The sequence below is a fragment of the Leptodactylus fuscus genome, chromosome 11 (assembly GCF_031893055.1).
Source record: "Leptodactylus fuscus isolate aLepFus1 chromosome 11, aLepFus1.hap2, whole genome shotgun sequence".
In the NCBI taxonomy this organism is placed as follows: domain Eukaryota; kingdom Metazoa; phylum Chordata; class Amphibia; order Anura; family Leptodactylidae; genus Leptodactylus; species Leptodactylus fuscus.
In genome coordinates, this window is record NC_134275.1 from 87,625,944 (window position 1) to 87,698,032 (window position 72,089).

Genomic DNA, 72,089 nt, shown 5'->3' on the forward strand with positions numbered 1-72,089 from the left:
TATATCCAGTGCACATATATTAAATATCCAGTGCACATATATTATACATATATCCAGTGCAGATATATTAAATATCCAGTGCAGATATATTAAATATCCAGTGCACATATATTATATATATCCAGTGCAGATATATTAAATATCCAGTGCACATATATTATATATATCCAGTGCACATATATTAAATATCCAGTGCAGATATATTATATATCCAGTGCACAAATATTATATATATCCAGTGCACATATATAATAAATATCCAGTGCACATATATTACATATATCCTGTGCACATATATTAAATATCCAGTGCACATATAATAAATATCCAGTGCACATATATTATATATATCCAGTGCACATATATTAATTATCCAGTGCACACATAATAAATATCCAGTGCACATATATTATATATATCTAGTGCACATATATTAAATATCCAGTGCACATATATTATATTTCCAGTGCACATATATTAAATTTCCAGTGCAGATATATTATATATCCAGTGCACATATATTATATATATGCAGCGCACATATATTAAATATCCAGTACACATATATTATATATCCAGTGCACACATATTATATATATCCAAAGCACATATATTAAATATCCAGTGCACATATATTAAATATCCAGTGCACATATATTATATATCCAGTGCACACATATTATATATATCCAGTGCACATATATTAAATATCCAGTGCACATATATTATATATATCCAGTGCACATATATTAAATATCCAGTGCACATATATTATATATATCCAGTGCACATATATTATATATATCCAGTGCACATATATTAAATATCCAGTGCACATATATTATATATATCCAGTGCACATATATTAAATATCCAGTGCACATAAATTATATATATCCAGTGCACATATATTATATGTATCCAGTGCACATATATTATATATATCCAGTGCACATATATTAAATATCCAGTGCACATATATTATATATATCCAGTGCACATATATTATATATATCCAGTGCACATATATTAAATATCCAGTGCACATATATTATATATATCCAGTGCACATATATTATATGTATCCAGTGCACATATATTAAATATCCAGTGCACATATATTAAATATCCAGTGCACATATATTATATTTCCAGTGCACATATATTATATATATCCAGTGCACATATATTAAATATCCAGTGCAAATATATTATATTTCCAGTGCACATATATTAAATATCCAGTGCAGATATATTATATATCCAGTGCATATATATTAAATATCCAGTGCACATATATTATATATATATCCAGTGCACTTATATTATATATATCCAGTGCACTTATATTAAATATCCAGTGCATTTACATTATATATATCCAGTGCACATATATTAAATATCCAGTGCACATATATTAAGTATCCAGTGCACATATATTAAATATCCAGTGCACATATACTATATATATATATCCAGTGCACATATATTATATAAATCCAGTGCACATATATTAAATATCCAGTGCACATATATTAAATATCCAGTGCACATATATTATATATCCAGTGCACACATATTATATATATCCAGTGCACATATAATATATATATCCAGTGCACATATATTAAATATCCAGTGCACATATATTATATATATCCAGTGCACATATATTATATATATCCAGTGCACATATATTATATATATCCAGTGCACATATATTAAATATCCAGAGCACATATATTAAATATCCAGTGCACATATATTAAATATCCAGTGCACATATATTACATATATTCAGTGCACATATATTAAATATCCAGAGCACATATATTATATTTCCAGTGCACATATATTAAATATCCAGTGCACATGTATTATATATCCAGTGCACATATATTATATATATCCAGTTCACATATATTAAATATCCAGGGCACATACATTAAATATCCAGTGCACATATATTAAATATCCAGTGCAAATATATTATATATATCCAGTGCACATATATTAAATATCCAGTGCACATATATTAAATATCCAGTGCACATATATTAAATATCCAGTGCACATATATTATATATATCCAGTGCACATATATTAAATATCCAGTGCACATATATTATATATATCCAGTGCACATATATTAAATATCCAGTGCAAATATATTATATTTCCAGTGCACATATATTAAATATCCAGTGCAGATATATTATATATCCAGTGCATATATATTAAATATCCAGTGCACATATATTATATATATCCAGTGCACTTATATTATATATATCCAGTGCACATATATTAAATATCCAGTGCACTTATATTAAATATCCAGTGCATCTACATTATATATATCCAGTGCACATATATTAAATATCCAGTCCACATATATTAAATATCCAGTGCACATATATTAAATATCCAGTGCACATATATTATATATATTCAGTGCACATATATTATATATATCCAGTGCACATATATTAAATATCCAGTGCACACATATTAAATATCCAGTGCACATATATTATATATCCAGTGCACACATATTATATATATCCAGTGCACATATAGTATATATATCCAGTGCACATATATTAAATATCCAGTGCACATATATTATATATATCCAGTGCACATATATTATATATATACAGTGCACATATATTAAATATCCAGTGCACATATATTATATATATCCAGTGCACATATATTAAATATCCAGTGCACATATATTATATATATCCAGTGCACATATATTATATATATCCAGTGCACATATATTATATATCCAGTGCACACATATTATATATATCCAGTGCACATATATTAAATATCCAGTGCACATATATTATATATATCCAGTGCACATATATTAAATATCCAGTGCACATATATTATATATATCCAGTGCACATATATTAAATATCCAGTGCAAATATATTATATTTCCAGTGCACATATATTAAATATCCAGTGCAGATATATTATACATCCAGTGCATATATATTAAATATCCAGTGCACATATATTATATATATCCAGTGCACTTATATTATATATATCCAGTGCACATATATTAAATATTCAGTGCACTTATATTAAATATCCAGTGCATTTACATTATATATATCCAGTGCACATATATTAAATATCCAGTGCACATATATTAAATATCCAGTGCACATATATTATATATATCCAGTGCACATATACTAAATATCCAGTGCACATATATCATATTTCCAGTGCACATATATTAAATATCCAGTGCACATATATTATATATCCAGTGCACATATATTGTATATATCCAGTGCACATATATTAAAAATCCAGTGCACATATATTAAATATCCAGTGCACATATATTAAATATCCAGTGCACATATATTATATATATCCAGTGCACATATATTAAATATCCAGTGCACATATATTAAATATCCAGTGCACATATATTATATATCCAGTGCACACATATTATATATATCCAGTGCACATATAGTATATATATCCAGTGCACATATATTAAATATCCAGTGCACATATATTATATATATCCAGTGGACATATATTATATATATCTAGTGCACATATATTAAATATCCAGTGCACATATATTAAATATCCAGTGCACATATATTATATATATATCCAGTGTGCATATATTAAATATCCAGTGCACATATATCATATTTCCAGTGCACATATATTAAATATCCAGTGCAGATATATTATATATCCAGTGCACATATATTATATACATCCAGTGCACATATATTAAAAATCCAGTGCACATATATTAAATATCCAGTGCACATATATTAAATATCCAGTGCACATATATTATATATATCCAGTGCACATATATTATATATATCCAGTGCACATATATTATATATATCCAGTGCACATATATTAAATATCCAGTGCACATATATCATATTTCCAGTGCAGATATATTATATATCCAGTGCAGATATATTATATATCCAGTGCACATATATTATATATATCCAGTGCACATATATTAAAAATCCAGTGCACATATATTAGATATATCTAGTGCACAAATATTATATATATCCAGTGCACATATATTATATATCCAGTGCACACATATTATATATATCCAGTGCACATATATTAAATATCCAGTGCACATATATTAAATATCCAGCGCACATATATTATATATATCCAGTGCAAATATATTAAATATCCAGTGCACATATATTATATATATCCAGTGCACATATATTAAATATCCAGTGCACATATATTAAATATCCAGTGCACATATATTATATATATCCAGTGCAGATATATTAAATATCCAGTGCACATATATTAAATATCCAGTGCACATATATTAAATATCCAGTGCACATATATCATATTTCCAGTGCACATATATTAATTATCCAGTGCAGATATATTATATATCCAGTGCACATATATTATATATATCCAGTGCACATATATTAAAAATCCAGTGCACATATATTAGATATATCTAGTGCACAAATATTATATATATCCAGTGCACATATATTATATATCCAGTGCACACATATTATATATATCCAGTGCACATATATTAAATATCCAGTGCACATATATTAAATATCCAGTGCACATATATTATATATATCCAGTGCAAATATATTAAATATCCAGTGTACATATATTATATATATCCAGTGCACATATATTAAATATCCAGTGCACATATATTAAATATCCAGTGCACATATATTATATATATCCAGTGCACATATATTAAATATCCAGTGCACATATATTATATATATATCCAGTGCAGATATATTAAATATCCAGTGCAGATATATTAAATATCCAGTGCACATATATTATATATATCCAGTGCAGATATATTAAATATCCAGTGCACATATATTATATATATCCAGTGCACATATATTAAATATCCAGTGCAGATATATTATATATCCAGTGCACAAATATTATATATATCCAGTGCACATATATAATAAATATCCAGTGCACATATATTACATATATCCTGTGCACATATATTAAATATCCAGTGCACATATAATAAATATCCAGTGCACATATATTATATATATCCAGTGCACATATATTAATTATCCAGTGCACACATAATAAATATCCAGTGCACATATATTATATATATCTAGTGCACATATATTAAATATCCAGTGCACATATATTATATTTCCAGTGCACATATATTAAATTTCCAGTGCAGATATATTATATATCCAGTGCACATATATTATATATATGCAGCGCACATATATTAAATATCCAGTTCACATATATTATATATCCAGTGCACACATATTATATATATCCAAAGCACTTATATTAAATATCCAGTGCACATATATTAAATATCCAGTGCACATATATTATATATCCAGTGCACACATATTATATATATCCAGTGCACATATATTAAATATCCAGTGCACATATATTATATATATCCAGTGCACATATATTAAATATCCAGTGCACATATATTATATATATATCCAGTGCACATATATTATATATATCCAGTGCACATATATTGAATATCCAGTGCACATATATTATATATATCCAGTGCACATATATTAAATATCCAGTGCACATATATTATATATATCCAGTGCACATATATTATATGTATCCAGTGCACATATATTATATATATCCAGTGCACATATATTAAATATCCAGTGCACATATATTATATATATCCAGTGCACATATATTATATATATCCAGTGCACATATATTAAATATCCAGTGCACATATATTATATATATCCAGTGCACATATATTATATGTAGCCAGTGCACATATATTAAATATCCAGTGCACATATATTAAATATCCAGTGCACATATATTATATTTCCAGTGCACATATATTATATATATCCAGTGCACATATATTAAATATCCAGTGCACATATATTATATATATCCAGTGCACATATATTAAATATCCAGTGCACATATATTATATATATCCAGTGCACATATATTAAATATCCAGTGCAAATATATTATATTTCCAGTGCACATATATTAAATATCCAGTGCAGATATATTATATATCCAGTGCATATATATTAAATATCCAGTGCACATATATTATATATATCCAGTGCACTTATATTATATATATCCAGTGCACATATATTAAATATCCAGTGCATTTATATTAAATATCCAGTGCATCTACATTATATATATCCAGTGCACATATATTAAATATCCAGTCCACATATATTAAATATCCAGTGCACATATATTAAATATCCAGTGCACATATATTATATATATTCAGTGCACATATATTATATATATCCAGTGCACATATATTAAATATCCAGTGCACACATATTAAATATCCAGTGCACATATATTATATATCCAGTGCACACATATTATATATATCCAGTGCACATATAGTATATATATCCAGTGCACATATATTAAATATCCAGTGCACATATATTATATATATCCAGTGCACATATAGTATATATATCCAGTGCACATATATTAAATATCCAGTGCACATATATTATATATATCCAGTGGACATATATTATATATATCTAGTGCACATATATTAAATATCCAGTGCACATATATTAAATATCCAGTGCACATATATTATATATATATCCAGTGTGCATATATTAAATATCCAGTGCACATATATCATATTTCCAGTGCACATATATTAAATATCCAGTGCAGATATATTATATATCCAGTGCACATATATTATATACATCCAGTGCACATATATTAAAAATCCAGTGCACATATATTAAATATCCAGTGCACATATATTAAATATCCAGTGCACATATATTATATATATCCAGTGCACATATATTATATATATCCAGTGCACATATATTATATATATCCAGTGCACATATATTAAATATCCAGTGCACATATATCATATTTCCAGTGCAGATATATTATAAATCCAGTGCAGATATATTATATATCCAGTGCACATATATTATATATATCCAGTGCACATATATTAAAAATCCAGTGCACATATATTAGATATATCTAGTGCACAAATATTATATATATCCAGTGCACATATATTATATATCCAGTGCACACATATTATATATATCCAGTGCACATATATTAAATATCCAGTGCACATATATTAAATATCCAGCGCACATATATTATATATCCAGTGCAAATATATTAAATATCCAGTGCACATATATTATATATATCCAGTGCACATATATTAAATATCCAGTGCACATATATAATAGATCCAGTGCACATATATTATATATATCCAGTGCAGATATATTAAATATCCAGTGCACATATATTAAATATCCAGTGCACATATATTAAATATCCAGTGCACATATATCATATTTCCAGTGCACATATATTAATTATCCAGTGCAGATATATTATATATCCAGTGCACAAATATTATATATATCCAGTGCACATATATTAAATATCCAGTGCACATATATTATATATATCCAGTGCACATATATTAAAAATCCAGTGCACATATATTATATATATATCCAGTGCAGATATATTAAATATCCAGTGCAGATATATTAAATATCCAGTGCACATATATTATATATATCCAGTGCAGATATATTAAATATCCAGTGCACATATATATATCCAGTGCACATATATTAAATATCCAGTGCAGATATATTATATATCCAGTGCACAAATATTATATATATCCAGTGCACATATATAATAAATATCCAGTGCACATATATTACATATATCCTGTGCACATATATTAAATATCCAGTGCACATATAATAAATATCCAGTGCACATATATTATATATATCCAGTGCACATATATTAATTATCCAGTGCACACATAATAAATATCCAGTGCACATATATTATATATATCTAGTGCACATATATTAAATATCCAGTGCACATATATTATATTTCCAGTGCACATATATTAAATTTCCAGTGCAGATATATTATATATCCAGTGCACATATATTATATATATGCAGCGCACATATATTAAATATCCAGATCACATATGTTATATATCCAGTGCACACATATTATATATATCCAAAGCACTTATATTAAATATCCAGTGCACATATATTAAATATCCAGTGCACATATATTATATATCCAGTGCACACATATTATATATATCCAGTGCACATATATTAAATATCCAGTGCACATATATTATATATATCCAGTGCACATATATTAAATATCCAGTGCACATATATTATATATATCCAGTGCACATATATTATATATATCCAGTGCACATATATTAAATATCCAGTGCACATATATTATATATATCCAGTGCACATATATTAAATATCCAGTGCACATATATTATATATATCCAGTGCACATATATTATATGTATCCAGTGCACATATATTATATATATCCAGTGCACATATATTAAATATCCAGTGCACATATATTATATATATCCAGTGCACATATATTATATATATCCAGTGCACATATATTAAATATCCAGTGCACATATATTATATATATCCAGTGCACATATATTATATGTAGCCAGTGCACATATATTAAATATCCAGTGCACATATATTAAATATCCAGTGCACATATATTATATTTCCAGTGCACATATATTATATATATCCAGTGCACATATATTAAATATCCAGTGCACATATATTATATATATCCAGTGCACATATATTAAATATCCAGTGCACATATATTATATATATCCAGTGCACATATATTAAATATCCAGTGCAAATATATTATATTTCCAGTGCACATATATTAAATATCCAGTGCAGATATATTATATATCCAGTGCATATATATTAAATATCCAGTGCACATATATTATATATATCCAGTGCACTTATATTATATATATCCAGTGCACATATATTAAATATCCAGTGCACTTATATTAAATATCCAGTGCATCTACATTATATATATCCAGTGCACATATATTAAATATCCAGTCCACATATATTAAATATCCAGTGCACATATATTAAATATCCAGTGCACATATATTATATATATTCAGTGCACATATATTATATATATCCAGTGCACATATATTAAATATCCAGTGCACACATATTAAATATCCAGTGCACATATATTATATATCCAGTGCACACATATTATATATATCCAGTGCACATATAGTATATATATATCCAGTGCACATATATTAAATATCCAGTGCACATATATTATATATATCCAGTGCACATATATTATATATATACAGTGCACATATATTAAATATCCAGTGCACATATATTATATATATCCAGTGCACATATATTAAATATCCAGTGCACATATATTATATATATCCAGTGCACATATATTATATATATCCAGTGCACATATATTATATATCCAGTGCACACATATTATATATATCCAGTGCACATATATTAAATATCCAGTGCACATATATTATATATATCCAGTGCACATATATTAAATATCCAGTGCACATATATTATATATATCCAGTGCACATATATTAAATATCCAGTGCAAATATATTATATTTCCAGTGCACATATATTAAATATCCAGTGCAGATATATTATACATCCAGTGCATATATATTAAATATCCAGTGCACATATATTATATATATCCAGTGCACTTATATTATATATATCCAGTGCACATATATTAAATATTCAGTGCACTTATATTAAATATCCAGTGCATTTACATTATATATATCCAGTGCACATATATTAAATATCCAGTGCACATATATTAAATATCCAGTGCACATATATTAAATATCCAGTGCACATATATTATATATATCCAGTGCACATATATTAAATATCCAGTGCACATATATCATATTTCCAGTGCACATATATTAAATATCCAGTGCAGATATATTATATATCCAGTGCACACATATTATATATATCCAGTGCACATATAGTATATATATCCAGTGCACATATATTAAATATCCAGTGCACATATATTATATATATCCAGTGGACATATATTATATATATCTAGTGCACATATATTAAATATCCAGTGCACATATATTAAATATCCAGTGCACATATATTATATATATATCCAGTGTGCATATATTAAATATCCAGTGCACATATATCATATTTCCAGTGCACATATATTAAATATCCAGTGCAGATATATTATATATCCAGTGCACATATATTATATACATCCAGTGCACATATATTAAAAATCCAGTGCACATATATTAAATATCCAGTGCACATATATTAAATATCCAGTGCACATATATTATATATATCCAGTGCACATATATTATATATATCCAGTGCACATATATTATATATATCCAGTGCACATATATTAAATATCCAGTGCACATATATCATATTTCCAGTGCAGATATATTATATATCCAGTGCAGATATATTATATATCCAGTGCACATATATTATATATATCCAGTGCACATATATTAAAAATCCAGTGCACATATATTAGATATATCTAGTGCACAAATATTATATATATCCAGTGCACATATATTATATATCCAGTGCACACATATTATATATATCCAGTGCACATATATTAAATATCCAGTGCACATATATTAAATATCCAGCGCACATATATTATATATATCCAGTGCAAATATATTAAATATCCAGTGCACATATATTATATATATCCAGTGCACATATATTAAATATCCAGTGCACATATATTAAATATCCAGTGCACATATATTATATATATCCAGTGCAGATATATTAAATATCCAGTGCACATATATTAAATATCCAGTGCACATATATTAAATATCCAGTGCACATATATCATATTTCCAGTGCACATATATTAATTATCCAGTGCAGATATATTATATATCCAGTGCACATATATTATATATATCCAGTGCACATATATTAAAAATCCAGTGCACATATATTAGATATATCTAGTGCACAAATATTATATATATCCAGTGCACATATATTATATATCCAGTGCACACATATTATATATATCCAGTGCACATATATTAAATATCCAGTGCACATATATTAAATATCCAGTGCACATATATTATATATATCCAGTGCAAATATATTAAATATCCAGTGCACATATATTAAATATCCAGTGCACATATATTATATATATCCAGTGCACATATATTAAATATCCAGTGCACATATATTATATATATATCCAGTGCAGATATATTAAATATCCAGTGCACATATATTAAATATCCAGTGCACATATATTATATATATCCAGTGCAGATATATTAAATATCCAGTGCACATATATTATATATATCCAGTGCACATATATTAAATATCCAGTGCACATATATCATATTTCCAGTGCACATATATTAAATATCGAGTGCAGATATATTATATATCCAGTGCACATATATTATATACATCCAGTGCACATATATTAAAAATCCAGTGCACATATATTAAATATCCAGTGCACATATATTAAATATCCAGTGCACATATATTATATATATCCAGTGCACATATATTATATATATCCAGTGCACATATATTATATATATCCAGTGCACATATATTAAATATCCAGTGCACATATATCATATTTCCAGTGCAGATATATTATATATCCAGTGCAGATATATTATATATCCAGTGCACATATATTATATATATCCAGTGCACATATATTAAAAATCCAGTGCACATATATTAGATATATCTAGTGCACAAATATTATATATATCCAGTGCACATATATTATATATCCAGTGCACACATATTATATATATCCAGTGCACATATATTAAATATCCAGTGCACATATATTAAATATCCAGCGCACATATATTATATATATCCAGTGCAAATATATTAAATATCCAGTGCACATATATTATATATATCCAGTGCACATATATTAAATATCCAGTGCACATATATTAAATATCCAGTGCACATATATTATATATATCCAGTGCAGATATATTAAATATCCAGTGCACATATATTAAATATCCAGTGCACATATATTAAATATCCAGTGCACATATATCATATTTCCAGTGCACATATATTAATTATCCAGTGCAGATATATTATATATCCAGTGCACATATATTATATATATCCAGTGCACATATATTAAAAATCCAGTGCACATATATTAGATATATCTAGTGCACAAATATTATATATATCCAGTGCACATATATTATATATCCAGTGCACACATATTATATATATCCAGTGCACATATATTAAATATCCAGTGCACATATATTAAATATCCAGTGCACATATATTATATATATCCAGTGCAAATATATTAAATATCCAGTGCACATATATTAAATATCCAGTGCACATATATTATATATATCCAGTGCACATATATTAAATATCCAGTGCACATATATTATATATATATCCAGTGCAGATATATTAAATATCCAGTGCACATATATTAAATATCCAGTGCACATATATTATATATATCCAGTGCAGATATATTAAATATCCAGTGCACATATATTATATATATCCAGTGCACATATATTAAATATCCAGTGCAGATATATTATATATCCAGTGCACAAATATTATATATATCCAGTGCACATATATAATAAATATCCAGTGCACATATATTACATATATCCAGTGCACATATATTTTATGTATCCAGTGCACATATATTAATTATCCAGTGCACACATAATAAATATCCAGTGCACATATATTATATATATCTAGTGCACATATATTAAATATCCAGTGCACATATATTATATTTCCAGTGCTTATATATTAAATTTCCAGTGCAGATATATTATATATCCAGTGCACATATATTATATATATGCAGCGCACATATATTAAATATCCAGTGCACACATAATAAATATCCAGTGCACATATATTATATATATCTAGTGCACATATATTAAATATCCAGTGCACATATATTATATTTCCAGTGCACATATATTAAATTTCCAGTGCAGATATATTATATATCCAGTGCACATATATTATATATATGCAGCGCACATATATTAAATATCCAGTTCACATATATTATATATCCAGTGCACACATATTATATATATCCAAAGCACTTATATTAAATATCCAGTGCACATATATTAAATATCCAGTGCACATATATTATATATCCAGTGCACACATATTATATATATATCCAGTGCACATATATTAAATATCCAGTGCACATATATTATATATATCCAGAGCACATATATTACATATCCAGTGCACATATATTATATATATCCAGTGCACATATATTATATATATCCAGTGCACATATATTAAATATCCAGTGCACATATATTATATATATCCAGTGCACATATATTAAATATCCAGTGCACATATATTATATATATCCAGTGCACATATATTATATGTATCCAGTGCACATATATTATATATATCCAGTGCACATATATTAAATATCCAGTGCACATATATTATATATATCCAGTGCACATATATTATATATATCCAGTGCACATATATTAAATATCCAGTGCACATATATTATATATATCCAGTGCACATATATTATATGTATCCAGTGCACATATATTAAATATCCAGTGCACATATATTAAATATCCAGTGCACATATATTAAATTTCCAGTGCACATATATTATATATATCCAGTGCACATATATTAAATATCCAGTGCAAATATATTATATTTCCAGTGCACATATATTAAATATCCAGTGCAGATATATTATATATCCAGTGCATATATATTAAATATCCAGTGCACATATATTATATATATCCAGTGCACTTATATTATATATATCCAGTGCACTTATATTAAATATCCAGTGCATTTACATTATATATATCCAGTGCACATATATTAAATATCCAGTGCACATATATTAAATATCCAGTGCACATATACTATATATATATATCCAGTGCACATATATTATATAAATCCAGTGCACATATATTAAATATCCAGTGCACATATATTAAATATCCAGTTAACATATATTATATATCCAGTGCACACATATTATATATATCCAGTGCACATATAATATATATATCCAGTGCACATATATTAAATATCCAGTGCACATATATTATATATATCCAGTGCACATATATTATATATATCCAGTGCACATATATTATATATATCCAGTGCACATATATTAAATATCCAGAGCACATATATTAAATATCCAGTGCACATATATTAAATATCCAGTGCACATATATTACATATATTCAGTGCACATATATTAAATATCCAGAGCACATATATTATATTTCCAGTGCACATATATTAAATATCCAGTGCACATGTATTATATATCCAGTGCACATATATTATATATATCCAGTTCACATATATTAAATATCCAGGGCACATACATTAAATATCCAGTGCACATATATTAAATATCCAGTGCAAATATATTATATATATCCAGTGCACATATATTAAATATCCAGTGCACATATATTAAATATCCAGTGCACATATATTAAATATCCAGTGCACATATATTATATATATCCAGTGCACATATATTAAATATCCAGTGCACATATATTATATATATCCAGTGCACATATATTAAATATCCAGTGCAAATATATTATATTTCCAGTGCACATATATTAAATATCCAGTGCAGATATAATATATATACAGTGCATATATATTAAATATCCAGTGCACATATATTATATATATCCAGTGCACTTATATTATATATATCCAGTGCACATATATTAAATATCCAGTGCACTTATATTAAATATCCAGTGCATCTACATTATATATATACAGTGCACATATATTAAATATCCAGTCCACATATATTAAATATCCAGTGCACATATATTAAATATCCAGTGCACATATATTATATATATTCAGTGCACATATATTATATATATCCAGTGCACATATAATAAATATCCAGTGCACACATATTAAATATCGAGTGCACATATATTATATATCCAGTGCACACATATTATATATATCCAGTGCACATATAGTATATATATCCAGTGCACATATATTAAATATATAGTGCACATATATTATATATATCCAGTGCACATATATTATATATATACAGTGCACATATATTAAATATCCAGTGCACATATATTATATATATCCAGTGCACATATATTAAATATCCAGTGCACATATATTATATATATCCAGTGCACATATATTATATATATCCAGTGCACATATATTATATATCCAGTGCACACATATTATATATATCCAGTGCACATATATTAAATATCCAGTTCACATATATTATATATATCCAGTGCACATATATTAAATATCCAGTGCACATATATTATATATATCCAGTGCACATATATTAAATATCCAGTGCAAATATATTATATTTCCAGTGCACATATATTAAATATCCAGTGCAGATATATTATACATCCAGTGCATATATATTAAATATCCAGTGCACATATATTATATATATCCAGTGCACTTATATTATATATATCCAGTGCACATATATTAAATATTCAGTGCACTTATATTAAATATCCAGTGCATTTACATTATATATATCCAGTGCACATATATTAAATATCCAGTGCACATATATTAAATATCCAGTGCACATATATTAAATATCCAGTGCACATATATTATATATATCCAGTGCACATATATTAAATATCCAGTGCACATATATCATATTTCCAGGGCACATATATTAAATATCCAGTGCAGATATATTATATATCCAGTGCACATATATTGTATATATCCAGTGCACATATATTAAAAATCCAGTGCACATATATTAAATATCCAGTGCACATATATTAAATATCCAGTGCACATATATTATATATATCCAGTGCACATATATTCAATATCCAGTGCACATATATTAAATATCCAGTGCACATATATTATATATCCAGTGCACACATATTATATATATCCAGTGCACATATAGTATATATATCCAGTGCACATATATTAAAAATCCAGTGCACATATATTAAATAATCAATGCACATATATTAAATATCCAGTGCACATATATTATATATATCCAGTGCACATATATTATATATATCCAGTGCACATATATTATATATATCCAGTGCACATATATTAAATATCCAGTGCACATATATCATATTTCCAGTGCAGATATATTATATATCCAGTGCAGATATATTATATATCCAGTGCACATATATTATATATATCCAGTGCACATATATTAAAAATCCAGTGCACATATATTAGATATATCTAGTGCACAAATATTATATATATCCAGTGCACATATATTATATATCCAGTGCACACATATTATATATATCCAGTGCACATATATTAAATATCCAGTGCACATATATTAAATATCCAGCGCACATATATTATATATATCCAGTGCAAATATATTAAATATCCAGTGCACATATATTATATATATCCAGTGCACATATATTAAATATCCAGTGCACATATATTAAATATCCAGTGCACATATATTATATATATCCAGTGCAGATATATTAAATATCCAGTGCACATATATTAAATATCCAGTGCACATATATTAAATATCCAGTGCACATATATCATATTTCCAGTGCACATATATTAATTATCCAGTGCAGATATATTATATATCCAGTGCACATATATTATATATATCCAGTGCACATATATTAAAAATCCAGTGCACATATATTAGATATATCTAGTGCACAAATATTATATATATCCAGTGCACATATATTATATATCCAGTGCACACATATTATATATATCCAGTGCACATATATTAAATATCCAGTGCACATATATTAAATATCCAGTGCACATATATTAAATATCCAGTGCACATATACTATATATATATATCCAGTGCACATATATTATATAAATCCAGTGCACATATATTAAATATCCAGTGCACATATATTAAATATCCAGTGCACATATATTATATATCCAGTGCACACATATTATATATATCCAGTGCACATATAATATATATATCCAGTGCACATATATTAAATATCCAGTGCACATATATTATATATATCCAGTGCACATATATTATATATATCCAGTGCACATATATTATATATATCCAGTGCACATATATTAAATATCTAGAGCACATATATTAAATATCCAGTGCACATATATTAAATATCCAGTGCACATATATTACATATATTCAGTGCACATATATTAAATATCCAGAGCACATATATTATATTTCCAGTGCACATATATTATATATATCCAGTGCACTTATATTATATATATCCAGTGCACTTATATTAAATATCCAGTGCATTTACATTATATATATCCAGTGCACATATATTAAATATCCAGTGCACATATATTAAATATCCAGTGCACATATATTAAATATCCAGTGCACATATACTATATATATATATCCAGTGCACATATATTATATAAATCCAGTGCACATATATTAAATATCCAGTGCACATATATTAAATATCCAGTGCACATATATTATATATCCAGTGCACACATATTATATATATCCAGTGCACATATAATATATATATCCAGTGCACATATATTAAATATCCAGTGCACATATATTATATATATCCAGTGCACATATATTACATATATCCAGTGCACATATATTATATATATCCAGTGCACACATATTAAATATCCAGAGCACATATGTTAAATATCCAGTGCACATATATTAAATATCCAGTGCACATATATTACATATATTCAGTGCACATATATTAAATATCCAGAGCACATATATTATATTTCCAGTGCACATATATTAAATATCCAGTGCACATGTATTATATATCCAGTGCACATATATTATATATATCCAGTTCACATATATTAAATATCCAGGGCACATACATTAAATATCCAGTGCACATATATTAAATATCCAGTGCAAATATATTATATATATCCAGTGCACATATATTAAATATTCAGTGCACATATATTAAATATCCAGTGCACATATATTAAATATCCAGTGCACATATATTATATATATCCAGTGCACATATATTAAATATCCAGTGCACATATATTATATATATCCAGTGCACATATATTAAATATCCAGTGCAAATATATTATATTTCCAGTGCACATATATTAAATATCCAGTGCAGATATATTATATATCCAGTGCATATATATTAAATATCCAGTGCACATATATTATATATATCCAGTGCACTTATATTATATATATCCAGTGCACATATATTAAATATCCAGTGCACTTATATTAAATATCCAGTGCATCTACATTATATATATCCAGTGCACATATATTAAATATCCAGTCCACATATATTAAATATCCAGTGCACATATATTAAATATCCAGTGCACATATATTATATATATTCAGTGCACATATATTATATATATCCAGTGCACATATAATAAATATCCAGTGCACACATATTAAATATCCAGTGCACATATATTATATATCCAGTGCACACATATTATATATATCCAGTGCACATATAGTATATATATCCAGTGCACATATATTAAATATCCAGTGCACATATATTATATATATCCAGTGCACATATATTATATATATATACAGTGCACATATATTAAATATCCAGTGCACATATATTATATATATCCAGTGCACATATATTAAATATCCAGTGCACATATATTATATATATCCAGTGCACATATATTATATATATCCAGTGCACATATATTATATATCCAGTGCACACATATTATATATATCCAGTGCACATATATTAAATATCCAGTGCACATATATTATATATATCCAGTGCACATATATTAAATATCCAGTGCACATATATTATATATATCCAGTGCACATATATTAAATATCCAGTGCAAATATATTATATTTCCAGTGCACATATATTAAATATCCAGTGCAGATATATTATACATCCAGTGCATATATATTAAATATCCAGTGCACATATATTATATATATCCAGTGCACTTATATTATATATATCCAGTGCACATATATTAAATATTCAGTGCACTTATATTAAATATCCAGTGCATTTACATTATATATATCCAGTGCACATATATTAAATATCTAGTGCACATATATTAAATATCCAGTGCACATATATTAAATATCCAGTGCACATATATTATATATATCCAGTGCACATATATTAAATATCCAGTGCACATATATCATATTTCCAGTGCACATATATTAAATATCCAGTGCAGATATATTATATATCCAGTGCACATATATTGTATATATCCAGTGCACATATATTAAAAATCCAGTGCACATATATTAAATATCCAGTGCACATATATTAAATATCCAGTGCACATATATCATATTTCCAGTGCACATATATTAATTATCCAGTGCAGATATATTATATATCCAGTGCACATATATTATATATATCCAGTGCACATATATTAAAAATCCAGTGCACATATATTAGATATATCTAGTGCACAAATATTATATATATCCAGTGCACATATATTATATATCCAGTGCACACATATTATATATATCCAGTGCACATATATTAAATATCCAGTGCACATATATTAAATATCCAGTGCACATATATTATATATATCCAGTGCAAATATATTAAATATCCAGTGCACATATATTAAATATCCAGTGCACATATATTATATATATCCAGTGCACATATATTAAATATCCAGTGCACATATATTATATATATATCCAGTGCAGATATATTAAATATCCAGTGCACATATATTAAATATCCAGTGCACATATATTATATATATCCAGTGCAGATATATTAAATATCCAGTGCACATATATTATATATATCCAGTGCACATATATTAAATATCCAGTGCAGATATATTATATATCCAGTGCACAAATATTATATATATCCAGTGCACATATATAATAAATATCCAGTGCACATATATTACATATATCCAGTGCACATATATTATATGTATCCAGTGCACATATATTAATTATCCAGTGCACACATAATAAATATCCAGTGCACATATATTATATATATCTAGTGCACATATATTAAATATCCAGTGCACATATATTATATTTCCAGTGCTTATATATTAAATTTCCAGTGCAGATATATTATATATCCAGTGCACATATATTATATATATGCAGCGCACATATATTAAATATCCAGTGCACACATAATAAATATCCAGTGCACATATATTATATATATCTAGTGCACATATATTAAATATCCAGTGCACATATATTATATTTCCAGTGCACATATATTAAATTTCCAGTGCAGATATATTATATATCCAGTGCACATATATTATATATATGCAGCGCACATATATTAAATATCCAGTTCACATATATTATATATCCAGTGCACACATATTATATATATCCAAAGCACTTATATTAAATATCCAGTGCACATATATTAAATATCCAGTGCACATATATTATATATCCAGTGCACACATATTATATATATATCCAGTGCACATATATTAAATATCCAGTGCACATATATTATATATATCCAGAGCACATATATTACATATCCAGTGCACATATATTATATATATCCAGTGCACATATATTATATATATCCAGTGCACATATATTAAATATCCAGTGCACATATATTATATATATCCAGTGCACATATATTAAATATCCAGTGCACATATATTATATATATCCAGTGCACATATATTATATGTATCCAGTGCACATATATTATATATATCCAGTGCACATATATTAAATATCCAGTGCACATATATTATATATATCCAGTGCACATATATTATATATATCCAGTGCACATATATTAAATATCCAGTGCACATATATTATATATATCCAGTGCACATATATTATATGTATCCAGTGCACATATATTAAATATCCAGTGCACATATATTAAATATCCAGTGCACATATATTATATTTCCAGTGCACATATATTATATATATCCAGTGCACATATATTAAATATCCAGTGCAAATATATTATATTTCCAGTGCACATATATTAAATATCCAGTGCAGATATATTATATATCCAGTGCATATATATTAAATATCCAGTGCACATATATTATATATATCCAGTGCACTTATATTATATATATCCAGTGCACTTATATTAAATATCCAGTGCATTTACATTATATATATCCAGTGCACATATATTAAATATCCAGTGCACATATATTAAATATCCAGTGCACATATACTATATATATATATCCAGTGCACATATATTATATAAATCCAGTGCACATATATTAAATATCCAGTGCACATATATTAAATATCCAGTGCACATATATTATATATCCAGTGCACACATATTATATATATCCAGTGCACATATAATATATATATCCAGTGCACATATATTAAATATCCAGTGCACATATATTATATATATCCAGTGCACATATATTATATATATCCAGTGCACATATATTATATATATCCAGTGCACATATATTAAATATCCAGAGCACATATATTAAATATCCAGTGCACATATATTAAATATCCAGTGCACATATATTACATATATTCAGTGCACATATATTAAATATCCAGAGCACATATATTATATTTCCAGTGCACATATATTAAATATCCAGTGCACATGTATTATATATCCAGTGCACATATATTATATATATCCAGTTCACATATATTAAATATCCAGGGCACATACATTAAATATCCAGTGCACATATATTAAATATCCAGTGCAAATATATTATATATATCCAGTGCACATATATTAAATATCCAGTGCACATATATTAAATATCCAGTGCACATATATTAAATATCCAGTGCACATATATTATATATATCCAGTGCACATATATTAAATATCCAGTGCACATATATTATATATATCCAGTGCACATATATTAAATATCCAGTGCAAATATATTATATTTCCAGTGCACATATATTAAATATCCAGTGCAGATATAATATATATACAGTGCATATATATTAAATATCCAGTGCACATATATTATATATATCCAGTGCACTTATATTATATATATCCAGTGCACATATATTAAATATCCAGTGCACTTATATTAAATATCCAGTGCATCTACATTATATATATACAGTGCACATATATTAAATATCCAGTCCACATATATTAAATATCCAGTGCACATATATTAAATATCCAGTGCACATATATTATATATATTCAGTGCACATATATTATATATATCCAGTGCACATATAATAAATATCCAGTGCACACATATTAAATATCGAGTGCACATATATTATATATCCAGTGCACACATATTATATATATCCAGTGCACATATAGTATATATATCCAGTGCACATATATTAAATATATAGTGCACATATATTATATATATCCAGTGCACATATATTATATATATACAGTGCACATATATTAAATATCCAGTGCACATATATTATATATATCCAGTGCACATATATTAAATATCCAGTGCACATATATTATATATATCCAGTGCACATATATTATATATATCCAGTGCACATATATTATATATCCAGTGCACACATATTATATATATCCAGTGCACATATATTAAATATCCAGTTCACATATATTATATATATCCAGTGCACATATATTAAATATCCAGTGCACATATATTATATATATCCAGTGCACATATATTAAATATCCAGTGCAAATATATTATATTTCCAGTGCACATATATTAAATATCCAGTGCAGATATATTATACATCCAGTGCATATATATTAAATATCCAGTGCACATATATTATATATATCCAGTGCACTTATATTATATATATCCAGTGCACATATATTAAATATTCAGTGCACTTATATTAAATATCCAGTGCATTTACATTATATATATCCAGTGCACATATATTAAATATCCAGTGCACATATATTAAATATCCAGTGCACATATATTAAATATCCAGTGCACATATATTATATATATCCAGTGCACATATATTAAATATCCAGTGCACATATATCATATTTCCAGGGCACATATATTAAATATCCAGTGCAGATATATTATATATCCAGTGCACATATATTGTATATATCCAGTGCACATATATTAAAAATCCAGTGCACATATATTAAATATCCAGTGCACATATATTAAATATCCAGTGCACATATATTATATATATCCAGTGCACATATATTCAATATCCAGTGCACATATATTAAATATCCAGTGCACATATATTATATATCCAGTGCACACATATTATATATATCCAGTGCACATATAGTATATATATCCAGTGCACATATATTAAAAATCCAGTGCACATATATTAAATAATCAATGCACATATATTAAATATCCAGTGCACATATATTATATATATCCAGTGCACATATATTATATATATCCAGTGCACATATATTATATATATCCAGTGCACATATATTAAATATCCAGTGCACATATATCATATTTCCAGTGCAGATATATTATATATCCAGTGCAGATATATTATATATCCAGTGCACATATATTATATATATCCAGTGCACATATATTAAAAATCCAGTGCACATATATTAGATATATCTAGTGCACAAATATTATATATATCCAGTGCACATATATTATATATCCAGTGCACACATATTATATATATCCAGTGCACATATATTAAATATCCAGTGCACATATATTAAATATCCAGCGCACATATATTATATATATCCAGTGCAAATATATTAAATATCCAGTGCACATATATTATATATATCCAGTGCACATATATTAAATATCCAGTGCACATATATTAAATATCCAGTGCACATATATTATATATATCCAGTGCAGATATATTAAATATCCAGTGCACATATATTAAATATCCAGTGCACATATATTAAATATCCAGTGCACATATATCATATTTCCAGTGCACATATATTAATTATCCAGTGCAGATATATTATATATCCAGTGCACATATATTATATATATCCAGTGCACATATATTAAAAATCCAGTGCACATATATTAGATATATCTAGTGCACAAATATTATATATATCCAGTGCACATATATTATATATCCAGTGCACACATATTATATATATCCAGTGCACATATATTAAATATCCAGTGCACATATATTAAATATCCAGTGCACATATATTAAATATCCAGTGCACATATACTATATATATATATCCAGTGCACATATATTATATAAATCCAGTGCACATATATTAAATATCCAGTGCACATATATTAAATATCCAGTGCACATATATTATATATCCAGTGCACACATATTATATATATCCAGTGCACATATAATATATATATCCAGTGCACATATATTAAATATCCAGTGCACATATATTATATATATCCAGTGCACATATATTATATATATCCAGTGCACATATATTATATATATCCAGTGCACATATATTAAATATCTAGAGCACATATATTAAATATCCAGTGCACATATATTAAATATCCAGTGCACATATATTACATATATTCAGTGCACATATATTAAATATCCAGAGCACATATATTATATTTCCAGTGCACATATATTATATATATCCAGTGCACTTATATTATATATATCCAGTGCACTTATATTAAATATCCAGTGCATTTACATTATATATATCCAGTGCACATATATTAAATATCCAGTGCACATATATTAAATATCCAGTGCACATATATTAAATATCCAGTGCACATATACTATATATATATATCCAGTGCACATATATTATATAAATCCAGTGCACATATATTAAATATCCAGTGCACATATATTAAATATCCAGTGCACATATATTATATATCCAGTGCACACATATTATATATATCCAGTGCACATATAATATATATATCCAGTGCACATATATTAAATATCCAGTGCACATATATTATATATATCCAGTGCACATATATTACATATATCCAGTGCACATATATTATATATATCCAGTGCACACATATTAAATATCCAGAGCACATATGTTAAATATCCAGTGCACATATATTAAATATCCAGTGCACATATATTACATATATTCAGTGCACATATATTAAATATCCAGAGCACATATATTATATTTCCAGTGCACATATATTAAATATCCAGTGCACATGTATTATATATCCAGTGCACATATATTATATATATCCAGTTCACATATATTAAATATCCAGGGCACATACATTAAATATCCAGTGCACATATATTAAATATCCAGTGCAAATATATTATATATATCCAGTGCACATATATTAAATATTCAGTGCACATATATTAAATATCCAGTGCACATATATTAAATATCCAGTGCACATATATTATATATATCCAGTGCACATATATTAAATATCCAGTGCAAATATATTATATTTCCAGTGCACATATATTAAATATCCAGTGCAGATATATTATATATCCAGTGCATATATATTAAATATCCAGTGCACATATATTATATATATCCAGTGCACTTATATTATATATATCCAGTGCACATATATTAAATATCCAGTGCACTTATATTAAATATCCAGTGCATCTACATTATATATATCCAGTGCACATATATTAAATATCCAGTCCACATATATTAAATATCCAGTGCACATATATTAAATATCCAGTGCACATATATTATATATATTCAGTGCACATATATTATATATATCCAGTGCACATATAATAAATATCCAGTGCACACATATTAAATATCCAGTGCACATATATTATATATCCAGAGCACACATATTATATATATCCAGTGCACATATAGTATATATATCCAGTGCACATATATTAAATATCCAGTGCACATATATTATATATATCCAGTGCACATATATTATATATATATACAGTGCACATATATTAAATATCCAGTGCACATATATTATATATATCCAGTGCACATATATTAAATATCCAGTGCACATATATTATATATATCCAGTGCACATATATTATATATATCCAGTGCACATATATTATATATCCAGTGCACACATATTATATATATCCAGTGCACATATATTAAATATCCAGTGCACATATATTATATATATCCAGTGCACATATATTAAATATCCAGTGCACATATATTATATATATCCAGTGCACATATATTAAATATCCAGTGCAAATATATTATATTTCCAGTGCACATATATTAAATATCCAGTGCAGATATATTATACATCCAGTGCATATATATTAAATATCCAGTGCACATATATTATATATATCCAGTGCACTTATATTATATATATCCAGTGCACATATATTAAATATTCAGTGCACTTATATTAAATATCCAGTGCATTTACATTATATATATCCAGTGCACATATATTAAATATCTAGTGCACATATATTAAATATCCAGTGCACATATATTAAATATCCAGTGCACATATATTATATATATCCAGTGCACATATATTAAATATCCAGTGCACATATATCATATTTCCAGTGCACATATATTAAATATCCAGTGCAGATATATTATATATCCAGTGCACATATATTGTATATATCCAGTGCACATATATTAAAAATCCAGTGCACATATATTAAATATCCAGTGCACATATATTAAATATCCAGTGCACATATATTATATATATCCAGTGCACATATATTAAATATCCAGTGCACATATATTAAATATCCAGTGCACATATATTATATATCCAGTGCACACATATTATATATATCCAGTGCACATATAGTATATATATCCAGTGCACATATATTAAATATCCAGTGCACATATATTATATATATCCAGTGGACATATATTATATATATCTAGTGCACATATATTAAATATCCAGTGCACATATATTAAATATCCAGTGCACATATATTATATATATATCCAGTGTGCATATATTAAATATCCAGTGCACATATATCATATTTCCAGTGCACATATATTAAATATCCAGTGCAGATATATTATATATCCAGTGCACATATATTATATACATCCAGTGCACATATATTAAAAATCCAGTGCACATATATTAAATATCCAGTGCACATATATTAAATATCCAGTGCACATATATTATATATATCCAGTGCACATATATTATATATATCCAGTGCACATATATTATATATATCCAGTGCACATATATTAAATATCCAGTGCACATATATCATATTTCCAGTGCAGATATATTATATATCCAGTGCAGATATATTATATATCCAGTGCACATATATTATATATATCCAGTGCACATATATTAAAAATCCAGTGCACATATATTAGATATATCTAGTGCACAAATATTATATATATCCAGTGCACATATATTATATATCCAGTGCACACATATTATATATATCCAGTGCACATATATTAAATATCCAGTGCACATATATTAAATATCCAGCGCACATATATTATATATATCCAGTGCAAATATATTAAATATCCAGTGCACATATATTATATATATCCAGTGCACATATATTAAATATCCAGTGCACATATATTAAATATCCAGTGCACATATATTATATATATCCAGTGCAGATATATTAAATATCCAGTGCACATATATTAAATATCCAGTTCACATATATTATATATCCAGTGCACACATATTATATATATCCAAAGCACATATATTAAATATCCAGTGCACATATATTAAATATCCAGTGCACATATATTATATATCCAGTGCACAAATATTATATATATCCAGTGCACATATATTAATTATCCAGTGCACATATATTATATATATCCAGTGCACATATATTAAATATCCAGTGCACATATATTATATATATCCAGTGCACATATATTATATATATCCAGTGCACATATATTAAATATCCAGTGCACATATATTATATATATCCAGTGCACATATATTAAATATCCAGTGCACATATATTATATATATCCAGTGCACATATATTATATGTATCCAGTGCACATATATTATATATATCCAGTGCACATATATTAAATATATCAAGTGCACATATATTAAATATCCAGTGCACGTATATTAAATATCCAGGGCACATATATTATATATATCCAGTGCACATATATTATATATCCAGTGCACATATATTGTATATATCCAGTGCACATATATTAGATATTCAGTGCACATATATTATATATCCAGTGCACATATATTATATATCCAGTGCACATATATTAAATATATCCAGTGTACATATATTAAATATATCCAGTGCACATATATTAAATATATCCAGTGCACATATATTATATATATATCCATTGCACATATATTATAGATCCAGTGCACATATATTATTTATATCCATTGCACATATATTTAATATCCAGTGCACATATATTATATATATTCAGTTCACATATATTAAATATCCAGGGCACATACATTAAATATCCAGTGCACATATATTATATATATCCAGTGCACATATATTAAATATCCAGTGCATATATATCATATATCCAGTGCACACATATAATATATACCCAGTGCACATATATAATAAATGTCCAGTGCACATATATTATATATATCCAGTGCACATATATTAAATATCCAGTGCACATATATTAAATATCCAGTGCACATATATTAAATATCCAGTGCACATATATTATATATATCCAGTGCACATATATTAAATATCCAGTGCACATATATTATATATATCCAGTGCACATATATTAAATATCCAGTGCACATATATTATATTTCCAGTGCACATATGTTATATATATATCCAGTGCACATATATTAAATATCCAGTGCAAATATATTATATGTCCAGTGCACATATATTAAATATCCAGTGCAGATATATTATATATCCAGTGAATATATATATTAAATATCCAGTGCACATATATAATATATATCCAGTGCACTTATATTATATATATCCAGTGCACTTATATTAAATATCCAGTGCATTTACATTATATATATCCAGTGCACATATATTAAATATCCAGTGCACATATATTAAATATCCAGTGCACATATATTAAATATCCAGTGCACATATATTATATATATATATCCAGTGCACATATATTATATAAATCCAGTGCACATATATTAAATATCCAGTGCACATATATTAAATATCCAGTGCACATATATTATATATCCAGTGCACACATATTATATATATCCAGTGCACATATAATATATATATCCAGTGCACATATATTAAATATCCAGTGCACATATATTATATATATCCAGTGCACATATATTATATATATCCAGTGCAAATATATTAAATATCCAGAGCACATATATTAAATATCCAGTGCACATATATTAAATATCCAGTGCACATATATTACATATATTCAGTGCACATATATTAAATATCCAGAGCACATATATTATATTTCCAGTGCACATATATTAAATATCCAGTGCACATGTATTATATATCCAGTGCACATATATTATATATATCCAGTTCACATATATTAAATATCCAGGGCACATACATTAAATATCCAGTGCACATATATTAAATATCCAGTGCACATATATTATATATATCCAGTTCACATATATTAAATATCCAGGGCACATACATTAAATATCCAGTGCACATATATTAAATATCCAGTGCAAATATATTATATATATCCAGTGCACATATATTAAATATCCAGTGCACATATATTAAATATCCAGTGCACATATATTAAATATCCAGTGCACATATATTATATATATCCAGTGCACATATATTAAATATCCAGTGCACATATATTATATATATCCAGTGCACATATATTAAATATCCAGTGCAAATATATTATATTTCCAGTGCACATATATTAAATATCCAGTGCACATATATTAAATATCCAGTGCACATATATTATATATATCCAGTGCACATATATTAAATATCCAGTGCACATATATTATATATATATCCAGTGCAGATATATTAAATATCCAGTGCACATATATTATATATATCCAGTGCACATATATTAAAAATCCAGTGCACATATATTAGATATATCTAGTGCACAAATATTATATATATCCAGTGCACATATATTATATATCCAGTGCACACATATTATATATATCCAGTGCACATATATTAAATATCCAGTGCACATATATTAAATATCCAGTGCACATATATTATATATATCCAGTGCAAATATATTAAATATCCAGTGCACATATATTATATATATCCAGTGCACATATATTAAATATCCAGTGCACATATATTAAATATCCAGTGCACATATATTATATATATCCAGTGCACATATATTAAATATCCAGTTCACATATATTATATATATATCCAGTGCAGATATATTAAATATCCAGTGCACATATATTAAATATCCAGTGCACATATATTATATATATCCAGTGCAGATATATTAAATATCCAGTGCACATATATTATATATATCCAGTGCACATATATTAAATATCCAGTGCAGATATATTATATATCCAGTGCACAAATATTATATATATCCAGTGCACATATATAATAAATATCCAGTGCACATATATTACATATATCCTGTGCACATATATTAAATATCCAGTGCACATATAATAAATATCCAGTGCACATATATTATATATATCCAGTGCACATATATTAATTATCCAGTGCACACATAATAAATATCCAGTGCACATATATTATATATATCCAGTGCACATATATTAAATATCCAGTGCACATATATTATATTTCCAGTGCACATATATTAAATTTCCAGTGCAGATATATTATATATCCAGTGCACATATATTATATATATGCAGCGCACATATATTAAATATCCAGTTCACATATATTATATATCCAGTGCACACATATTATATATATCCAAAGCACATATATTAAATATCCAGTGCACATATATTAAATATCCAGTGCACATATATTATATATCCAGTGCACAAATATTATATATATCCAGTGCACATATATTAATTATCCAGTGCACATATATTATATATATCCAGTGCACATATATTAAATATCCAGTGCACATATATTATATATATCCAGTGCACATATATTATATATATCCAGTGCACATATATTAAATATCCAGTGCACATATATTATATATATCCAGTGCACATATATTAAATATCCAGTGCACATATATTATATATATCCAGTGCACATATATTATATGTATCCAGTGCACATATATTATATATATCCAGTGCACATATATTAAATATATCAAGTGCACATATATTAAATATCCAGTGCACGTATATTAAATATCCAGGGCACATATATTATATATATCCAGTGCACATATATTATATATCCAGTGCACATATATTGTATATATCCAGTGCACATATATTAGATATTCAGTGCACATATATTATATATCCAGTGCACATATATTATATATCCAGTGCACATATATTAAATATATCCAGTGTACATATATTAAATATATCCAGTGCACATATATTATATATATTCAGTTCACATATATTAAATATCCAGGGCACATACATTAAATATCCAGTGCACATATATTATATATATCCAGTGCACATATATTAAATATCCAGTGCATATATATCATATATCCAGTGCACACATATAATATATACCCAGTGCACATATATAATAAATGTCCAGTGCACATATATTATATATATCCAGTGCACATATATTAAATATCCAGTGCACATATATTAAATATCCAGTGCACATATATTAAATATCCAGTGCACATATATTATATATATCCAGTGCACATATATTAAATATCCAGTGCACATATATTATATATATCCAGTGCACATATATTAAATATCCAGTGCACATATATTATATTTCCAGTGCACATATGTTATATATATATCCAGTGCACATATATTAAATATCCAGTGCAAATATATTATATTTCCAGTGCACATATATTAAATATCCAGTGCAGATATATTATATATCCAGTGAATATATATATTAAATATCCAGTGCACATATATAATATATATCCAGTGCACTTATATTATATATATCCAGTGCACTTATATTAAATATCCAGTGCATTTACATTATATATATCCAGTGCACATATATTAAATATCCAGTGCACATATATTAAATATCCAGTGCACATATATTAAATATCCAGTGCACATATATTATATATATATATCCAGTGCACATATATTATATAAATCCAGTGCACATATATTAAATATCCAGTGCACATATATTAAATATCCAGTGCACATATATTATATATCCAGTGCACACATATTATATATATCCAGTGCACATATAATATATATATCCAGTGCACATATATTAAATATCCAGTGCACATATATTATATATATCCAGTGCACATATATTATATATATCCAGTGCAAATATATTAAATATCCAGAGCACATATATTAAATATCCAGTGCACATATATTAAATATCCAGTGCACATATATTACATATATTCAGTGCACATATATTAAATATCCAGAGCACATATATTATATTTCCAGTGCACATATATTAAATATCCAGTGCACATGTATTATATATCCAGTGCACATATATTATATATATCCAGTTCACATATATTAAATATCCAGGGCACATACATTAAATATCCAGTGCACATATATTAAATATCCAGTGCACATATATTATATATATCCAGTTCACATATATTAAATATCCAGGGCACATACATTAAATATCCAGTGCACATATATTAAATATCCAGTGCAAATATATTATATATATCCAGTGCACATATATTAAATATCCAGTGCACATATATTAAATATCCAGTGCACATATATTAAATATCCAGTGCACATATATTATATATATCCAGTGCACATATATTAAATATCCAGTGCACATATATTATATATATCCAGTGCACATATATTAAATATCCAGTGCAAATATATTATATTTCCAGTGCACATATATTAAATATCCAGTGCACATATATTAAATATCCAGTGCACATATATTATATATATCCAGTGCACATATATTAAATATCCAGTGCACATATATTATATATATATCCAGTGCAGATATATTAAATATCCAGTGCACATATATTAAATATCCAGTGCACATATATTATATATATCCAGTGCACATATATTAAAAATCCAGTGCACATATATTAGATATATCTAGTGCACAAATATTATATATATCCAGTGCACATATATTATATATCCAGTGCACACATATTATATATATCCAGTGCACATATATTAAATATCCAGTGCACATATATTAAATATCCAGTGCACATATATTATATATATCCAGTGCAAATATATTAAATATCCAGTGCACATATATTATATATATCCAGTGCACATATATTAAATATCCAGTGCACATATATTAAATATCCAGTGCACATATATTATATATATCCAGTGCACATATATTAAATATCCAGTGCACATATATTATATATATATCCAGTGCAGATATATTAAATATCCAGTGCACATATATTAAATATCCAGTGCACATATATTATATATATCCAGTGCAGATATATTAAATATCCAGTGCACATATATTATATATATCCAGTGCACATATATTAAATATCCAGTGCAGATATATTATATATCCAGTGCACAAATATTATATATATCCAGTGCACATATATAATAAATATCCAGTGCACATATATTACATATATCCTGTGCACATATATTAAATATCCAGTGCACATATAATAAATATCCAGTGCACATATATTATATATATCCAGTGCACATATATTAATTATCCAGTGCACACATAATAAATATCCAGTGCACATATATTATATATATCCAGTGCACATATATTAAATATCCAGTGCACATATATTATATTTCCAGTGCACATATATTAAATTTCCAGTGCAGATATATTATATATCCAGTGCACATATATTATATATATGCAGCGCACATATATTAAATATCCAGTTCACATATATTATATATCCAGTGCACACATATTATATATATCCAAAGCACATATATTAAATATCCAGTGCACATATATTAAATATCCAGTGCACATATATTATATATCCAGTGCACAAATATTATATATATCCAGTGCACATATATTAATTATCCAGTGCACATATATTATATATATCCAGTGCACATATATTAAATATCCAGTGCACATATATTATATATATCCAGTGCACATATATTATATATATCCAGTGCACATATATTAAATATCCAGTGCACAAATATTATATATATCCAGTGCACATATATTAAATATCCAGTGCACATATATTATATATATCCAGTGCACATATATTATATGTATCCAGTGCACATATATTATATATATCCAGTGCACATATATTAAATATATCAAGTGCACATATATTAAATATCCAGTGCACGTATATTAAATATCCAGGGCACATATATTATATATATCCAGTGCACATATATTATATATCCAGTGCACATATATTGTATATATCCAGTGCACATATATTAGATATTCAGTGCACATATATTATATATCCAGTGCACATATATTATATATCCAGTGCACATATATTAAATATATCCAGTGTACATATATTAAATATATCCAGTGCACATATATTAAATATATCTAGTGCACATATATTATATATATATCCATTGCACATATATTATAGATCCAGTGCACATATATTATTTATATCCATTGCACATATATTTAATATCCAGTGCACATATATTATATATATTCAGTTCACATATATTAAATATCCAGGGCACATACATTAAATATCCAGTGCACATATATTATATATATCCAGTGCACATATATTAAATATCCAGTGCATATATATCATATATCCAGTGCACACATATAATATATACCCAGTGCACATATATAATAAATGTCCAGTGCACGTATATTATATATATCCAGTGCACATATATTAAATATCCAGTGCACATATATTAAATATCCAGTGCACATATATTAAATATCCAGTGCACATATATTATATATATCCAGTGCACATATATTAAATATCCAGTGCACATATATTATATATATCCAGTGCACATATATTAAATATCCAGTGCACATATATTATATTTCCAGTGCACATATATTATATATATATCCAGTGCACATATATTAAATATCCAGTGCAAATATATTATATTTCCAGTGCACATATATTAAATATCCAGTGCAGATATATTATATATCCAGTGAATATATATATTAAATATCCAGTGCACATATATAATATATATCCAGTGCACTTATATTATATATATCCAGTGCACTTATATTAAATATCCAGTGCATTTACATTATATATATCCAGTGCACATATATTAAATATCCAGTGCACATATATTAAATATCCAGTGCACATATATTAAATATCCAGTGCACATATATTATATATATATATCCAGTGCACATATATTATATAAATCCAGTGCACATATATTAAATATCCAGTGCACATATATTAAATATCCAGTGCACATATATTATATATCCAGTGCACACATATTATATATATCCAGTGCACATATAATATATATATCCAGTGCACATATATTAAATATCCAGTGCACATATATTATATATATCCAGTGCACATATATTATATATATCCAGTGCAAATATATTAAATATCCAGAGCACATATATTAAATATCCAGTGCACATATATTAAATATCCAGTGCACATATATTACATATATTCAGTGCACATATATTAAATATCCAGAGCACATATATTATATTTCCAGTGCACATATATTAAATATCCAGTGCACATGTATTATATATCCAGTGCACATATATTATATATATCCAGTTCACATATATTAAATATCCAGGGCACATACATTAAATATCCAGTGCACATATATTAAATATCCAGTGCACATATATTTTATATATCCAGTTCACATATATTAAATATCCAGGGCACATACATTAAATATCCAGTGCACATATATTAAATATCCAGTGCAAATATATTATATATATCCAGTGCACATATATTAAATATCCAGTGCACATATATTAAATATCCAGTGCACATATATTAAATATCCAGTGCACATATATTATATATATCCAGTGCACATATATTAAATATCCAGTGCACATATATTATATATATCCAGTGCACATATATTAAATATCCAGTGCAAATATATTATATTTCCAGTGCACATATATTAAATATCCAGTGCAGATATATTATATATCCAGTGCATATATATTAAATATCCAGTGCACATATATTATATATATCCAGTGCACTTATATTATATATATCCAGTGCACATATATTAAATATCCAGTGCACTTATATTAAATATCCAGTGCATCTACATTATATATATCCAGTGCACATATATTAAATATCCAGTCCACATATATTAAATATCCAGTGCACATATATTAAATATCCAGTGCACATATATTATATATATTCAGTGCACATATATTATATATATCCAGTGCACATATAATAAATATCCAGTGCACACATATTAAATATCCAGTGCACATATATTATATATCCAGTGCACACATATTATATATATCCAGTGCACATATAGTATATATATCCAGTGCACATATATTAAATATCCAGTGCACATATATTATATATATCCAGTGCACATATATTATATATATACAGTGCACATATATTAAATATCCAGTGCACATATATTATATATATCCAGTGCACATATATTAAATATCCAGTGCACATATATTATATATATCCAGTGCACATATATTATATATATCCAGTGCACATATATTATATATCCAGTGCACACATATTATATATATCCAGTGCACATATATTAAATATCCAGTGCACATATATTATATATATCCAGTGCACATATATTAAATATCCAGTGCACATATATTATATATATCCAGTGCACATATATTAAATATCCAGTGCAAATATATTATATTTCCAGTGTACATATATTAAATATCCAGTGCAGATATATTATACATCCAGTGCATATATATTAAATATCCAGTGCACATATATTATATATATCCAGTGCACTTATATTATATATATCCAGTGCACATATATTAAATATTCAGTGCACTTATATTAAATATCCAGTGCATTTACATTATATATATCCAGTGCACATATATTAAATATCTAGTGCACATATATTAAATATCCAGTGCACATATATTAAATATCCAGTGCACATATATTATTTATATCCAGTGCACATATATTAAATATCCAGTGCACATATATCATATTTCCAGTGCACATATATTAAATATCCAGTGCAGATATATTATATATCCAGTGCACATATATTGTATATATCCAGTGCACATATATTAAAAATCCAGTGCACATATATTAAATATCCAGTGCACATATATTAAATATCCAGTGCACATATATTATATATATCCAGTGCACATATATTAAATATCCAGTGCACATATATTAAATATCCAGTGCACATATATTATATATCCAGTGCACACATATTATATATATCCAGTGCACATATAGTATATATATCCAGTGCACATATATTAAATATCCAGTGCACATATATTATATATATCCAGTGGACATATATTATATATATCTAGTGCACATATATTAAATATCCAGTGCACATATATTAAATATCCAGTGCACATATATTATATATATATCCAGTGTGCATATATTAAATATCCAGTGCACATATATCATATTTCCAGTGCACATATATTAAATATCCAGTGCAGATATATTATATATCCAGTGCACATATATTATATACATCCAGTGCACATATATTAAAAATCCAGTGCACATATATTAAATATCCAGTGCACATATATTAAATATCCAGTGCACATATATTATATATATCCAGTGCACATATATTATATATATCCAGTGCACATATATTATATATATCCAGTGCACATATATTAAATATCCAGTGCACATATATCATATTTCCAGTGCAGATATATTATATATCCAGTGCAGATATATTATATATCCAGTGCACATATATTATATATATCCAGTGCACATATATTAAAAATCCAGTGCACATATATTAGATATATCTAGTGCACAAATATTATATATATCCAGTGCACATATATTATATATCCAGTGCACACATATTATATATATCCAGTGCACATATATTAAATATCCAGTGCACATATATTAAATATCCAGCGCACATATATTATATATATCCAGTGCAAATATATTAAATATCCAGTGCACATATATTATATATATCCAGTGCACATATATTAAATATCCAGTGCACATATATTAAATATCCAGTGCACATATATTATATATATCCAGTGCAGATATATTAAATATCCAGTGCACATATATTAAATATCCAGTGCACATATATTAAATATCCAGTGCACATATATCATATTTCCAGTGCACATATATTAATTATCCAGTGCAGATATATTATATATCCAGTGCACATATATTATATATATCCAGTGCACATATATTAAAAATCCAGTGCACATATATTAGATATATCTAGTGCACAAATATTATATATATCCAGTGCACATATATTATATATCCAGTGCACACATATTATATATATCCAGTGCACATATATTAAATATCCAGTGCACATATATTAAATATCCAGTGCACATATATTATATATATCCAGTGCAAATATATTAAATATCCAGTGCACATATATTATATATATCCAGTGCACATATATTAAATATCCAGTGCACATATATTAAATATCCAGTGCACATATATTATATATATCCAGTGCACATATATTAAATATCCAGTGCACATATATTATATATATATCCAGTGCAGATATATTAAATATCCAGTGCACATATATTAAATATCCAGTGCACATATATTATATATATCCAGTGCAGATATATTAAATATCCAGTGCACATATATTATATATATCCAGTGCACATATATTAAATATCCAGTGCAGATATATTATATATCCAGTGCACAAATATTATATATATCCAGTGCACATATATAATAAATATCCAGTGCACATATATTACATATATCCTGTGCACATATATTAAATATCCAGTGCACATATAATAAATATCCAGTGCACATATATTATATATATCCAGTGCACATATATTAATTATCCAGTGCACACATAATAAATATCCAGTGCACATATATTATATATATCCAGTGCACATATATTAAATATCCAGTGCACATATATTATATTTCCAGTGCACATATATTAAATTTCCAGTGCAGATATATTATATATCCAGTGCACATATATTATATATATGCAGCGCACATATATTAAATATCCAGTTCACATATATTATATATCCAGTGCACACATATTATATATATCCAAAGCACATATATTAAATATCCAGTGCACATATATTAAATATCCAGTGCACATATATTATATATCCAGTGCACAAATATTATATATATCCAGTGCACATATATTAATTATCCAGTGCACATATATTATATATATCCAGTGCACATATATTAAATATCCAGTGCACATATATTATATATCCAGTGCACATATATTATATATATCCAGTGCACATATATTAAATATCCAGTGCACATATATTATATATATCCAGTGCACATATATTAAATATCCAGTGCACATATATTATATATATCCAGTGCACATATATTATATGTATCCAGTGCACATATATTATATATATCCAGTGCACATATATTAAATATATCAAGTGCACATATATTAAATATCCAGTGCACGTATATTAAATATCCAGGGCACATATATTATATATATCCAGTGCACATATATTATATATCCAGTGCACATATATTGTATATATCCAGTGCACATATATTAGATATTCAGTGCACATATATTATATATCCAGTGCACATATATTATATATCCAGTGCACATATATTAAATATATCCAGTGTACATATATTAAATATATCCAGTGCACATATATTAAATATATCCAGTGCACATATATTATATATATATCCATTGCACATATATTATAGATCCAGTGCACATATATTATTTATATCCATTGCACATATATTTAATATCCAGTGCACAAATATTATATATATTCAGTTCACATATATTAAATATCCAGGGCACATACATTAAATATCCAGTGCACATATATTATATATATCCAGTGCACATATATTAAATATCCAGTGCATATATATCATATATCCAGTGCACACATATAATATATACCCAGTGCACATATATAATAAATGTCCAGTGCACATATATTATATATATCCAGTGCACATATATTAAATATCCAGTGCACATATATTAAATATCCAGTGCACATATATTAAATATCCAGTGCACATATATTATATATATCCAGTGCACATATATTAAATATCCAGTGCACATATATTATATATATCCAGTGCACATATATTAAATATCCAGTGCACATATATTATATTTCCAGTGCACATATATTATATATATATCCAGTGCACATATATTAAATATCCAGTGCAAATATATTATATTTCCAGTGCACATATATTAAATATCCAGTGCAGATATATTATATATCCAGTGAATATATATATTAAATATCCAGTGCACATATATAATATATATCCAGTGCACTTATATTATATATATCCAGTGCACTTATATTAAATATCCAGTGCATTTACATTATATATATCCAGTGCACATATATTAAATATCCAGTGCACATATATTAAATATCCAGTGCACATATATTAAATATCCAGTGCACATATATTATATATATATATCCAGTGCACATATATTATATAAATCCAGTGCACATATATTAAATATCCAGTGCACATATATTAAATATCCAGTGCACATATATTATATATCCAGTGCACACATATTATATATATCCAGTGCACATATAATATATATATCCAGTGCACATATATTAAATATCCAGTGCACATATATTATATATATCCAGTGCACATATATTATATATATCCAGTGCAAATATATTAAATATCCAGAGCACATATATTAAATATCCAGTGCACATATATTAAATATCCAGTGCACATATATTACATATATTCAGTGCACATATATTAAATATCCAGAGCACATATATTATATTTCCAGTGCACATATATTAAATATCCAGTGCACATGTATTATATATCCAGTGCACATATATTATATATATCCAGTTCACATATATTAAATATCCAGGGCACATACATTAAATATCCAGTGCACATATATTAAATATCCAGTGCACATATATTATATATATCCAGTGCACATATATTAAATATCCAGTGCACATATATTATATATATCCAGTGCACATATATTAAATATCCAGTGCAAATATATTATATTTCCAGTGCACATATATTAAATATCCAGTGCAGATATATTATATATCCAGTGCATATATATTAAATATCCAGTGCACATATATTATATATATCCAGTGCACTTATATTATATATATCCAGTGCACATATATTAAATATCCAGTGCACTTATATTAAATATCCAGTGCATCTACATTATATATATCCAGTGCACATATATTAAATATCCAGTCCACATATATTAAATATCCAGTGCACATATATTAAATATCCAGTGCACATATATTATATATATTCAGTGCACATATATTATATATATCCAGTGCACATATATTAAATATCCAGTGCACATATATTAAATATCCAGTGCACATATATTATATATCCAGTGCACACATATTATATATATCCAGTGCACATATAGTATATATATCCAGTGCACATATATTAAATATCCAGTGCACATATATTATATATATCCAGTGCACATATATTATATATATACAGTGCACATATATTAAATATCCAGTGCACATATATTATATATATCCAGTGCACATATATTAAATATCCAGTGCACATATATTATATATATCCAGTGCACATATATTATATATATCCAGTGCACATATATTATATATCCAGTGCACACATATTATATATATCCAGTGCACATATATTAAATATCCAGTGCACATATATTATATATATCCAGTGCACATATATTAAATATCCAGTGCACATATATTATATATATCCAGTGCACATATATTAAATATCCAGTGCAAATATATTATATTTCCAGTGCACATATATTAAATATCCAGTGCAGATATATTATATATCCAGTGCATATATATTAAATATCCAGTGCACATATATTATATATATCCAGTGCACTTATATTATATATATCCAGTGCACATATATTAAATATTCAGTGCACTTATATTAAATATCCAGTGCATTTACATTATATATATCCAGTGCACATATATTAAATATCCAGTGCACATATATTAAATATCCAGTGCACATATATTAAATATCCAGTGCACATATATTATATATATCCAGTGCACATATATTAAATATCCAGTGCACATATATCATATTTCCAGTGCACATATATTAAATATCCAGTGCAGATATATTATATATCCAGTGCACATATATTGTATATATCCAGTGCACATATATTAAAAATCCAGTGCACATATATTAAATATCCAGTGCACATATATTAAATATCCAGTGCACATATATTATATATATCCAGTGCACATATAATAAATATCCAGTGCACATATATTAAATATCCAGTGCACATATATTATATATCCAGTGCACACATATTATATATTTCCAGTGCACATATAGTATATATATCCAGTGCACATATATTAAATATCCAGTGCACATATATTATATATATCCAGTGGACATATATTATATATATCTAGTGCACATATATTAAATATCCAGTGCACATATATTAAATATCCAGTGCACATATATTATATATATATCCAGTGTGCATATATTAAATATCCAGTGCACATATATCATATTTCCAGTGCACATATATTAAATATCCAGTGCAGATATATTATATATCCAGTGCACATATATTATATACATCCAGTGCACATATATTAAAAATCCAGTGCACATATATTAAATATCCAGTGCACATATATTAAATATCCAGTGCACATATATTATATATCCAGTGCACATATATTATATATATCCAGTGCACATATATTATATATATATCCAGTGCACATATATTAAATATCCAGTGCACATATATCATATTTCCAGTGCACATATATTAAATATCCAGTGCAGATATATTATATATCCAGTGCACATATATTATATATATCCAGTGCACATATATTAAAAATCCAGTGCACATATATTAGATATATCTAGTGCACAAATATTATATATATCCAGTGCACATATATTATATATCCAGTGCACACATATTATATATATCCAGTGCACATATATTAAATATCCAGTGCACATATATTAAATATCCAGCGCACATATATTATATATATCCAGTGCAAATATATTAAATATCCAGTGCACATATATTATATATATCCAGTGCACATATATTAAATATCCAGTGCACATATATTAAATATCCAGTGCACATATATTATATATATCCAGTGCAGATATATTAAATATCCAGTGCACATATATTAAATATCCAGTGCACATATATTAAATATCCAGTGCACATATATCATATTTCCAGTGCACATATATTAATTATCCGGTGCAGATATATTATATATCCAGTGCACATATATTATATATATCCAGTGCACATATATTAAAAATCCAGTGCACATATATTAGATATATCTAGTGCACAAATATTATATATATCCAGTGCACATATATTATATATCCAGTGCACACATATTATATATATCCAGTGCACATATATTAAATATCCAGTGCACATATATTAAATATCCAGTGCACATATATTATATATATCCAGTGCAAATATATTAAATATCCAGTGCACATATATTATATATATCCAGTGCACATATATTAAATATCCAGTGCACATATATTAAATATCCAGTGCACATATATTATATATATATCCAGTGCAGATATATTAAATATCCAGTGCACATATATTAAATATCCAGTGCACATATATTATATATATCCAGTGCAGATATATTAAATATCCAGTGCACATATATTATATATATCCAGTGCACATATATTAAATATCCAGTGCAGATATATTATATATCCAGTGCACAAATATTATATATATCCAGTGCACATATATAATAAATATCCAGTGCACATATATTACATATATCCTGTGCACATATATTAAATATCCAGTGCACATATAATAAATATCCAGTGCACATATATTATATATATCCAGTGCACATATATTAATTATCCAGTGCACACATAATAAATATCCAGTGCACATATATTATATATATCTAGTGCACATATATTAAATATCCAGTGCACATATATTATATATCCAGTGCACATATATTATATATATGCAGCGCACATATATTAAATATCCAGTTCACATATATTATATATCCAGTGCACACATATTATATATATCCAAAGCACATATATTAAATATCCAGTGCACATATATTAAATTTCCAGTGCACATATATTATATATCCAGTGCACACATATTATATATATCCAGTGCACATATATTAAATATCCAGTTCACATATATTATATATCCAGTGCACATATATTATATATATCCAGTGCACATATATTAAATATCCAGTGCACATATAATGTATATATCCAGTGCACATATATTATATATATCCAGTGCACATATATTAAATATCCAGTGCACATATATTATATATATCCAGTGCACTTATATTATATATATCCAGTGCACATATATTAAACATCCAGAGCACTTATATTAAATATCCAGTGCATTTACATTATATATATCCAGTGCACATATATTAAATATCCAGTGCACATATATTAAATATCCAGTGCACATATATTAAATATCCAGTGCACACATATTATATATATCCAGTGCACATATATTAAATATCCAGTGCACATATATTATATATATCCAGTGCACATATATTAAATATCCAGTGCACATATATCATATATATCCAGTGCACATATATTAAATATCCAGTGCACATATATTATATATATCCAGTGCACATATATTATATATATCCAGTGCACATATATTAAATATCCAGTGCACATATATTATATATATCCAGTGCACATATATTATATATATCAAGTGCACATATATTAAATATCCAGTGCACATATATTAAATATCCAGGGCACATATATTATATATATCCAGTGCACATATATTATATATCCAGTGCACATATATTGTATATATCCAGTGCACATATATTAGATATTCAGTGCACATATATTATATATCCAGTGCACATATATTATATATCCAGTGCACATATATTAAATATATCCAGTGTACATATATTAAATATATCCAGTGCACATATATTAAATATATCCAGTGCACATATATTATATATATATCCATTGCACATATATTATAGATCCAGTGCACATATATTATTTATATCCATTGCACATATATTTAATATCCAGTGCACATATATTATATATATTCAGTTCACATATATTAAATATCCAGGGCACATACATTAAATATCCAGTGCACATATATTATATATATCCAGTGCACATATATTAAATATCCAGTGCATATATATCATATATCCAGTGCACACATATTATATATACCCAGTGCACATATATAATAAATGTCCAGTGCACATATATTATATATATCCAGTGCACATATATTAAATATCCAGTGCACATATATTAAATATCCAGTGCACATATATTAAATATCCAGTGCACATATATTATATATATACAGTGCACATATATTAAATATCCAGTGCACATATATTATATATATCCAGTGCATATATATTAAATATCCAGTGCACATATATTATATTTCCAGTGCACATATATTATATATATCCAGTGCACATATATTAAATATCCAGTGCAAATATATTATATTGCCAGTGCACATATATTAAATATCCAGTGCAGATATATTATATATCCAGTGAATATATATATTAAATATCCAGTGCACATATATTATATATATCCAGTGCACTTATATTATATATATCCAGTGCACTTATATTAAATATCCAGTGCATTTACATTATATATATCCAGTGCACATATATTAAATATCCAGTGCACATATATTAAATATCCAGTGCACATATATTAAATATCCAGTGCACATATATTATATATATATATCCAGTGCACATATATTATATAAATCCAGTGCACATATATTAAATATCCAGTGCACATATATTAAATATCCAGTGCACATATATTATATATCCAGTGCACACATATTATATATATCCAGTGCACATATAATATATATATCCAGTGCACATGTATTAAATATCCAGTGCACATATATTATATATATCCAGTGCACATATATTATATATATCCAGTGCACATATATTATATATATCCAGTGCACATATATTAAATATCCAGAGCACATATATTAAATATCCAGTGCACATATATTAAATATCCAGTGCACATATATTACATATATTCAGTGCACATATATTAAATATCCAGAGCACATATATTATATTTCCAGTGCACATATATTAAATATCCAGTGCACATGTATTATATATCCAGTGCACATATATTATATATATCCAGTTCACATATATTAAATATCCAGGGCACATACATTAAATATCCAGTGCACATATATTAAATATCCAGTGCAAATATATTATATATATCCAGTGCACATATATTAAATATCCAGTGCACATATATTAAATATCCAGTGCACATATATTAAATATCCAGTGCACATATATTATATATATCCAGTGCACATATATTAAATATCCAGTGCACATATATTATATATATCCAGTGCACATATATTAAATATCCAGTGCAAATATATTATATTTCCAGTGCACATATATTAAATATCCAGTGCAGATATATTATATATCCAGTGCATATATATTAAATATCCAGTGCACATATATTATATATATCCAGTGCACTTATATTATATATATCCAGTGCACATATATTAAATATCCAGTGCACTTATATTAAATATCCAGTGCATCTACATTATATATATCCAGTGCACATATATTAAATATCCAGTCCACATATATTAAATATCCAGTGCACATATATTAAATATCCAGTGCACATATATTATATATATTCAGTGCACATATATTATATATATCCAGTGCACATATATTAAATATCCAGTGCACATATATTAAATATCCAGTGCACATATATTATATATCCAGTGCACACATATTATATATATCCAGTGCACATATAGTATATATATCCAGTGCACATATATTAAATATCCAGTGCACATATATTATATATATCCAGTGCACATATATTATATATATACAGTGCACATATATTAAATATCCAGTGCACATATATTATATATATCCAGTGCACATATATTAAATATATCCAGTGCACATATATTATATATATCCAGTGCACATATATTAAATATCCAGAGCACATATATTAAATATCCAGTGCACATATATTAAATATCCAGTGCACATATATTACATATATTCAGTGCACATATATTAAATATCCAGAGCACATATATTATATTTCCAGTGCACATATATTAAATATCCAGTGCACATGTATTATATATCCAGTGCACATATATTATATATATCCAGTTCACATATATTAAATATCCAGGGCACATACATTAAATATCCAGTGCACATATATTAAATATCCATTGCAAATATATTATATATATCCAGTGCACATATATTAAATATCCAGTGCACATATATTAAATATCCAGTACACATATATTAAATATCCAGTGTACATATATTATATATATCCAGTGCACATATATTAAATATCCAGTGCACATATATTATATATATCCAGTGCACATATATTAAATATCCAGTGCAAATATATTATATTTCCAGTGCACATATATTAAATATCCAGTGCAGATATATTATATATCCAGTGCATATATATTAAATATCCAGTGCACATATATTATATATATCCAGTGCACTTATATTATATATATCCAGTGCACATATATTAAATATCCAGTGCACTTATATTAAATATCCAGTGCATCTACATTATATATATCCAGTGCACATATATTAAATTTCCAGTCCACATATATTAAATATCCAGTGCACATATATTAAATATCCAGTGCACATATATTATATATATTCAGTGCACATATATTATATATATCCAGTGCACATATATTAAATATCCAGTGCACATATATTAAATATCCAGTGCACATATATTATATATCCAGTGCACACATATTATATATATCCAGTGCACATATAGTATATATATCCAGTGCACATATATTAAATATCCAGTGCACATATATTATATATATCCAGTGCACATATATTATATATATACAGTGCACATATATTAAATATCCAGTGCACATATATTATATATATCCAGTGCACATATATTAAATATCCAGTGCACATATATTATATATATCCAGTGCACATATATTATATATATCCAGTGCACATATATTATATATCCAGTGCACACATATTATATATATCCAGTGCACATATATTAAATATCCAGTGCACATATATTATATATATCCAGTGCACATATATTAAATATCCAGTGCACATATATTATATATATCCAGTGCACATATATTAAATATCCAGTGCAAATATATTATATTTCCAGTGCACATATATTAAATATCCAGTGCAGATATATTATATATCCAGTGCATATATATTAAATATCCAGTGCACATATATTATATGTATCCAGTGCACTTATATTATATATATCCAGTGCACATATATTAAATATTCAGTGCACTTATATTAAATATCCAGTGCATTTACATTATATATATCCAGTGCACATATATTAAATATCCAGTGCACATATATTAAATATCCAGTGCACATATATTAAATATCCAGTGCACATATATTACATATATTCAGTGCACATATATTAAATATCCAGAGCACATATATTATATTTCCAGTGCACATATATTAAATATCCAGTGCACATGTATTATATATCCAGTGCACATATATTATATATATCCAGTTCACATATATTAAATATCCAGGGCACATACATTAAATATCCAGTGCACATATATTAAATATCCAGTGCAAATATATTATATATATCCAGTGCACATATATTAAATATCCAGTGCACATATATTAAATATCCAGTGCACATATATTAAATATCCAGTGCACATATATTATATATATCCAGTGCACATATATTAAATATCCAGTGCACATATATTATATATCCAGAGCACATATATTAAATATCCAGTGCACATATATTAAATATCCAGTGCACATATATTACATATATTCAGTGCACATATATTAAATATCCAGAGCACATATATTATATTTCCAGTGCACATATATTAAATATCCAGTGCACATGTATTATATATCCAGTGCACATATATTATATATATCCAGTTCACATATATTAAATATCCAGGGCACATACATTAAATATCCAGTGCACATATATTAAATATCCAGTGCAAATATATTATATATATCCAGTGCACATATATTAAATATCCAGTGCACATATATTAAATATCCAGTGCACATATATTAAATATCCAGTGCACATATATTATATATATCCAGTGCACATATATTAAATATCCAGTGCACATATATTATATATATCCAGTGCACATATATTAAATATCCAGTGCAAATATATTATATTTCCAGTGCACATATATTAAATATCCAGTGCAGATATATTATATATCCAGTGCATATATATTAAATATCCAGTGCACATATATTATATATATCCAGTGCACTTATATTATATATATCCAGTGCACATATATTAAATATCCAGTGCACTTATATTAAATATCCAGTGCATCTACATTATATATATCCAGTGCACATATATTAAATATCCAGTCCACATATATTAAATATCCAGTGCACATATATTAAATATCCAGTGCACATATATTATATATATTCAGTGCACATATATTATATATATCCAGTGCACATATATTAAATATCCAGTGCACATATATTAAATATCCAGTGCACATATATTATATATCCAGTGCACACATATTATATATATCCAGTGCACATATAGTATATATATCCAGTGCACATATATTAAATATCCAGTGCACATATATTATATATATCCAGTGCACATATATTATATATATACAGTGCACATATATTAAATATCCAGTGCACATATATTATATATATCCAGTGCACATATATTAAATATATCCAGTGCACATATATTATATATATCCAGTGCACATATATTAAATATCCAGAGCACATATATTAAATATCCAGTGCACATATATTAAATATCCAGTGCACATATATTACATATATTCAGTGCACATATATTAAATATCCAGAGCACATATATTATATTTCCAGTGCACATATATTAAATATCCAGTGCACATGTATTATATATCCAGTGCACATATATTATATATATCCAGTTCACATATATTAAATATCCAGGGCACATACATTAAATATCCAGTGCACATATATTAAATATCCATTGCAAATATATTATATATATCCAGTGCACATATATTAAATATCCAGTGCACATATATTAAATATCCAGTGCACATATATTAAATATCCAGTGCACATATATTATATATATCCAGTGCACATATATTAAATATCCAGTGCACATATATTATATATATCCAGTGCACATATATTAAATATCCAGTGCAAATATATTATATTTCCAGTGCACATATATTAAATATCCAGTGCAGATATATTATATATCCAGTGCATATATATTAAATATCCAGTGCACATATATTATATATATCCAGTGCACTTATATTATATATATCCAGTGCACATATATTAAATATCCAGTGCACTTATATTAAATATCCAGTGCATCTACATTATATATATCCAGTGCACATATATTAAATATCCAGTCCACATATATTAAATATCCAGTGCACATATATTAAATATCCAGTGCACATATATTATATATATTCAGTGCACATATATTATATATATCCAGTGCACATATATTAAATATCCAGTGCACATATATTAAATATCCAGTGCACATATATTATATATCCAGTGCACACATATTATATATATCCAGTGCACATATAGTATATATATCCAGTGCACATATATTAAATATCCAGTGCACATATATTATATATATCCAGTGCACATATATTATATATATACAGTGCACATATATTAAATATCCAGTGCACATATATTATATATATCCAGTGCACATATATTAAATATCCAGTGCACATATATTATATATATCCAGTGCACATATATTATATATATCCAGTGCACATATATTATATATCCAGTGCACACATATTATATATATCCAGTGCACATATATTAAATATCCAGTGCACATATATTATATATATCCAGTGCACATATATTAAATATCCAGTGCACATATATTATATATATCCAGTGCACATATATTAAATATCCAGTGCAAATATATTATATTTCCAGTGCACATATATTAAATATCCAGTGCAGATATATTATATATCCAGTGCATATATATTAAATATCCAGTGCACATATATTATATGTATCCAGTGCACTTATATTATATATATCCAGTGCACATATATTAAATATTCAGTGCACTTATATTAAATATCCAGTGCATTTACATTATATATATCCAGTGCACATATATTAAATATCCAGTGCACATATATTAAATATCCAGTGCACATATATTAAATATCCAGTGCACATATATTATATATATCCAGTGCACATATATTAAATATCCAGTGCACATATATCATATTTCCAGTGCACATATATTAAATATCCAGTGCAGATATATTATATATCCAGTGCACATATATTGTATATATCCAGTGCACATATATTAAAAATCCAGTGCACATATATTAAATATCCAGTGCACATATATTAAATATCCAGTGCACATATATTATATATATCCAGTGCACATATATTAAATATCCAGTGCACATATATTAAATATCCAGTGCACATATATTATATATCCAGTGCACACATATTATATATATCCAGTGCACATATAGTATATATATCCAGTGCACATATATTAAATATCCAGTGCACATATATTATATATATCCAGTGGACATATATTATATATATCTAGTGCACATATATTAAATATCCAGTGCACATATATTAAATATCCAGTGCACATATATTATATATATATCCAGTGTGCATATATTAAATATCCAGTGCACATATATCATATTTCCAGTGCACATATATTAAATATCCAGTGCAGATATATTATATATCCAGTGCACATATATTATATACATCCAGTGCACATATATTAAAAATCCAGTGCACATATATTAAATATCCAGTGCACATATATTAAATATCCAGTGCACATATATTATATATATCCAGTGCACATATATTATATATATCCAGTGCACATATATTATATATATCCAGTGCACATATATTAAATATCCAGTGCACATATATCATATTTCCAGTGCACATATATTAAATATCCAGTGCAGATATATTATATATCCAGTGCACATATATTATATATATCCAGTGCACATATATTAAATATCCAGTGCACATATATTAGATATATCTAGTGCACAAATATTATATATATCCAGTGCACATATATTATATATCCAGTGCACACATATTATATATATCCAGTGCACATATATTAAATATCCAGTGCACATATATTAAATATCCAGCGCACATATATTATATATATCCAGTGCAAATATATTAAATATCCAGTGCACATATATTATATATATCCAGTGCACATATATTAAATATCCAGTGCACATATATTATATTTCCAGTGCACATATATTAATTATCCAGTGCAGATATATTATATATCCAGTGCACATATATTATATATATCCAGTGCACATATATTAAAAATCCAGTGCACATATATTAGATATATCTAGTGCACAAATATTATATATATCCAGTGCACATATATTATATATCCAGTGCACACATATTATATATATCCAGTGCACATATATTAAATATCCAGTGCACATATATTAAATATCCAGTGCACATATATTATATATATCCAGTGCAAATATATTAAATATCCAGTGCACATATATTATATATATCCAGTGCACATATATTAAATATCCAGTGCACATATATTAAATATCCAGTGCACATATATTATATATATCCAGTGCACATATATTAAATATCCAGTGCACATATATTATACATATATCCAGTGCAGATATATTAAATATCCAGTGCACATATATTAAATATCCAGTGCACATATATTATATATATCCAGTGCAGATATATTAAATATCCAGTGCACATATATTATATATATCCAGTGCACATATATTAAATATCCAGTGCAGATATATTATATATCCAGTGCACAAATATTATATATATCCAGTGCACATATATAATAAATATCCAGTGCACATATATTACATATATCCTGTGCACATATATTAAATATCCAGTGCACATATAATAAATATCCAGTGCACATATATTATATATATCCAGTGCACATATATTAATTATCCAGTGCACACATAATAAATATCCAGTGCACATATATTATATATATCTAGTGCACATATATTAAATATCCAGTGCACATATATTATATTTCCAGTGCACATATATTAAATTTCCAGTGCAGATATATTATATATCCAGTGCACATATATTATATATATGCAGCGCACATATATTAAATATCCAGTACACATATATTATATATCCAGTGCACACATATTATATATATCCAAAGCACATATATTAAATATCCAGTGCACATATATTAAATATCCAGTGCACATATATTATATATCCAGTGCACACATATTATATATATCCAGTGCACATATATTAAATATCCAGTGCACATATATTATATATATCCAGTGCACATATATTAAATATCCAGTGCACATATATTATATATATCCAGTGCACATATATTATATATATCCAGTGCACATATATTAAATATCCAGTGCACATATATTATATATATCCAGTGCACATATATTAAATATCCAGTGCACATATATTATATATATCCAGTGCACATATATTATATGTATCCAGTGCACATATATTGTATATATCCAGTGCACATATATTAAATATCCAGTGCACATATATTATATATATCCAGTGCACATATATTATATATATCCAGTGTACATATATTAAATATATCCAGTGCACATATATTAAATATATCCAGTGCACATATATTATATATATATCCATTGCACATATATTAAATATCCAGTGCACATATATTAAATATCCAGTGCACATATATTATTTATATCCATTGCACATATATTTAATATCCAGTGCACATATATTATATATATTCAGTTCACATATATTAAATATCCAGGGCACATACATTAAATATCCAGTGCACATATATTATATATATCCAGTGCACATATATTAAATATCCAGTGCATATATATCATATATCCAGTGCACACATATTATATATACCCAGTGCACATATATAATAAATGTCCAGTGCACATATATTATATATATCCAGTGCACATATATTAAATATCCAGTGCACATATATTAAATATCCAGTGCACATATATTAAATATCCAGTGCACATATATTATATATATACAGTGCACATATATTAAATATCCAGTGCACATATATTATATATATCCAGTGCACATATATTAAATATCCAGTGCACATATATTATATATATACAGTGCACATATATTATATTTCCAGTGCACATATATTATATATATCCAGTGCACATATATTAAATATCCAGTGCAAATATATTATATTGCCAGTGCACATATATTAAATATCCAGTGCAGATATATTATATATCCAGTGAATATATATATTAAATATCCAGTGCACATATATTATATATATCCAGTGCACTTATATTATATATATCCAGTGCACTTATATTAAATATCCAGTGCATTTACATTATATATATCCAGTGCACATATATTAAATATCCAGTGCACATATATTAAATATCCAGTGCACATATATTAAATATCCAGTGCACATATATTATATATATATATCCAGTGCACATATATTATATAAATCCAGTGCACATATATTAAATATCCAGTGCACATATATTAAATATCCAGTGCACATATATTATATATCCAGTGCACACATATTATATATATCCAGTGCACATATAATATATATATCCAGTGCACATGTATTAAATATCCAGTGCACATATATTATATATATCCAGTGCACATATATTATATATATCCAGTGCACATATATTATATATATCCAGTGCACATATATTAAATATCCAGAGCACATATATTAAATATCCAGTGCACATATATTAAATATCCAGTGCACATATATTACATATATTCAGTGCACATATATTAAATATCCAGAGCACATATATTATATTTCCAGTGCACATATATTAAATATCCAGTGCACATGTATTATATATCCAGTGCACATATATTATATATATCCAGTTCACATATATTAAATATCCAGGGCACATACATTAAATATCCAGTGCACATATATTAAATATCCAGTGCAAATATATTATATATATCCAGTGCACATATATTAAATATCCAGTGCACATATATTAAATATCCAGTGCACATATATTAAATATCCAGTGCACATATATTATATATATCCAGTGCACATATATTAAATATCCAGTGCACATATATTAAATATCCAGTGCAAATATATTATATTTCCAGTGCACATATATTAAATATCCAGTGCAGATATATTATATATCCAGTGCATATATATTAAATATCCAGTGCACATATATTATATATATCCAGTGCACTTATATTATATATATCCAGTGCACATATATTAAATATCCAGTGCACTTATATTAAATATCCAGTGCATCTACATTATATATATCCAGTGCACATATATTAAATATCCAGTCCACATATATTAAATATCCAGTGCACATATATTAAATATCCAGTGCACATATATTATATATATTCAGTGCACATATATTATATATATCCAGTGCACATATATTAAATATCCAGTGCACATATATTAAATATCCAGTGCACATATATTATATATCCAGTGCACACATATTATATATATCCAGTGCACATATAGTATATATATCCAGTGCACATATATTAAATATCCAGTGCACATATATTATATATATCCAGTGCACATATATTATATATATACAGTGCACATATATTAAATATCCAGTGCACATATATTATATATATCCAGTGCACATATATTAAATATCCAGTGCACATATATTATATATATCCAGTGCACATATATTATATATATCCAGTGCACATATATTATATATCCAGTGCACACATATTATATATATCCAGTGCACATATATTAAATATCCAGTGCACATATATTATATATATCCAGTGCACATATATTAAATATCCAGTGCACATATATTATATATATCCAGTGCACATATATTAAATATCCAGTGCAAATATATTATATTTCCAGTGCACATATATTAAATATCCAGTGCAGATATATTATATATCCAGTGCATATATATTAAATATCCAGTGCACATATATTATATATATCCAGTGCACTTATATTATATATATCCAGTGCACATATATTAAATATTCAGTGCACTTATATTAAATATCCAGTGCATTTACATTATATATATCCAGTGCACATATATTAAATATCCAGTGCACATATATTAAATATCCAGTGCACATATATTAAATATCCAGTGCACATATATTATATATATCCAGTGCACATATATTAAATATCCAGTGCACATATATCATATTTCCAGTGCACATATATTAAATATCCAGTGCAGATATATTATATATCCAGTGCACATATATTGTATATATCCAGTGCACATATATTAAAAATCCAGTGCACATATATTAAATATCCAGTGCACATATATTAAATATCCAGTGCACATATATTATATATATCCAGTGCACATATATTAAATATCCAGTGCACATATATTAAATATCCAGTGCACATATATTATATATCCAGTGCACACATATTATATATATCCAGTGCACATATAGTATATATATCCAGTGCACATATATTAAATATCCAGTGCACATATATTATATATATCCAGTGGACATATATTATATATATCTAGTGCACATATATTAAATATCCAGTGCACATATATTAAATATCCAGTGCACATATATTATATATATATCCAGTGTGCATATATTAAATATCCAGTGCACATATATCATATTTCCAGTGCACATATATTAAATATCCAGTGCAGATATATTATATATCCAGTGCACATATATTATATACATCCAGTGCACATATATTAAAAATCCAGTGCACATATATTAAATATCCAGTGCACATATATTAAATATCCAGTGCACATATATTATATATATCCAGTGCACATATATTATATATATCCAGTGCACATATATTATATATATCCAGTGCACATATATTAAATATCCAGTGCACATATATCATATTTCCAGTGCACATATATTAAATATCCAGTGCAGATATATTATATATCCAGTGCACATATATTATATATATCCAGTGCACATATATTAAAAATCCAGTGCACATATATTAGATATATCTAGTGCACAAATATTATATATATCCAGTGCACATATATTATATATCCAGTGCACACATATTATATATATCCAGTGCACATATATTAAATATCCAGTGCACATATATTAAATATCCAGCGCACATATATTATATATATCCAGTGCAAATATATTAAATATCCAGTGCACATATATTATATATATCCAGTGCACATATATTAAATATCCAGTGCACATATATTAAATATCCAGTGCACATATATTATATATATCCAGTGCAGATATATTAAATATCCAGTGCACATATATTAAATATCCAGTGCACATATATTAAATATCCAGTGCACATATATTATATTTCCAGTGCACATATATTAATTATCCAGTGCAGATATATTATATATCCAGTGCACATATATTATATATATCCAGTGCACATATATTAAAAATCCAGTGCACATATATTAGATATATCTAGTGCACAAATATTATATATATCCAGTGCACATATATTATATATCCAGTGCACACATATTATATATATCCAGTGCACATATATTAAATATCCAGTGCACATATATTAAATATCCAGTGCACATATATTATATATATCCAGTGCAAATATATTAAATATCCAGTGCACATATATTATATATATCCAGTGCACATATATTAAATATCCAGTGCACATATATTAAATATCCAGTGCACATATATTATATATATCCAGTGCACATATATTAAATATCCAGTGCACATATATTATACATATATCCAGTGCAGATATATTAAATATCCAGTGCAGATATATTAAATATCCAGTGCACATATATTATATATATCCAGTGCAGATATAGTAAATATCCAGTGCACATATATTATATATATCCAGTGCACATATATTAAATATCCAGTGCAGATATATTATATATCCAGTGCACAAATATTATATATATCCAGTGCACATATATAATAAATATCCAGTGCACATATATTACATATATCCTGTGCACATATATTAAATATCCAGTGCACATATAATAAATATCCAGTGCACATATATTATATATATCCAGTGCACATATATTAATTATCCAGTGCACACATAATAAATATCCAGTGCACATATATTATATATATCTAGTGCACATATATTAAATATCCAGTGCACATATATTATATTTCCAGTGCACATATATTAAATTTCCAGTGCAGATATATTATATATCCAGTGCACATATATTATATATATGCAGCGCACATATATTAAATATCCAGTACACATATATTATATATCCAGTGCACACATATTATATATATCCAAAGCACATATATTAAATATCCAGTGCACATATATTAAATATCCAGTGCACATATATTATATATCCAGTGCACACATATTATATATATCCAGTGCACATATATTAAATATCCAGTGCACATATATTATATATATCCAGTGCACATATATTAAATATCCAGTGCACATATATTATATATATCCAGTGCACATATATTATATATATCCAGTGCACATATATTAAATATCCAGTGCACATATATTATATATATCCAGTGCACATATATTAAATATCCAGTGCACATAAATTATATATATCCAGTGCACATATATTATATGTATCCAGTGCACATATATTATATATATCCAGTGCACATATATTAAATATCCAGTGCACATATATTATATATATCCAGTGCACATATATTATATATATCCAGTGCACATATATTAAATATCCAGTGCACATATATTATATATATCCAGTGCACATATATTATATGTATCCAGTGCACATATATTAAATATCCAGTGCACATATATTAAATATCCAGTGCACATATATTATATTTCCAGTGCACATATATTATATATATCCAGTGCACATATATTAAATATCCAGTGCAAATATATTATATTTCCAGTGCACATATATTAAATATCCAGTGCAGATATATTATATATCCAGTGCATATATATTAAATATCCAGTGCACATATATTATATATATATCCAGTGCACTTATATTATATATATCCAGTGCACTTATATTAAATATCCAGTGCATTTACATTATATATATCCAGTGCACATATATTAAATATCCAGTGCACATATATTAAGTATCCAGTGCACATATATTAAATATCCAGTGCACATATACTATATATATATATCCAGTGCACATATATTATATAAATCCAGTGCACATATATTAAATATCCAGTGCACATATATTAAATATCCAGTGCACATATATTATATATCCAGTGCACACATATTATATATATCCAGTGCACATATAATATATATATCCAGTGCACATATATTAAATATCCAGTGCACATATATTATATATATCCAGTGCACATATATTATATATATCCAGTGCACATATATTATATATATCCAGTGCACATATATTAAATATCCAGAGCACATATATTAAATATCCAGTGCACATATATTAAATATCCAGTGCACATATATTACATATATTCAGTGCACATATATTAAATATCCAGAGCACATATATTATATTTCCAGTGCACATATATTAAATATCCAGTGCACATGTATTATATATCCAGTGCACATATATTATATATATCCAGTTCACATATATTAAATATCCAGGGCACATACATTAAATATCCAGTGCACATATATTAAATATCCAGTGCAAATATATTATATATATCCAGTGCACATATATTAAATATCCAGTGCACATATATTAAATATCCAGTGCACATATATTAAATATCCAGTGCACATATATTATATATATCCAGTGCACATATATTAAATATCCAGTGCACATATATTATATATATCCAGTGCACATATATTAAATATCCAGTGCAAATATATTATATTTCCAGTGCACATATATTAAATATCCAGTGCAGATATATTATATATCCAGTGCATATATATTAAATATCCAGTGCACATATATTATATATATCCAGTGCACTTATATTATATATATCCAGTGCACATATATTAAATATCCAGTGCACTTATATTAAATATCCAGTGCATCTACATTATATATATCCAGTGCACATATATTAAATATCCAGTCCACATATATTAAATATCCAGTGCACATATATTAAATATCCAGTGCACATATATTATATATATTCAGTGCACATATATTATATATATCCAGTGCACATATATTAAATATCCAGTGCACACATATTAAATATCCAGTGCACATATATTATATATCCAGTGCACACATATTATATATATCCAGTGCACATATAGTATATATATCCAGTGCACATATATTAAATATCCAGTGCACATATATTATATATATCCAGTGCACATATATTATATATATACAGTGCACATATATTAAATATCCAGTGCACATATATTATATATATCCAGTGCACATATATTAAATATCCAGTGCACATATATTATATATATCCAGTGCACATATATTATATATATCCAGTGCACATATATTATATATCCAGTGCACACATATTATATATATCCAGTGCACATATATTAAATATCCAGTGCACATATATTATATATATCCAGTGCACATATATTAAATATCCAGTGCACATATATTATATATATCCAGTGCACATATATTAAATATCCAGTGCAAATATATTATATTTCCAGTGCACATATATTAAATATCCAGTGCAGATATATTATACATCCAGTGCATATATATTAAATATCCAGTGCACATATATTATATATATCCAGTGCACTTATATTATATATATCCAGTGCACATATATTAAATATTCAGTGCACTTATATTAAATATCCAGTGCATTTACATTATATATATCCAGTGCACATATATTAAATATCCAGTGCACATATATTAAATATCCAGTGCACATATATTATATATATCCAGTGCACATATACTAAATATCCAGTGCACATATATCATATTTCCAGTGCACATATATTAAATATCCAGTGCACATATATTATATATCCAGTGCACATATATTGTATATATCCAGTGCACATATATTAAAAATCCAGTGCACATATATTAAATATCCAGTGCACATATATTAAATATCCAGTGCACATATATTATATATATCCAGTGCACATATATTAAATATCCAGTGCACATATATTAAATATCCAGTGCACATATATTATATATCCAGTGCACACATATTATATATATCCAGTGCACATATAGTATATATATCCAGTGCACATATATTAAATATCCAGTGCACATATATTATATATATCCAGTGGACATATATTATATATATCTAGTGCACATATATTAAATATCCAGTGCACATATATTAAATATCCAGTGCACATATATTATATATATATCCAGTGTGCATATATTAAATATCCAGTGCACATATATCATATTTCCAGTGCACATATATTAAATATCCAGTGCAGATATATTATATATCCAGTGCACATATATTATATACATCCAGTGCACATATATTAAAAATCCAGTGCACATATATTAAATATCCAGTGCACATATATTAAATATCCAGTGCACATATATTATATATATCCAGTGCACATATATTATATATATCCAGTGCACATATATTATATATATCCAGTGCACATATATTAAATATCCAGTGCACATATATCATATTTCCAGTGCAGATATATTATATATCCAGTGCAGATATATTATATATCCAGTGCACATATATTATATATATCCAGTGCACATATATTAAAATTCCAGTGCACATATATTAGATATATCTAGTGCACAAATATTATATATATCCAGTGCACATATATTATATATCCAGTGCACACATATTATATATATCCAGTGCACATATATTAAATATCCAGTGCACATATATTAAATATCCAGCGCACATATATTATATATATCCAGTGCAAATATATTAAATATCCAGTGCACATATATTATATATATCCAGTGCACATATATTAAATATCCAGTGCACATATATTAAATATCCAGTGCACATATATTATATATATCCAGTGCAGATATATTAAATATCCAGTGCACATATATTAAATATCCAGTGCACATATATTAAATATCCAGTGCACATATATCATATTTCCAGTGCACATATATTAATTATCCAGTGCAGATATATTATATATCCAGTGCACATATATTATATATATCCAGTGCACATATATTAAAAATCCAGTGCACATATATTAGATATATCTAGTGCACAAATATTATATATATCCAGTGCACATATATTATATATCCAGTGCACACATATTATATATATCCAGTGCACATATATTAAATATCCAGTGCACATATATTAAATATCCAGTGCACATATATTATATATATCCAGTGCAAATATATTAAATATCCAGTGTACATATATTATATATATCCAGTGCACATATATTAAATATCCAGTGCACATATATTAAATATCCAGTGCACATATATTATATATATCCAGTGCACATATATTAAATATCCAGTGCACATATATTATATATATATCCAGTGCAGATATATTAAATATCCAGTGCAGATATATTAAATATCCAGTGCACATATATTATATATATCCAGTGCAGATATATTAAATATCCAGTGCACATATATTATATATATCCAGTGCACATATATTAAATATCCAGTGCAGATATATTATATATCCAGTGCACAAATATTATATATATCCAGTGCACATATATAATAAATATCCAGTGCACATATATTACATATATCCTGTGCACATATATTAAATATCCAGTGCACATATAATAAATATCCAGTGCACATATATTATATATATCCAGTGCACATATATTAATTATCCAGTGCACACATAATAAATATCCAGTGCACATATATTATATATATCTAGTGCACATATATTAAATATCCAGTGCACATATATTATATTTCCAGTGCACATATATTAAATTTCCAGTGCAGATATATTATATATCCAGTGCACATATATTATATATATGCAGCGCACATATATTAAATATCCAGTTCACATATATTATATATCCAGTGCACACATATTATATATATCCAAAGCACTTATATTAAATATCCAGTGCACATATATTAAATATCCAGTGCACATATATTATATATCCAGTGCACACATATTATATATATCCAGTGCACATATATTAAATATCCAGTGCACATATATTATATATATCCAGTGCACATATATTAAATATCCAGTGCACATATATTATATATATATCCAGTGCACATATATTATATATATCCAGTGCACATATATTGAATATCCAGTGCACATATATTATATATATCCAGTGCACATATATTAAATATCCAGTGCACATATATTATATATATCCAGTGCACATATATTATATGTATCCAGTGCACATATATTATATATATCCAGTGCACATATATTAAATATCCAGTGCACATATATTATATATATCCAGTGCACATATATTATATATATCCAGTGCACATATATTAAATATCCAGTGCACATATATTATATATATCCAGTGCACATATATTATATGTAGCCAGTGCACATATATTAAATATCCAGTGCACATATATTAAATATCCAGTGCACATATATTATATTTCCAGTGCACATATATTATATATATCCAGTGCACATATATTAAATATCCAGTGCACATATATTATATATATCCAGTGCACATATATTAAATATCCAGTGCACATATATTATATATATCCAGTGCACATATATTAAATATCCAGTGCAAATATATTATATTTCCAGTGCACATATATTAAATATCCAGTGCAGATATATTATATATCCAGTGCATATATATTAAATATCCAGTGCACATATATTATATATATCCAGTGCACTTATATTATATATATCCAGTGCACATATATTAAATATCCAGTGCATTTATATTAAATATCCAGTGCATCTACATTATATATATCCAGTGCACATATATTAAATATCCAGTCCACATATATTAAATATCCAGTGCACATATATTAAATATCCAGTGCACATATATTATATATATTCAGTGCACATATATTATATATATCCAGTGCACATATATTAAATATCCAGTGCACACATATTAAATATCCAGTGCACATATATTATATATCCAGTGCACACATATTATATATATCCAGTGCACATATAGTATATATATCCAGTGCACATATATTAAATATCCAGTGCACATATATTATATATATCCAGTGCACATATAGTATATATATCCAGTGCACATATATTAAATATCCAGTGCACATATATTATATATATCCAGTGGACATATATTATATATATCTAGTGCACATATATTAAATATCCAGTGCACATATATTAAATATCCAGTGCACATATATTATATATATATCCAGTGTGCATATATTAAATATCCAGTGCACATATATCATATTTCCAGTGCACATATATTAAATATCCAGTGCAGATATATTATATATCCAGTGCACATATATTATATACATCCAGTGCACATATATTAAAAATCCAGTGCACATATATTAAATATCCAGTGCACATATATTAAATATCCAGTGCACATATATTATATATATCCAGTGCACATATATTATATATATCCAGTGCACATATATTATATATATCCAGTGCACATATATTAAATATCCAGTGCACATATATCATATTTCCAGTGCAGATATATTATAAATCCAGTGCAGATATATTATATATCCAGTGCACATATATTATATATATCCAGTGCACATATATTAAAAATCCAGTGCACATATATTAGATATATCTAGTGCACAAATATTATATATATCCAGTGCACATATATTATATATCCAGTGCACACATATTATATATATCCAGTGCACATATATTAAATATCCAGTGCACATATATTAAATATCCAGCGCACATATATTATATATCCAGTGCAAATATATTAAATATCCAGTGCACATATATTATATATATCCAGTGCACATATATTAAATATCCAGTGCACATATATAATAGATCCAGTGCACATATATTATATATATCCAGTGCAGATATATTAAATATCCAGTGCACATATATTAAATATCCAGTGCACATATATTAAATATCCAGTGCACATATATCATATTTCCAGTGCACATATATTAATTATCCAGTGCAGATATATTATATATCCAGTGCACAAATATTATATATATCCAGTGCACATATATTAAATATCCAGTGCACATATATTATATATATCCAGTGCACATATATTAAAAATCCAGTGCACATATATTATATATATATCCAGTGCAGATATATTAAATATCCAGTGCAGATATATTAAATATCCAGTGCACATATATTATATATATCCAGTGCAGATATATTAAATATCCAGTGCACATATATATATCCAGTGCACATATATTAAATATCCAGTGCAGATATATTATATTTCCAGTGCACAAATATTATATATATCCAGTGCACATATATAATAAATATCCAGTGCACATATATTACATATATCCTGTGCACATATATTAAATATCCAGTGCACATATAATAAATATCCAGTGCACATATATTATATATATCCAGTGCACATATATTAATTATCCAGTGCACACATAATAAATATCCAGTGCACATATATTATATATATCTAGTGCACATATATTAAATATCCAGTGCACATATATTATATTTCCAGTGCACATATATTAAATTTCCAGTGCAGATATATTATATATCCAGTGCACATATATTATATATATGCAGCGCACATATATTAAATATCCAGATCACATATGTTATATATCCAGTGCACACATATTATATATATCCAAAGCACTTATATTAAATATCCAGTGCACATATATTAAATATCTCCAGTGCACATATATTATATATCCAGTGCACACATATTATATATATCCAGTGCACATATATTAAATATCCAGTGCACATATATTATATATATCCAGTGCACATATATTAAATATCCAGTGCACATATATTATATATATCCAGTGCACATATATTATATATATCCAGTGCACATATATTAAATATCCAGTGCACATATATTATATATATCCAGTGCACATATATTAAATATCCAGTGCACATATATTATATATATCCAGTGCACATATATTATATGTATCCAGTGCACATATATTATATATATCCAGTGCACATATATTAAATATCCAGTGCACATATATTATATATATCCAGTGCACATATATTATATATATCCAGTGCACATATATTAAATATCCAGTGCACATATATTATATATATCCAGTGCACATATATTATATGTAGCCAGTGCACATATATTAAATATCCAGTGCACATATATTAAATATCCAGTGCACATATATTATATTTCCAGTGCACATATATTATATATATCCAGTGCACATATATTAAATATCCAGTGCACATATATTATATATATCCAGTGCACATATATTAAATATCCAGTGCACATATATTATATATATCCAGTGCACATATATTAAATATCCAGTGCAAATATATTATATTTCCAGTGCACATATATTAAATATCCAGTGCAGATATATTATATATCCAGTGCATATATATTAAATATCCAGTGCACATATATTATATATATCCAGTGCACTTATATTATATATATCCAGTGCACATATATTAAATATCCAGTGCACTTATATTAAATATCCAGTGCATCTACATTATATATATCCAGTGCACATATATTAAATATCCAGTCCACATATATTAAATATCCAGTGCACATATATTAAATATCCAGTGCACATATATTATATATATTCAGTGCACATATATTATATATATCCAGTGCACATATATTAAATATCCAGTGCACACATATTAAATATCCAGTGCACATATATTATATATCCAGTGCACACATATTATATATATCCAGTGCACATATAGTATATATATATCCAGTGCACATATATTAAATATCCAGTGCACATATATTATATATATCCAGTGCACATATATTATATATATACAGTGCACATATATTAAATATCCAGTGCACATATATTATATATATCCAGTGCACATATATTAAATATCCAGTGCACATATATTATATATATCCAGTGCACATATATTATATATATCCAGTGCACATATATTATATATCCAGTGCACACATATTATATATATCCAGTGCACATATATTAAATATCCAGTGCACATATATTATATATATCCAGTGCACATATATTAAATATCCAGTGCACATATATTATATATATCCAGTGCACATATATTAAATATCCAGTGCAAATATATTATATTTCCAGTGCACATATATTAAATATCCAGTGCAGATATATTATACATCCAGTGCATATATATTAAATATCCAGTGCACATATATTATATATATCCAGTGCACTTATATTATATATATCCAGTGCACATATATTAAATATTCAGTGCACTTATATTAAATATCCAGTGCATTTACATTATATATATCCAGTGCACATATATTAAATATCCAGTGCACATATATTAAATATCCAGTGCACATATATTAAATATCCAGTGCACATATATTATATATTTCCAGTGCACATATATTAAATATCCAGTGCACATATATCATATTTCCAGTGCACATATATTAAATATCCAGTGCAGATATATTATATATCCAGTGCACATATATTGTATATATCCAGTGCACATATATTAAAAATCCAGTGCACAAATATTAAATATCCAGTGCACATATATTAAATATCCAGTGCACATATATTATATATATCCAGTGCACATATATTAAATATCCAGTGCACATATATTAAATATCCAGTGCACATATATTATATATCCAGTGCACACATATTATATATATCCAGTGCACATATAGTATATATATCCAGTGCACATATATTAAATATCCAGTGCACATATATTATATATATCCAGTGGACATATATTATATATATCTAGTGCACATATATTAAATATCCAGTGCACATATATTAAATATCCAGTGCACATATATTATATATATATCCAGTGTGCATATATTAAATATCCAGTGCACATATATCATATTTCCAGTGCACATATATTAAATATCCAGTGCAGATATATTATATATCCAGTGCACATATATTATATACATCCAGTGCACATATATTAAAAATCCAGTGCACATATATTAAATATCCAGTGCACATATATTAAATATCCAGTGCACATATATTATATATATCCAGTGCACATATATTATATATATCCAGTGCACATATATTATATATATCCAGTGCACATATATTAAATATCCAGTGCACATATATCATATTTCCAGTGCAGATATATTATATATCCAGTGCAGATATATTATATATCCAGTGCACATATATTATATATATCCAGTGCACATATATTAAAAATCCAGTGCACATATATTAGATATATCTAGTGCACAAATATTATATATATCCAGTGCACATATATTATATATCCAGTGCACACATATTATATATATCCAGTGCACATATATTAAATATCCAGTGCACATATATTAAATATCCAGCGCACATATATTATATATATCCAGTGCAAATATATTAAATATCCAGTGCACATATATTATGTATATCCAGTGCACATATATTAAATATCCAGTGCACATATATTAAATATCCAGTGCACATATATTATATATATCCAGTGCAGATATATTAAATATCCAGTGCACATATATTAAATATCCAGTGCACATATATTAAATATCCAGTGCACATATATCATATTTCCAGTGCACATATATTAATTATCCAGTGCAGATATATTATATATCCAGTGCACATATATTATATATATCCAGTGCACATATATTAAAAATCCAGTGCACATATATTAGATATATCTAGTGCACAAATATTATATATATCCAGTGCACATATATTATATATCCAGTGCACACATATTATATATATCCAGTGCACATATATTAAATATCCAGTGCACATATATTAAATATCCAGTGCACATATATTATATATATCCAGTGCAAATATATTAAATATCCAGTGCACATATATTAAATATCCAGTGCACATATATTATATATATCCAGTGCACATATATTAAATATCCAGTGCACATATATTATATATATATCCAGTGCAGATATATTAAATATCCAGTGCACATATATTAAATATCCAGTGCACATATATTATATATATCCAGTGCAGATATATTAAATATCCAGTGCACATATATTATATATATCCAGTGCACATATATTAAATATCCAGTGCACATATATCATATTTCCAGTGCACATATATTAAATATCGAGTGCAGATATATTATATATCCAGTGCACATATATTATATACATCCAGTGCACATATATTAAAAATCCAGTGCACATATATTAAATATCCAGTGCACATATATTAAATATCCAGTGCACATATATTATATATATCCAGTGCACATATATTATATATATCCAGTGCACATATATTATATATATCCAGTGCACATATATTAAATATCCAGTGCACATATATCATATTTCCAGTGCAGATATATTATATATCCAGTGCAGATATATTATATATCCAGTGCACATATATTATATATATCCAGTGCACATATATTAAAAATCCAGTGCACATATATTAGATATATCTAGTGCACAAATATTATATATATCCAGTGCACATATATTATATATCCAGTGCACACATATTATATATATCCAGTGCACATATATTAAATATCCAGTGCACATATATTAAATATCCAGCGCACATATATTATATATATCCAGTGCAAATATATTAAATATCCAGTGCACATATATTATATATATCCAGTGCACATATATTAAATATCCAGTGCACATATATTAAATATCCAGTGCACATATATTATATATATCCAGTGCAGATATATTAAATATCCAGTGCACATATATTAAATATCCAGTGCACATATATTAAATATCCAGTGCACATATATCATATTTCCAGTGCACATATATTAATTATCCAGTGCAGATATATTATATATCCAGTGCACATATATTATATATATCCAGTGCACATATATTAAAAATCCAGTGCACATATATTAGATATATCTAGTGCACAAATATTATATATATCCAGTGCACATATATTATATATCCAGTGCACACATATTATATATATCCAGTGCACATATATTAAATATCCAGTGCACATATATTAAATATCCAGTGCACATATATTATATATATCCAGTGCAAATATATTAAATATCCAGTGCACATATATTAAATATCCAGTGCACATATATTATATATATCCAGTGCACATATATTAAATATCCAGTGCACATATATTATATATATATCCAGTGCAGATATATTAAATATCCAGTGCACATATATTAAATATCCAGTGCACATATATTATATATATCCAGTGCAGATATATTAAATATCCAGTGCACATATATTATATATATCCAGTGCACATATATTAAATATCCAGTGCAGATATATTATATATCCAGTGCACAAATATTATATATATCCAGTGCACATATATAATAAATATCCAGTGCACATATATTACATATATCCAGTGCACATATATTATATGTATCCAGTGCACATATATTAATTATCCAGTGCACACATAATAAATATCCAGTGCACATATATTATATATATCTAGTGCACATATATTAAATATCCAGTGCACATATATTATATTTCCAGTGCTTATATA